Raw genomic sequence first — 62,724 nt, forward strand, 5'->3', positions numbered from 1 at the left:
CAGACAGCAGGATGGTTGGGGTGGGGCGGTCAAAGAAGCTGTACGGACAATAGGAACTAGTTATGGACCTTGGTGAGCACAAGCAGAAGGGATGGGGAAGAGGCATGTATGAAAGAGAACTGGAAACAGCTGATGCCCTCATACAAAATGGAAAATCTACCGCCACCACTCCCAACTTTCCCAATAGTCAGAGGTAGCTCCTCTTTGGTGGGTACACAATGTTGAGAGTGTGGCAGGCACCTGTCTCAATTCCAGTAACAAGGTAGAGGCATGACAAGGAAAGTAAAGAAGAGGAGCTAATCTAGGTGATACAGCTGTACCCACAGGGAGACCTTATTCAAATGAGGGAGACTAAGCATAGGAAAAGAATTTGTAGTCAGATGTTAGGAAGTACAGGGACTGTCCTGGGTCCACAGTTCTAGGCTGTATCTCTGCTTTTCTCCTGCCTTCCACCCCCAGCCACTATACAAACCACATCAATGACTTTGTGATCAGGAATTTCATATCTCCTCTACAAAAGAGAATGTGGGTGGGCAGGTGTTTTAAGGAATTAGCGTCACCCTGGAGAACGCACCGGGCATGAGGAAGCAGTAGGCCCATAATGACTTTGTGCTGAAATCTTCTTGGACATAAATACCTGGCCGGCATTTGGAGTGGACTGGCGGAGGCGAGTCATCAAACATGAAACCCAAAACCTAGGCCAGCCCCCAGCTCTGACCTCAGAAACTGCCTCTCAACACTGTAGAGATTCTATGGCCCACAAAACTTTCCTTCCCTTCTCAAATACCATGGCCGGAGTTTTACCTCTCAGAGGGCACTTTGAGAACCCCAGAGCTCATACCCCTAATACCATGTCCACAGCCCCCAATTTTGGCAGAGACCCTAAGGTCCACAGAGCCCTCCTCCACATCACAGACCTGGGTACAAGGGTCAGGAATCCTGTCTGCCCACTAACACATGCTGCCGCTCTCCTTGGCCCAACTGATCCAGTCCTCAGATTAGAAACCAGGATGGTGTCACCCTTGACTACAAGGTTCCTAGCCTTATTTCTTTTTGTTCCCCTCTTTTTTTCTATTCTCTGAATCTTTTCCTCTTTTCTTTTTCTTTCCCTCTATTCCTCCCTTCTCCCTCTTTCCTTCTATCTCTCCCTTTCTATTCCATCACGACTCACCACCTGCTCATTTAGATAGAGCAAGGGGATATGGGTGATGACTGCTGATAAGTATCTTTTAATAAACCCGAGGCAATAAAGTTTCTGGTCCAAGGCTCAGCCACCTTCCTGGCCTGGAGTGCCTTCCTGCCTTCCACTATCTCTCCCTATTCCTCTCACTTCCTATGTCTTTTCTGGGAAGGGGCCAGCAAGGTCTGTCTCCAGGATTCAGGAGCCTGGGGCTCAGGGGAAGTTAAGAATGGATTGTTGGAGAAAAAGAACCAAGGTTGACCTAGTGAAGCATCAAACCACAATTCAGGTCCTCTGGGAAATGGGCTTTTTTTGCTTTTGACAAAAACAGACTCACAAACATGGACCTCAAGCTAACTATGGTTCCCCAACTCTGTCCTTGCTCAGCGTCACTCCCAGCTGGTGTGACATGCAGCCTGACTGGCACACATTCATCCCCCAGCCTTCCCTACCACCCACCAACCCAGCTCTTAAGTGTTACCAAGGAAACCATGCGCATCCCATACGGAGTTGCCACAGCACCCAGCCCCTCATCCCTCTGTGTGTGTGCGCATAGCTCTGGGACTGAAAGCATCACTGATTGAGGGGAACTGAGGCCACAGACCATGGTGAGCCAGAATACCTGATAAAGGCCTCCCTAGAAGTCCACAGGGCCCTTAAACTCCTTTCCCCCTTCTCTTCCATCCTTCTTTTCTTCCTTCCACCCTTCTTTTCTCCCATCGTGTATCACCCAAAGAACCACAAATCCTATTCAACATTTATTAAGCTCCTACTATGTGCAAAGAACTAGGCTAGTCACTGAAGGAGATACAAAGGTGAATGAGAGATGAAAAAGACAGTCCCTCCTCCCTCCAGGAGATTCTAATTGAATAGGAATAATAATTCTTGTACATAGCTAAACATCACACATACAAATTAAGAAAGCATAAGTAGAATACAAAATGCTGTGGAAACAGATGAAAGAGAGCTCACTTCCAGCTCGGGGAAATCAACAAAGACTTTACAGAGGAGGGGACACTGAAACTAAGTCTTGAAAATTGGCAGGAAGGACATCAATAGGCAGAGATGGTGGGGCTGGGAAGGAGACCTTCTTGGTGTAACGTTCATATTAAGCTAAGATGGAAATATGAGTATTCCAGTCTGACCTGGGGAGAGAGTACATGATGGGGAGCAGAAGGAAATAAATGAATTCAGAAAAGTTGTTCAGAGGCAGATTGGAGAGGGCCGTAGGAGTCTGGACTTAACGCCATACAAAATAGGAAGCTGTTAAAGGTTTTTGAGCAGGAGAGTGACCCTGATCAGAGAGCTGACTTCCTAGGTCAAGAACTGGAAGGGACCTCAGATGCTATCTGACACAACTTCCTCATTTCACACATGAGGAAACTGAGGCTCAAGGTCACACAGATAGTAAGCATAAGAGGTAGAGTTTGAACCCAGGTCCTCTGACTTGAGCTACTGCTTCTTCCACTATATTATTCTCCCTCCCTTTGCATTTGGGAGGTTAATCCAGCCCCTTATGCTGCTTTGGATTCCCAATTCCTCTCCTCCAATTCACAAAGACTAGACCTGTAACATCTTGGACACAGGGAACTCCCAGGTGAAGAAACTCCCTCTACCATCACAGATCAGCACTTTATTGTCTTAGAGAGTAGCCTAAATTATTGAGAGATTTCCAGATGTGTAAGAGCTGGAACTTACACCCCTGTTGCCCTGGTTTGAGGCTGGCTCTCTATCTGCTGTGCCACCCAGATCCTCAACATGGTTCAGTTTTCTGAACCTTCTCTAATATCCTCATGTCCACCCTCTCTGGGAAGGCTTGCAGCTCAGCTCAGAGGGAACTCATCACTAACAACAGCCCTGATTACCCATTTCTTTTGCCTGGGACAGGTAGCTTTATGAGTCAATCAATCAACAAGCATTTATTAAAAACCTACTATGTGATAGGGTTTGTACTAGTTGCTGGAGATTAAAAACACAAAATAAAGCAGTCCCAGACCTCAAGGAGCTTACATTCCATCAGAGGAGATACAAAATGTTTCCCTCCCCACCCCTACAGGCACCAGGGACTTAGAGCAAGTCCCTGTGTATTCCCAGGCCTCAGGGATGTACAGAGTAAGGAAATTCTACTAGGTCTTGACTGGGTTAGGCCTAGGAAGAGGGTTGAGCAAAAAGCAGAACCTTACAGAACTCCCTCCCACCTTCTTTGTCAACTTCTTCCAGACCATAGGGAAGCTCTCCCTTACCCCCTAATTTCTTGCTCAGAAAGGGCTAGTTAGGTGAAGCCAGATAGCCCCAGCTATGGGCCAGAAATTCTTCTGGCTTAACCCAATGGAATCTGGGATACCCTGGGTCCCACAGAGAGATTACTTGTCTAACCTCCCATCTCTGAGCAAGATGGATGATTATTCCATTCTTTAAATTCTATGAGGACCTTAACCTCTGAAAAGTTCAGGCCTGTATCTAGCCCACATCTGTCCTGCTGTTATTTAAAGCCCATTTCTGACTGTTCAGGGCTGACAAAAAGCATAGGATCCCAGATTTAGAGCCAGAAGGGACCTTAGAGGTCCTACGAGGTAGAATACAACTTGATTGTGTATGGAAACCTATCTATTGTCTGATACTTAATGGTTTTCTGGCCCTCGTTTCTTTGCCCCAGACTGATTAAAGCAGCTTCCAAACTGATCTCTCCCATTCTGGTCCATCCTTCCCATGCTGTCATATTCACCTTTCTCATTAAATGTTTTCCTTTGAATTGAATGGCTCTAAAACCCTGATCAAATACGTTCAGAGGTTCCCCCACGGCCTACTCAATCAAGCCCAGACTCCTCAATCTGACACTCAAGAACCTTCAAGATATGGCCCCCACCCACTCTCCTAGTCTTGTCTCCCTCAGCTGAAATCATTACTTTACCATTCTTAAACACCTGCGGTTTTCACTCCATTGTGCTTTTTTCAGATTCTACCATCTATGCTTGGAAGAAGTGAGGAATAATAGAAACAGTCACGAATAGGGAGTCTCAGGAACTAGGTTTAAATCTCTGCTGTACTACCATCACCTGTGTGACCTGGCATCAGTTACTTCACCTTTCTTACTTGTTGACTTTGAGCCTCAGTTTGCATAACTCTAAAACACATAGAGGGAGTTGAACAAGGGGATCTCTCTGCTCCCCTGGAGCACTAATGCTTGTAATTTTATGGATGTCCCCATTTTTCCTGCCTCCTACTATGCTGGAGTCCCAGTTGTGCCTTTTCTTCAAGGCCCTGCTCCGGTGCCAGGGAGCTTTTCCATGGAGCTTTCCTTGACCACCCCAGCCCATGGAAATCTCCCTATCCTCTGAACTCCTACAGCACTGACCATACCACTTGTCTCTTCTCTCACCCTGACTGTGTTGTGTGTTATTTTGCACACCTCTCCAGCAAGAGTGTGAGCATTGCAAAAATGAGGACCATGTCTTTTCTGTTTCTCCCACATGGCCGCATAAATACCAGGGAGTTAATGCCTCATCCACACAGCTGCCAAAAGCTATGAGTGGTTTAGGAGCGGCCCGAGTACCTTGGAGAGAGCCACTACTTGATGCTTGGGGCAAGCCTCAGGTTGAGTTAGGATTTCAAGAATGATCAGAAAGCTCCCTCTCTCACCGTCTCTTTTAAATCCTATGCACTTGGAGAGGAAGAAGAGAACCAGATGGAGGTAGCTGGCATAGAAGAAAGAGGTCTGGATTCAGAGACAAAGGCCCTGGGTTCAAATCCCAACCTTGTTACTTATCCCCAATGTGATCTTGAGCAAATGACTTCACCTTTTTCTGGTCCTCAGTTTTCTCATCTGTAAAATGATGGAGAAGGACTGGCTCTAAGGTCCCTTGGAGCTGTATGTCTATGATGCTACAACTTGCACACAATTCATGAGCCAGTGATTTCATGAATATATAAATGGATATTAAGAACGCGGGCTTCAGACTTCCAGTGTGGTGAGATTTCAGAGGAGATCAGCATAAGCTGGAGTGGTCAGGAAGGGCACCTGAGAGACAGCAGGCCTTGAGCTGGATCTTGGAGAATGGGGAGAATTTGGATTAGTGACTGGCATTCCAAATGGGGAGAGCTACAAAAATGAACATGGGCTTATCAGGGGCTCCTGAGGAGACTAGTCCTACTGAAATAGAGGATGCATATAGATTAAGGCTGGTTTGGAGGTTACAGAAGGCAAACCTAAGGAATGTGGATTTCTGCAGGCAGTAGGGCTTTGAACAAGGCAGTGACAAGGTCAGGGTTGGGCTTTAGGAAGATGACATCATGTATGGCAGTGGTTGACTCCACTGAGTTTGACTACTCAAATAGAAATAGGGACTGTGAAACAATACATAAGAATACTTGCAGCCAATTAGAAAACTACATATTAACATTATCAATGTTCTATTGTATTTTTATTTATTTTGTTAAATATTTCCCAATTACATTTTAATCTGGTTCCCAAGCAGACACCTGTGATGTTCCAGGTTAGGGAGAGTTTACAGCAGAGGTTCTTAACTTTTTTTGTGCCATGGATCCCTTTGGTGGTCTGGGGAAGCCCCTAGACCATTACTCAGAATCACGCCTTTAAATAATTGAAGGAAATGCTAAAATATAGTTAGAAGTTGAAATAAAGTAAACATAAAGATGCAGATTTTTTTCCAACCAAAATCATGGACCCCCATGAAATCTCTCCCAAACTCTAGGTAAAGAACCCCTGGTCTAGAGGAAACTCCAGAGACCAGTTAAAAAGCCACTGAAATAACCAGGTAGGAGATGAAACAGGCCAGGACAGATTTGGTGGAGGACCTAGCACGGAAAGAGAAAAGTCCAATGTCCTGTGCCACATGGTTACCTCCCACAGGAGAGCCATGGGGATGATATGTCATTATAGACAGGCTGGTTTTGTTAGCTTTTGGTCACAATGAAAGATCAAAATAGCTGCAGATAATTGTAAACAGGAGCCTTGACTGCACCAGGGAGAGGCTCTGAAAACAACAGGTGTCAGATGGATACAACCTCTGATAGGCCAATCTGGATGGCAACAACCTGAGTCTACAAGTGTAGAGACCTTTGGACAAACAATGAGTCATCTGGAAATGGTGAAGGGGGAGACACTCAGGGTTTAGTATCTACCCCCAAAGATTTTCCATTTGATATTAGTAGGCAGCTAGGTGGTACAATGGATAGGGAATAGGACCTGGAGGCAGGAAGAACCCAGTTCAAATCTGGCCTCAGACACTTACTAGCTGTGTCACCCTGGGCAAGTCACTTGACCCCTGTCTGCCTCAATTTCCTCAACTGTAAAATGGGGGTTAATAATAATAGCACCTACCTCCCAAGGCTGCTGTGAGGATCAAATGAGGTAACATTTGTAAAGCACTTAGCACAATGACTGGCACGTAGAAAGTGCTATGTAAATGCTAGCTATTATTATTGTTATTAATAGGGTACCAGAAAAGGTAGTCATCTAGGCTGTGCCTACAATACTCCCTTCTTCTAGTCTGTCCCCTGCTCAAGGACATTCAACAACGCCCCCTCATAAACTACTCCACCTGGCACTCAACTCCAAACCCACATATTGGCACCTAGCATTGTGTGAAGCACAGAGACGTCCCTATTTCTGTCGAAAGCACTCACATCCTTGTGGCGTCCCCCATTCATCACCTTGGCATTATCCTTGACTCTTCTTTCTCCCTCACTCCACATATTCAATTGGTTGCCAAATCTTGCTGTTTCTACTTCCAGAGGCCATGCAGCTCTCTGATCCAATCTCTTCTCTCTATTCACACAGCTACCACCTTAGTTCAGGCTCTCATCACCTCTCACATGGATTATTACAACAGTCTCCGGATTGGTGTCCATACCTCCAGTCTCACCACTCCTATCTGTCCCCCACATGGCAACCAACACTGTTTTCCTTAAGGACAGATCTGTCCATGTCATTTTCTTAATCAACTCTAGATAGGTTCCCTATTACCTTTGGGATAAAACATAAAATCCTCTGTTTGCCTTTTAAAGCCCTTCACAAGCTGGCCTCAACCTCTCTTTCCAGCTTCATTGAACATTATCCCCCTCCCATGCTCTTTGATTCAGCCAAACTGGCCACTTTGTTCCTCACACAGGACATTCCATCTCCCATCTCCCACCTCCACGCTTTTGAACTGGTCATCCCACATGCCTGGGATTCACTTCCTTTTCAACTCCACCTCCTAGAATCCTTCTCTTCCTTCAAGACACTGATCAAGCATCATCTTCCACATGAAGTCTCTCCTAATTCCCCCCAAATGCTAATGCCCTTTCTCCTAAACTACCTGGCATTTAATTATATTTATTTGTATTCATTCTCTTTATTCTTATTGTGTATATTTTTATATTTGTCTTCCCCATTAGAATGTAGCTCCTTGCTATTAGAAATTATTTCATTCATTGTATTTGTATCCCTGGGATATAGCATGGAGCCTAGCACACAACAGATGTTTAATAATTGCTTATCAATTGGTTCTGTGAGTGAATGAAAATAAATGATGGATGAATAAATGAATGAATGAATATGAGTGAATGAATGAACCTCATTTCTCACTGCTTCTCAATATGAACCCTTTTCTTCATTGTGCATGCTTTCTGAGATTCCCAGATCAACTTCCCTCACCACCACCCCCTCCAACTCCAACCCTCTATGGCACCACCTGCATATATATCTGACCTGGGAGGTTCCTATCTCTAATCCTTAATTGAACCCTCCTCTTTTCCCATCTTAGGGAATGCCATCTCCCCTACTCTTTATATGCCTTCAAATTTCAGTTCAAGCCCACTTCCTCCAAGAAACCTTCTCTGACCTTCATTTGCCCCTACACAATTTAGCATATAATTATTTTCTCCCTTTGGTTAGCTTAGCCAACCAGAAAGGAACTCCCAAGAACAGGAAGCATCCACATCTTTTCCTTCTTCCTTCCCCATGGTACATGCCAATCTAGGCCATTGCCAGTCGTCTTGACTTTTGTCTTGCCACTGGACTTTAATGACTCTGGAGGAGGGAGTGAAGCTGATGACTTTGCAAAGTTCTGCCTCACTCAAATTCAATTCGCCCTGGTGATGTCATTGGTCCTCTGTGAGAACAAAGGATCACCAACAATAACAACATCCCTGAACAAAGCTAGGCAAACCATTGAAGGCCAGTGAATGCCTGCTGGTTGACTTGACTGATTAATTGATTGATTGATTGATTCCAAATCTATGGCAAGACTACATTCCTGCCCCGTATGTCTTCACACACCCTCTTCCTAATGTGGTACTAGTATTGGTCTCAAGTCTATAATTAAATCAGTAGGCTTTCAGATAATAAGACTTTCAGATAATCATGACCTTAATGACCTTTTTATTACACAGAAAAGTTTAATAGCAGGAAGACCTCTGAAGACTGTGTGAGGGGTGAGAAAAATATCTGTTTGGGTAGGAACAAGTGTAAAAGAGTATGCTTAGGGGAAAACTTAAATTATACTTAAGAGGGTGATAAGCTCTTGAATTATCCATTGCTATCCTAAAAGGGGGACTTGGAAGCTATAACTGATTTCCTAAAGATATGAAGGACACAATGGAAGGATTTCTGATCTGTCCCTGTCCCCCCACCCCCACCAACTTCTCTCCCTCCCAAACCCTTCCCAGGCCACTGGAGCCTTCTCCTCTAAGATTACCTTACTTCAACTTTATATATATCTTGCACGAACATAGTTAATTACATATTGTCTCTTCTATTAGCATGTAAGCTCTTTGAGGGCAGAGATTATTTCTGTGTTTTTGCCTTTCTTTGTACCCCCAGCACTTAGCACAGTGCCTGGTCCATGGTATATCATTAATAAATGCTTGCTGATTGACTGATTATCCACAACCAGGCAACAGCCTCCATGCACCCTCTGCCACTGTTTCCACCCTCACACCAGGTTTTCTCCATTTTGCTTTTGTTAAAATAGTGAGAAATCCAGAGATGGCAATTACAGAAGAAGGAAGGAGAGACTGGAGGCGGCTCATTCAGCAGCGGAATTCTGGGCCAGCCTTGATCCAATTACAGCTTGAATTAAATGGAGGTGCCCAGGTGGGAGCTGGGAAGGGGATCACCAAAAAGTGCCAGGCTGGAAGAGGGAAAGAGAAGACTGCTAGGTTGTGCCCATAGACAGCCAGCCCCCTTGCCCTCCTTCACCTACCTCTCAGCTCCAGAGAACAGAGGAACAGAAAGTACCCAGGCTTCCTTCATCTAAATAGCTATTGCAAGAGAATCCAGCAAAGGGAAGTTGGGGGAAGCAATTGGGAGAAAGAGGCGGGGGAAGCCGTCATGGATTTCTAAAGCATAGTCTGACATATGACCAGTCATTGCAAATCAAGGAGAAAAGTGTATAATTTCCCTGAGCCGGGCACGGTGAGGGCGGGAGCTCTGAAGACAAGGACAGATTGCCACCGCCTAGATCTTGCCCCACTCTCTTCCCTTCCTGGCCCTGCACATACCCCATGGCTCCAACTCTTCCACAGAAGACTTTCCGAATCACAGAAACAGAATCATAGTTCTAGAGTGGGAAAGAACTTCCAAGGCTATTCTAGTTAAACGTTCAACTTACAGACAAGAAAACTGAGGCCCATCGAGGTGAAGAGACTTGCCCAAGGTCATACAGGTAGTGTCAGAGGCAGGACTTGAACCCATATCCTCTGACTCCAGAGCCAGAGTACTCTTCCTACTGTAAGAGTCTCCATCCTGTGACATCACTGCTCACATATGAGCCTGATTCTAAACAGTGAGTGAGTTTAATTCTTTGAAATAGCATGGAATAAAGAGAAAAGGAAACCTGATGATATCCAGTCCTGATAGGCTTGGGGGTGAGGGGCTGGAAGAAGATATCTGTGCCCCTTCCATACCTGGTAGAATCCAGGCCTTGATGAATCATCACCAAGTCAGAAATCCTGGGCCACCCCAGGCAGCACATTTCCCTTCTGCACAGGACAATCACTGGTTTGAATGACGGCAGGAAGAGGGTCTTGTGGGAACAGGAGAGGCAAAGTTGTCTTGTCTTAGACTGGGGATCAGTTAGTCACGTTACTACCATTATCGGCAATACAGTGTGGTTGATCAAAGAATCAAGAACCTTAGATACCTGACCCCGTTTTGCCACTAACTAGCTGTGTTACCTTAGGCAAGGCGCTTGACCACTTCTAGTGACTTGGTTTCCTCATTCAGTAAAATGGGATAATAATATATGCTCTGTTTCCCTCAAGGCTCTTGTGAGAACCAAAGGAGAGTGAATATGAACATAGCTGGTAAAGTATAGAGAGGCAGCATGTGGCTAGAGAGCTGGCTGTGAAGTCAGGAAGACCTGGTCAAGACAAGGTTCAAGAACTGCCCATGACACCTACTGGTGGTGTGACAGCTTAGCCTGTCAGTGCTTTAGGCCACTCTCTGAGACTAGAAGTTGCTGAGAAGGTGCCATACTGAATTGGTAGCAGGAGCATCTTCACCTGGAGAGCCCCATACATACCTCGTAAACTATTAAGTACTATACATATGACAACAGCCATTATTTTATGATCATTATAAAACTGGAGACTGGCAGGATAGACTCCTTTCCCTAAAAAAAACCCAGACTCCCTTTCTGCATCCTGAAATAACAGATGTGAATAATTTTGCAAAGTAGAAATTGTCAAAGGACCATTGAGGATATGGAAAAGTCCAGAATGTTATGAAGAAGTTAGAAATAGCGGCAACTGTCCAGTCCAGGGTCTTCGGCCCATGAAAAGAACAGGAGAAAATAAGGAGTGAAACAGAGGCCTCTAAGCCTCAAGAAACCTGCCTGCCCAGTTTTCAGAAGTCATCAAAGCTATCTACAATCATATGAAACATGCTCTAAATCATTGCTGATAGAGAAATGCAAATTAAAACAATTCTTGAGGTACCACCTCACAACTATCAGATGGCTAATGTGACAGAAAGGAAAATGACGAATGCTGGAGGGGATGTGGACAAATTGGGACAGTAATGCACTCTTGGTGGAGTTGTAAAGTGGTCTGATTATTCTGAAAAACAATTTGGAACTAGGCCCAAAGGGCTATAAAACTGTGCATACCCTTTGACCCAGCAATACCACTACTGGATCTATATCCCAAAGAGCTCAAAGAAAAAGGAAAGTGACCCATTTGTTAAAAATATCTATAGCAGCTCTTTTATTGTGGTGGCAAAGAATTGGAAATTGAAGGGCTGCCCACCAATTGGGGAATGGCTGAAGAAGCTGTGGCATATGATTGTGATAGAATACTATGCTGCTATAAGAAATGACGAGGGGGATAGTATCAGAAAAACCTGAGAAGACTTCCATGAACTGATGCAAAGTGAAGTGAGCAGAACCAGGAGATCATTGTACATAGTAACTGAAATGTTGCAATGATGATCACCTGTGAAAGACTTAGCTATTCTCTGCAATATAATGATCCAAGACATTTCCAAAGGACTCATGATGAAAAATCCTGTCCATCTCCAGAGAAGGAATCGATGAACCCTGAGTGTTAATTGAAGCATAATTTTAAAACTTTCTTTGTCTTGCTTTTTTTTTTTTTACAACATGGCTAATATGAAAATATGCTTTGCATAGTCTTACATGTATAAGTGATATCATATTGTTTGTCTTCTCGATGTGTGTGGGAGGGGTGGAAGGGAGGGAGAAAAATTGGAATTCAAATTTTTAAAAAAGAATGTTAAAAATAAAGAAATAATTTTCTTTGAAAAAAAAGAAAGAAAGAAATCTGCGTGCCATGTGAAACCCCACTGCATCACATAAACTGACTACAAAATAAAGTCTAAGTTTCCCATCCTGGAATTCAAGGCCCTCCATAATCTGGCTCCAAACTACTTTTCACAGATCATAGGACTAAAAGCTGGAAGGGGCCTTAGAGATCAAGTTCAAACCCCTCATTGTGCATATTGGGAAGCTGAGACTCAGAGAGCAGGAAGTGATTTGCCCAAGGTCACACATTAAATAACAGAACCAGGATTCAAACCCAGGTCCTCTGCTAACAAATCCAGAAAAATCACACTGCTTTCTGAGCTCATTTCTCAACTGCCATGGACCCTTAACTACAGCCAGGCCAGCCTTCTCACTATCATCAAATATACATGATGCACTGAAAAGAGCCTCAGAATCAGAATCAGAGGACCATTATCATCTGAATCAGCATCAGAGAAATCCCTCCTCCACCACTGACTATCTGTGGGATTTTGGATGTCACCATCTCTTTGGGCTTCAGTTTCCTCATCTATAAAATGGGAGGAATTAGACTAGATGATTAATGAGGTCCCTTCCCACTCTAGATGCCATGATTCTATGCCACATAAAAAACCCTGTCTCTGTATCTATGCAGTTTCTTCCTCCTAAAATTCTTTCTTCTCTCCTCAACTCCCAATTCTTTCAAAAAGTCTTCTCTGACCACTCTGAGCATCAGTACTTACTGTCTATAACACTCTTTGGGCACTTAGCCACACAGCCTGCTATTGTTAGTTATCTTTGTATAAAGATATCTCCTCTCTCCAACCATCCCATGGGCTAAGGACTATGTCTCACAAATCTTAATCTCCTGAAGGCCAAGAAGTAACTTGGGGATCTTGTTAGAGCTGGAACACAGATTCGCTGATTCCTAGACCCATCATCCTTCAGCAATGGTCCAAGTAAATCCCAATACCATGGAATTCAATTGCAGCTGGAATTTTTCTTCCAAAGAGGTTGTCCCCTTGTCCCTATACCACCATTGGCCACTGATGACTCACTTGTTCTTTCTGGGAATGAAAGGTATTGATTGCTTTGAGACTGGAGCAGATGCAGGTGAATGGCTGGTTAATGCCTGAAGCTGGATTTGAAACGAGGTCCTGTGAACTCCAAGGCCAGCACTCTGTCCACTGTGCCACTCAGCTGCTCTATGAGTACATACAGCTGTGTGACCCTAGGCAAGTCACTCAACCCTGTTTGCCTTAGTTTCTTCATCTATAAAGTGAGCTGGATAAAGAAATGGCAAACCACTCCAGTAATCTTGGCCAAGAAAACCCCAAATGGGGTCATGAAGAGTCAGAGACGACTCAAAACGATTTAACATCACACCATATATATACATATATATATACACATATATATACACACACATATATGTGTGTGTATACATATATGTATATAACTGACATGTGCATATATGTGTGTATACACATGTATGTCGGTTATTGTCACTGTTGACAACAGGAAGAGGGCAGCAAATCGGAAAGCTGTCACTTGGTCACCACTCTTAGAAGCCTAGGACCAGGAGCCTGATACCACCCAGAAACTTTCAAGGAGCAAAATAAAAGCTGTCCTACTTGTATACTATAGGGAAGGTATTTATGGAACTTCTTCCCAGATGGCACAGACCAGAAAAACAAACAGGTTCCAGAGGATTTAAATACATTGTTGAGAGGTGCGCCAACAATGGCTCATCAAAGGGAGCTGGAAAAGTCCAGGCTTCTTCACCAGGTCAGAAGGAGAGATTCTCTGAGCAGGAGCTGGGCTCAGAGGCATCCAGTGCAACCCAGACCTGAACAAGGGTCCCTTCTACAACACTCCCAACAAATGGTTACTTGCGAAGGCTTCTAAACAGAGGGAACCCCCTAACTCTTGATGCAGCTCATTCTGGTTTTGGAGAACTCTAATTTTAAAAGATTTTTCCTGACACAGAGCAGAAACCTGCCTCTGCATCAGAACATGACAGCCCTTCAAATAGTGAAGACAGAGATTATGCCTCCTCTAAATTATCTTTTCAACAGGCTAAACATTCCTGGTTCTTCCCACTGATCCTCATTTTACAGTCTTTTCAATATCCTGGTCATGCTTTTCTTGACACTCTTCAACGTCTCTATGGATTTCTTAAAATGTGGGGCCCAGAACTGAACAAAGTATTTCAGATGGGGCCTGAGCAGGGCAGAGCATAACTTAATGCAGCATTAGCTTTTTTAGCTGTCATGTCTCACTGTTGACATATTGAGCTTGCAGTCCACTAAAACCCCCAGATCTTTCTCACAGGCATTGTCTAACTGGCCCCATCTCCTTCCATCTATACTTGGGTCCAACCCAGGGGCCACCAGAAACAGGATCTTAGGCTGGTGGGGAGGTAGAAATGACATTTCAGGAGGCAGAGAAAAATCTCCTTTTCCTATGAAAGTTCCAAAGCCTGTTTGAATCTGGACTGAACGTGTTCATCTCTGGATGAACAAGAAACCTTCTTGACCTAGTGGAAGTACAGTGAAAAAAGCTGTTTAGGCCTGTTCAGAGGTCTGGTCTTTAACCCTAATCCAAGGAAGATCTGCCAACGGTGGGGAGCCTTCAGCCTCGAGGCCACATGTGGCCTTCTAGGTCCTCAAGTGTGGCCCTTTGACTGAGTCCAAGTTTTACAGTAAAAATCCTTTTATTAGGGGGATCTGTTCTGTGAAGTTTGGATCCACTCAAAGGGCCGCACTTGAGGACCTAGAGGGCCACATGTGGCCTGGAGGCCACAGGTTCCCTTGCAGAGGCATTGTTGTCAGTAAGTTCACAGGAATGGAGATATGATTAGGGCTCATAAGAAGGGCAGCTGAGACTACACAGATAACACAGAGGTGGTTTAAGTGCCAGCTCACTATTCTCTCTGTTCTGCAGATACCATGCCGATACCAGAATTAGGAAGCTGCAGAGAGATGGGCCACTGGGATCTACTACCCCGGGCCCTTCAGTGCATCCCAGGAGCAGAAGCACAATTCTCACAGAAAAGCCTCTTCTTCAAGTGCGTACAACAGGTGGCAGCTTTCTCCCCACCGCCTCCTATCCCTAGTAAACTCTGTTTCCCTTCTCCTTCCCTTTCCAAGCTGTGCCCAGACCTCAGCAATGAGCCCCTGTTCTTCCAGTTCCCAGTCCCCAACGGTGCGCCCCTCCCTTCCCCTCCCCCAGCTGTGCCCAGACCCCAGCGATAAGCACAGTCCCTCCCCTCCCCTCCTTTCCCCTCCCCGAGTTTCGCCCAGTCCCCAGTGCACAGTGCCCCCACCTCCCCGCCATAGCTCTGCCTTACCTTGCAGGTGCTGCCGATGGACCCGGGGTCCCCCGTTCGGGCTGCCCCGGGGCAGGGCGGGAATACTGGAGAAGCTGTTACCCATGACATCCAAAACCGGAGGGTTAGGTTAACGACGGTGTTCTAACAGGGGAGCGGGCGAAGCTGAAAGGAAGGAGCTGGAGCTCCGCGCGTGTGCGTGTGTGAGGGAGAGTGCCCGTGTCCGTGTCCGTGTCTGTGTCCGTGTGAACGAGGGTGCGCGCCCGCGGAGGGAGGGGGCTGCGCTGCGTTGCGCTGGTGCGCCGCCGCCGCCACCGCCGGGCTGCGCTGGCTGCCAGACCTCTCTCCGTCCCTGCCTTCGTCCTCAATCGCTTCTCTTTCCAGATAAACCGGGACTTCCCCTGGGACAGCGGCCGCTCGGCTCCAGTTCACCTCGCTAGGACAGTCCAGCCGCCTCCCATTCCCCCGGGCGGGGCCGGGCAGTCAGTGGTCAAGGGCTTGGGCTTTTAGTGCCTGTCCCGGGCTGCCTGGTGGCCTCCTAGCTGTCTGGCTCTGGGGGTCCCTGGGCTGGGCCCGGCAGAGGCCCCCCACCTTCTTCTGCTCCTGCTCCTGTGTCTGCTTTCGGTCCTGCCCCAGCTTTTGCTCGTACTCCTGCTTGGGCTCCTGCTCCGGCTGCGCTGCGCGGCGGCTCGGGCGCGCTCCCCCGCTTCCATAGAGTCTAGGGCCCCCGGCCTTGCCGGGGGTGCTCAGCTTCGCCACCGTCCCTTCTCTGCCACTCTCGGGGCATGATGTCCGTTCTCCCGGCTGGCCGCTTCTGAGTCTTTCTTGACCCCCTCCGGCCACAGGGTCTGCATGGAGCGGGGGTTGCTGGTGTTGAGACCTAGGGGGTCCTCGGGGTGGGCTGGGGTTGTTGGCCACTCCCGAGTCTGATCTTCTCCCCCCTGCCAGCCGCCGCCCTCCTTCCCTCCTTCCTTCCCTCCTTCCTTTCTCCCTCCGCCACCCCCCCACCCCGGGCCCCCAGTTCCCTCACTCGCGTTGTTATGGTGACAGCTGCGCCGGTGAATGAGCTACTTAGCGACAAGTGGTCCAACGTTCGGCCAGATGTGGCACCGTTGCATCGCTGAGTTCAGGGGAGACACTACCTGCCCTTCAGCCCTGGCGACTCTGGTGGCGCGTGGTCAAGGGCACAGGGCTGACTAGGCCCCCTCCTGGAAAAAAGATAAGACAGCGTCTTTCTCGCGGGAACGACTTTTGGGGCAGTGGGCCTAAGGACAGTGGAGAAGAAGGCATGGATGGGCCTTTAGGTATGAATCTTTTGGGGGGCGGGGTGAGGAGCAAGGCTGTCAGGGTCATGTATATGACTTGGGGATGGAGAGATGGAAGATGAGGAAAATGAGATGAGATATGGACAATGAAGAGATGGGGATGAGGACAAAAGAAGTAGGAGATGGAAGAAGCGGCACAGTGGATAGAGTACTGGAAGTGGCGTCAGGAAGACCTGGGTTCATATCTGATCTCTGATACTTATTAGCTATGTTATGGACACAGCCTCTTAACCTCTTTGGCCAGTTTCCTGATCCATAAAACGCTTGGTCTAAATGGCCTTTAAGGTAGCTTCTAAATCTTTGATTTTCTGAGGACATGAGAGTGTAGAGCTGTCTGTGGATAGATGGGGAACTGGGAGATGAAGTAGAACCATAAGGAGATGTAATGATTAGGGATGAAGAAAGGATATGAGTTGGAGATAGAGAGATGGAAATGGAGATGTGGAGGAGATAGGGAATAATGTGGAGGATGGAAAAGGGGAACAGAAATGGGGAGCTGTTAAATGGAATGGAGAAATAGGGAGATGAAATGCGGGAGGAGATGAGGATAGAAAAGGAGAGAGAGAGAGTTAAGGGCAGTTTCCCTTTGTCCAAGGCCGGAGATTGTGGAGTTCTTGGCTAAGAGGAAGAAGAGCCAGGAGGAAAAATGGGCAAAAGAACTGAGGACAGGGAGCTAGTCCCCAGGGCCAAGAAGACAGAGGTCTTTGTGAAGGCAAATGGGGGTAGAGGGAGCAGCAGGGACAACTGAGGCATAACTGTAACAAGGATCGCAGGAATATCAATGACCAACTTCTATGATTCTTGGTCTTTTCTCAGATATTAAAGCTTTCAGCATCTTAGAAACTATTACCCACAATCAAGGTTGTGTGTGTCTGTGTGTATGTATGCATGTGAAACATGTTCATATACTATACATCTAGGAGCACATGCTTTCATATATACAAACCTACATGCAAAGGGCATCCTTTGTCATAGAACACTAATTGAAGGTAGTGGGGCTTCTGGTGGTTCTGCTTCCAGATGCCCACTCTCTCCTGGATACAGTTGGGTGGGGAGATGCCAACATCTGTTCATCTGTGGGTGCCTCTTTTTGAGCGGTTCCTGGCATTCTTCCTGCTTTCAGTTTTTCCCCAAATCCCTCTTATTTATTTCAGGGTACTCAGATGGGGTAAGGTTGGGCCCTCATTCCTATCTTTCAATTCAATTCAAAGCTACAAGCATTTATTAAGCATTTACTTTGTGCCAGGCACTTTTAGGTGTTAGGGATACAATGAAAAAAATGAAACTCATCCAAGGAGCTGATATTTCACTTGGAGAGAACAACATATATACAGATTATGTAAAATATGTAAATTTTATGTAAAATATCTGTGTAAAATTATGCAAATTTTTACATAGAAATTTAAAATGTATATGAAGTAATTTGGTGGGGGAAAGTGGAAGAGATTAAGAAAGGCCTCATGGCATTTGAACAAAACCTTGAATAAGGGCAGGGATTTCAAGAGATAAAGGAGTAGAAGAAGCCTTGGAACAGCTTGAGGAAAGTCACAGAGGCAGGAGGTGGAGGACAAGTAGTGCAGTTTGCCTGGACATGCTATAGAGTGCACATGATGAGGAATAATGTGAAATGAAGCTGGAAATATGGATTGGAGCCTGATTGAAATTGTATTGTCTGTTCCAATCCAAGAAATACATTGCACTTTATCCAAGAATAAATCACAAGGATCAATGACTGTCCTGCCCCCCACCCACCCAACACACATACACCCACACACACCCAGTCTCACTCCAAAACCAAGCCCTTCAGTGGCTACTCTTTGCCTCCAGCAGCAAATATGAAGATACTTTCAGGAGATCTGTAAGCTCAAAACTATTTTCATAATAATGTTAAAATGTATTAATATCTAATACAGTAAATGTCACACAGATATAACCAGGGGTGTGCTGGAGCCAACTCAAACCAGCTCATGAAAGCCAACTGTTACATTTTCGGGGTAAGTAGTTTTACCTCAGAATTTGGCAAGTGATACAAATTAGGGTTTGATTTATTGATTTGATGATTGTCTAGACTTAAGAAAGTGACACAGAAAATATTAGTAATTCAGATTAAACTTAAAAGCGTATCATGTACATGGAGGGAGAGAGCTGGTTGTTAAACATTTACCAGCATTCTCCCTGGATATCACCTACATTTAAAAAAAGACCTTTTGGGGGAGGCAGTCCTCAGTCATTTTTAAGAATATAAAGGGGAGGGGGCAGTTAGGTGGCAGCTAGGTGGCGCAGTGGATAGAGCACTGGCCCTGGATCCAGGAGGACCTGAGTTCAAATGCCGCCTCAGACACATAAAAACACTTACAAGGTATATGACCCTGGGCAAGTCACCTAACCCCATTGCCCCCCCCCCAAAAAAAAAGAACATAAAGGGGAGCTGAAACCAAAAAGTCTGAAAATGTTTGCTTCGGTCATCCAAACTCATTGCTTTTCAAGATCTTCTATGATTTGTTCCCAGGAGACCTTTCCAGCCTTGTCTCCCAGTATTCCCCTTACTATACTTACTACCCCCCCACATCCTTTATGCTCCAGCCAAACCAGACTACTTGCCATTTTCTCATCATGATCCATGCTTTCAAATCCTAACATCTTTGCCCACACCATTCCCTTTCCCATCTCATATGTGTAGAAATCCTACCCATGACACAAGGCCCAGATCAAATGTCAGCTTCCTAAAACCTCACTGATCCCCCTACACTTCAGCCAGAAAGAATTCATATTACCTTGCACCATTCCTCTGTATTGATTAAATTTGGTTGCTATGATACAGGCCCATTCCTCCTAATGCTGCTCATTTACCCTGAGCTTTCATAGTCTATTTCAACTATAGAACTACAGAGTTAGAGGGGATGAATTATTTCCATAAAAATGACATTAAAAACAGGGGATCAGCTGAATGACATTACAAGAGGGTTGTACAGCTTTATGATGGGGTTTGGTTCTAATGTATTAGGAATGCCATTGGGAAATTCATCAGTTGAGGTTAACTTTATATGGATATGCTTGTGTACTTTTTTTTGTGCATGTTCTATCCATACACACACACTTCCCCCATTAGATTATAGGGCAGAGAGGACATCTTGTTTATTTTTATACCTCCCATAACATCTATCTTGTGCTCTCTCAGTGAATGTTGAGAAGGGAAGGGAAGGGAAGGGGAGGAGAAAAGAGGGGATGAATTTAACTATATTGAAGGAGCTTTTAGTCTGTATGGGAAGGGAAAGGAAAGGAAGATCAGAAAAGAAAGGGAAAGAAGGAGAGGAGGGGAGGGGAGGGGAAGGATGGAGTGTGAAGAGAGGGGAGGAGGGAATAATTTCACTGATACAGTCCAAAGTAAGGAAGCTAAACAGGAGTAATATGGTAGCTGGGGGAATGGGGGAAGGGAGCGTAAAGAAACACCTCAGGGTCCAGATGCTACCTTCTAGAATACTCTATACTAAGAAGTTAAGAATTCGTTCAACCTTGGAGGCTAGGCTCTGGAGCCCCATAGCAATGAAACAATAAACTTTTACCGAGTGCCTACCCATTATATACTAGGCATGGGACTACTTGTTGGGAATACAGGGAGGTGGCCCTGAATGCTTGAAGGATGACTCAGTATCTCCACTTTTCACCCTCTAAGCAGGGTAATAATTCACTACCTGCACACTCTTGTTAACAGTGTCTGTGGGACCACTTGCAAGATCCCAATCCTGCAGAAACCAGAGTTCTTTTGAGTTGTCGCTACTGACCCACTGAATCTGGGAGCATCCTCTCAAAATGAAGAGGAAGTAAACTGGGCCAGAGAAAGAAACCAAGAATCCAAGCCAATTGGCCATCAGGTTAGATAGAGTGTCCAGAGCTGAGCAGTCCATGGCTGGTCACGATGGCATCAGAAGTTCTCAGAACTGGATTAGATTCATTCACGATAATTACTCCCTTTCCCTACACTTTCTCTTTTTTAAAAAATTAATTTATTTTGATTTATCAGCAATCACTTCCATAAGCTTTTGAGTTTTAAATTTTTCTCCCCCTCCCTCCCCACCTCCCTCCCCAAGATGGCATGCAATCTGCCATAGGCTATACATATACATTCCTATTAAACATATTTTCACATTAGTGATGTTGTAAGTAAGAATTAGAACTAATAGGAGGAACCACCAGAAAGCGGAAACAAAACACAACAGAAGAAAAAAAATAGCAAATAGTATACTTCGATCTGCATTCAAACTCCATAGTTCTTTCTTTGGATGTGGATAGCATTTTCCATCATGGCCTTTGGAGATGTCTTAAATCCTTGTATTGCTAAGAAGGGTTAAGTCTATCAATATTAGTACCCAACTGATTATGTTATTCCCTTCTTGAGCCAAATCTGATGAGAGTAAGGTTCAAACAATGCTCATCTCCCTCCCTTCTTTACCTCTGTTCTAACAGGTTTTTGTGTCTTTTCCTGTAATGTAATTTTCCCTTGTCTGCCTCCTGCTTTCCTTTTCTCTCAGTACATTTTCTTAGTTAGATCAGATTAATCCACTTACTTGTATCCATTTAACCCACTTGATTAGATTTTTTTTTTGTCATTACATCAAAGTCAACTTATACCCACCCCCTTTAATGTATACCCTTTTAACGTGATGTAATAACAATACAGTTCTCAAGGATTACAAATGTCATCTTCCCTTGTAGGGATGTAAACAGTTTGCCCTTATTAATAACATGTTGTTTCTATCTGACTTACCTTTTTATGTCTCCCTTGAGTCTTGTATTTGAAGATCAAATTTTCTGTTGAGCTCTGGTCTTTTTATCAGGAAGGTTTGGAAGTCCCCTAGTTCGTTGAATATCCATCTCCTCCCCTGAAAGATCATGCTCATTTTTGCTAGGTAGTTGATCCTTGGTTGTAATCCAAGCTCCTTTGCCTTACAGAATATCATATTCCATGCCCTATGGTCTTTTAATGTAGCAGCTGCAAGGTCCTGTGTAATCCTGACTGTGGTTCCATTATATTTAAATTGTTTCTTTCTGGCTGCTTGCAGTATTTTCTCTTTGACCTGCTAATTTTGGAATTAGGTTACTATATTCTTTGGTGTTTTCAATTTGGGATCTCTTTCAGGAAGTAATCGGTGGATTATTTTACCCTCTGGTTCTAGGACCTCAGGGCAGTTTTCCTATGATTTCCTGAAAGATACTGTCCAGGCTCTTTTTTTCATCATGATTTTCAAGTAGACCAATAATTTTTAAATTGTCTCTCCTGAATCAGTTTTCCAGGTCAGTTGTTTTACCAATGAGGTATTACATTTTCTTCTACTTTTTCATTCTTTTGTTTTTGTTTAACTGGTTCTTGCTCTCTCATAGAGTCATTAGCTTCCATTAGCCCAATTCTAATTTTTAACAAATTATTTTCTTCTATTAGATTTTATACCTCTTTTCCCATTTAGCCAATTGTATTTTTTAGGGATTTGCTTTCTTCAGTGTACTTTTTTTCCAATTGGCCAATTGTATTTTTTAGGGATTTGCTTTCTTCAGTGTACTTTTTTTCCAATTGGCCAATTGTATTTTTTAGGGACTTGTTTTCTTCAGTGTACTTTTTTTCCAGTTGGCCAATTGTATTTTTTAAGGACTTGTTTTCTACAGTTAATTTTTGTCTTTCCTTTTCCAAGCTATTGATTCTCTCTTACATACCCCTTATTTCTTTTTTCCATTTTTTCTTCTACTTCTCTCATTTGACTTTTAAAATCCTTCTAGAGCTCTTCTAAGAAGGCTTTTCGGGCTTCAGATCAGTTCATATTCCCTTTTGAGGTTCCAGATGTGGGTTTGTTGACACTGTTGTCCTCTTCAGAATTTCTTCCTTGATCTTCACTCTTCCCATAATAAGAATCTATCATATGTTTCTTTTTGCTCATGGTGTTTGCTTATTTCCTGGCCTTTAAAGAGATTGAGCTCTCCTGCTGGGGAGCAGGGGCACTGACCCAAGCTTCTTGTGTTGGGAGACCAGGGCTTGGTCACTAGCTTTGTGTGCTGGGGCCTCCGATGCTGGCAGTTGGAGGCTGTAGGGTTCTCACAGCTTACCTGGTGTTGGGCTGGAATCAGCAACACTGGAACTCTAGGGGTAGGATTGAGTAGTGTGACTCCTGGAGATTTCCTGCTCACCCAGGCTGTTCCTTCCTTTTGCTTTCTTCAGCTCCATTCTGATGGATGTTGCAGGATGTTTATCCACCTGGGACCCCTTGGAGTGCCGCTTCCCTTAGTTTTGCTGAGTCACTGGGAGAGCCGGTTGCTGTAGAATGCCCAGGCACCTGGTGGTTTTCCAAGCTGGTTTCCACTGGTTCTCCCCCTCCCCCCATCACTGAGGCACTTGGGGGTCCAGGTGTTGGTGTTTGCCTGCTCCATCACCTAGGTTTCAGGATCTCCTTCTACACTTTCTCTTTATGAACTAATTGACAGATGGACGACCATACCCAGGACATGACTGTATACAGACATATGAACACACAGGGCATCCACCTATTTGTGTCCTGATACTCAGAAAACCCAATGTATTCATATACCATCTTGGGAGACTGAGGAGACAAGCTCTTCCAGAAACTTCTTCCCAAGGCTCAGGGCCTTGCCCATTGGAACCCCCCTTCAGGGCTACTGAACCTCATTATGGTAGTAACTGAGCAGCTAAAGGAGGAAGGACCCGACTGGAGCCCTCATTCATACTCTGTTCTGTGAGCACCCAATAACCCCAGTTCTGTAACAACATTCTACCCACAGTCCAGCTCAGCAAGTCTGTCCCTGAACATCCTATATTGGGAGTCAGAGGATTTGGGTTCAAATCCTGTCCCTGTCACTTAGTGCTTGTATGACTTTGGGTGAGGCATTTTAACTCTCTAACCTTCAAGATTCCTCATCCGTAAAATGAGAGGGTTGGTCTAGTCGACCTCTAAGTTCCCTTCCAGACCTAAAATTACAATTCTATGAGTTATGTGTTCCCAGTACTGTGCTTGGCTTGTATTTCCAGGAGACAAAGTGTTGCTTGCCTTCAGCTACTAGATTTGAAGCTCCTAGAGGGCAGCGACCTCATGTTGTCTTATTCTTTTACCCTCAGGACCAAACCTAGTGCACTGCATGCATGTTAGCTACAATAGCTAATACCATGTAGCAAAATGAGAGGAGGCCTCACATGGGTAGTGAGATCTATCAGTGGCAGGAGCTCTTCATCATGTGTGGCGTGAAGGGAGGCAGAAGAGATATCTCTAACCACTTCTGTCCTCATGCTTCTCCAAGGGAGACTTTCATCCTGCCAGGTGGAGAATCAGAAAGTCAGGACCCAAGGCTACTTTGCTTTCCTAAAAAAGATGGGGCCAAACTGGAAGTATATCTGCTCTCTTAAATGTTGCTGGCCTTAGGGATATGAATGGATTCAAGCTAACTTTTGATCACTTTGTCATTTTGGGGGGGGAAGGAGAACCCCAAGTTCTATATTCAAGTCTTGACCCCTTTCCCATCTAATATCAGTTCCACAATGAACATACATAGCAACTAGCCAAGAAATCTATTTATCCAAGTTAGAGAAGGTCTACATAGGAGAATATATACCAGACAATACAGAGCGAAGGAGCTCTCCCATTGGGAGTGAGATAACAGCTCAACCAGGAGGAAGGGTGCTGGATCTCAGCCAGGAAAAAGCTCCCTGAAGTCTCTCCAGTAGCAAGCTGGGAATAGGGACATGGTGGAGATAGCCAGCTCCTCTCACGTAGGTTCTTCCCAGAGTCTTTTCCTTTAGCAACCTGAAGTGGAGGTGGCCTCTTCCATCTTCCCTCTCAAGATTGGAATCCAGAAGCTCCTTGAGGTACCCATAAGGGAACTCTTACTTCAACAGTCCCAAAACGAGGACTCGAGAACTGAAGCTCTCTGTCTCTTCCACCTCTGCCCAGAACGGCCTTCATCTCCACCTGTGAGGGACTGTTTGATGTTGGCAGCTGCCAGTTGGGTGCTGTGGCATGGGTAAGGTAAGATCTGGGTATTTTGGAAGTCGAGGCAGGGACTGTGGTAGGCAGAGTCGTGTGTACTGGGATGGGCTGGATTCGGAGAAGCCATGAGGCAATTGGGCAATGCTATGAGATAAGCTGGGTGCAAGGAAGTAGCCGAGCCTGAACTCCTGAGGCAAGGGGCGGTGCCACGTGGGAGTGGGATGGCAGAGGACTGAGCTCCCTCTGCTTAGTCCCCTCCCTATATGCAACGTCATCCCCAGATGCCTCTTGTGACCTTCCTGACCTTGTGCAGCACTGACCCAGTCCCCTCCTGAGCCTGACTTCCTAGGTCACGTACTCTTGTCTATGCGTCAATCCCAGATGCCTCCTTCCTGTATCCAATCCTGGCCTCCTACGTCACTCCCTCCCCCTTGGTGTGCTAAACTCAGACAGCCCCTTCCGGTATCTGACCCTACAATCATTGGCTAGTAGTGGGCTGGGGAGGCGGGGCTAAGTAGGTACTTAGGAACAAGCGTGGTCAGATCACACACGTGCGCGCTCCCCTGGCTCCTGCCTTGTTGCTCTGGCCTTGCTGCTTGGGCTTGCTGTGATGGTTTGCTGTGTTGGCCTCTGAATAAAGCTCTGGTGTTGGTGCCTTCCGATGGCTTGTCTCTGTGTGGTGATCCGGCTGAGGACCGAAGACCCGGGAATGGGTAAGACTCTGGCGGTGCACTTCTTCTAGGAGAAGTGGGTACTGGAGCACGACTGGCAGAGGGTCAGCGTCAGACAGTCCCTCACATCCACCAATAAGGAGATAGTCCCATGCCAATGGGTTTTGGGAAAGCTGTTACATTTATATAATGCTTTAAGATTTGCAAAGCACTTTACCTATGTTACATATGTTATCCTCACTACAACACCATGGGGCAGGTACTATTGTTATCCCTATTTTACGGATAGGGAAATTGAGACTGGTTAAGTGACTTGCATAGGATCCTACAGCTAATAAGTGTCTGAGGAAGAGCTGAAGCCAGGTCTTCCTGACTCCAGGTCCAATGCTGTCTCTACTACATCACCTGTATACTATTATCTGCTGAATTGAATTGAATTGAATGAGCTTATAGTCTAATTGGGGAGATGAGACAGACTTAGGAAACAGTTAACATACCAGACCACATATAATTAAATTCCAGAATGATTGGTAGACACACAGAAGCTCAGAGGAAAGAGAGTTAGAGTCAGCATCGACCTTGAAGAAAGATAAGTAGGATGTGGAGTGGGGGGAGGGGAAAGAGCGTGTCCTAGGGCTGGGGGAACTGCATGAGTGAAGATGGGAATACAATACATCTGCAAGGCTCAGGGGATGGGGAGGGAGCTGGCCTGGATGAACCAGAGAATCTGCCGGGGAGTAAGGAGAGAAAAGTTGTGTTTCCCTCTTCCCACTCCTGTGCTATCCCAGTTCCATGTACGTGGTAATGATAATTACCATCACCCCTCAAAAAAATTTGCAACGAATATTTTGTGCCCTACCACCCATCCAGATCCTAGGACAAACTAAGAACCCAGCCACTGCCCCACAACCCAACCTGCCTCCAGTTAGAGAGAGTTCAATTTGCTTCCAACATTAAGCTGGTCTTGCAGTTATCCTTCCTCTCTGGTTGAGGGCAAGTTAAATACTGTAATCATTGCAGCTCCTGCTCCCACTATGAGCCAATAATGTTTGCAGTGGGCCAGGGGTTTAGGGGACAGGTACAGAGCAAGAGCCCCTCTTTGGGAAAGAATACCGAAAGAACTGGGCTCAGGGCATTCAGAGTCAACCCTCCCTCTCTCCCTCCCTCCCCATCCCCAGATTATCTCAAGGGATTAGGCCACAGTGCTGAAGGTCCAGAGACTCAGGTCCATAGGTTGCTCCCTTCTGTACTGCTTTCATCGTTCCCTCTAAGAGCCAGTTCATCGCAAGAACACCCCCCGCCCATGTCCCACCATGTTTTATAGGGGAGTCGTAGGAAGTGTGGAAAGGGGACAAGTTCTTTATCACTACACATCACTTTCCCTTCCTCCCCCTGGTGCAGTCCGGGAAAAGAGCCATCAGCTTTGAGACCTATAAGGGTGACAGAAAGGAGTCAATAACATTTTAACTATTCAAGCCCAAGCAGAGCTTTAAATGCTGCTGAGGGAAACCTGACTTAGAAGCAACACTCTATAAAATGCTAGATGAAGCAGGTACTTTTAAGGACCACCTAACCAGGGTCCTTATCCTGAGGTCCATGAGGTTTTTAAAAAATATTTTGATAACTGTATTTCAGTATTTCCAATTCAATGTATTTTATTTTATGCATTGAACATTTTTTTTTCTGAGAAGAGTTCCAGAGGTTTCACCAGACAAAAAAAGGTGACTAACCCTTGTTCTAATCTAAACTCATCTTACAGAAGAGGAAACTGAAGCAGTCCAAAGAGGGAAATTATTTTCTCAAGGTCACAAGATGAGTTATAGGTGAAGTCAGAACTGGAACCCAGGTTTTCCAACTCCTAGGCCATGAACACTTTCCATCAGACCTTACTGCCTTTTCCTCAGTTGATTCCCTAGGGGAATAGGATTCTGGTAGCTGAACCACATATACCCCACCCATCCCTACCTCCATTCTTGGCTCTGACACCCTTAAATTCCTGGGACTTCCCTTATTCAAGAACTACTTCTGACAGTTATTTTAGCTGTGGTCTAAAGGAAGACACCTCCCCCTGACATGAGTTTATGGTGAGTCCCAAAGCCTTCCAGGAGGTGAGTTAGAAGGCAGCCAGGCCTTATCTGCTGGCTGTATCTTAATGAGACTCCCAACCCATGACTCATCCTCTCAGAAATCTGTGAGCTCTGAATGGGAACACTCTGACACTCGCCCACACATACAACTCCACTTATACACACATACTCAAGTCAAGTCAACAAACATTTATTAAGCACCTAATACATGCCAGACACTGTACTAAACTGCTAGGGAGACAAAAACAAAAAAATGAAAATAAATTCCTTTCTTTAAAGAACTTTTCTCCTGGAGGAAAGCAGCATGAACGAAGATAAGTTAGTGTAAGACATGAACAAAGACAGCTGGCCTAGAAGCTAGAAAGACCTAGGTTTAAATGCCACCGCTGACACTTGGGTTATCACCCTGGGCCTCTCTCAGTGCTCCAAGCAACTCTATAAAAGGACAGACCCTTGAGAAGGTGCCAACCAGTCTTTTTTTTTTTTTTAGGCAATTGGGGTTAAGTGACTTGCCCAGAGTCACACAGCTAGTGTTATGTTTGGTCTGAGACCACATTTGAACTCAGGTCCTCCTGACTTCAGGACCAGTGCTTTATCCACTGCACCACCTAGCTGCCCCCCAACCAGTCTTGATAGGGTTTTTTTCACCTCAAAGCTCCCCAGGCCTATGAAATTACAGATTCAGGCCCTATGTCAAATATAAAGACTAAAAAAAAATATTTGGGAGTGATGGTGGTTTTTTTTTTTTAAAGCATTTGTTAAGCACCTACTGTGTGCCAGGCACTATGCAAAGCACTTTATAAATATTCTCATTTGAGTGCTGTCAACTGGGGAAAGGCTTATTTGGGCCTTCAATGAAACATATTCCAAGAGACTGAATGAATTGAGGAGGAAGAGCATTCCAGACCGGGGACTCCATAGGAAAAGATAGTTTGGAGCCAGACTGAATGGAAAAGTTTGTATCTTATGCTTGAGACAATGGAGAGCAAGGAGGGTTTTCATCAGGGGAATGGGTTGTTAGAGCTATGCTTAGAGGATATTCAATTTGGCAGGTGTGAAGATGACAGATTGGAGAGGGGAGTGACTGGAGGCAGGAGAACCAATTATACCTCCCCATACACACCCCTGCTTTTATACTTAGATGGAAATACCTATTTTCACACACTTTTTTACAGCTTCAAAACATACATCTCGGGGCAACTAGATGGTGCAGTGGATAGAGCACTAGCCCTGGAGTCAGGAGGACCTGAGTTCAAATCCAGCCTCAGATACTTGACACTAGTTGTGTGACCCTGGGCAAGTCATTTAACCCCATTGCCTAGCCAAAAAACCAAAAAAAAGAAAACATATACCCCTTATCTACTGCTCCATAGATCCAGAGAATTATAATCCTAGGGCTGGAAGAGAACTTAGAGGTCACGTAATCCAACCCTCTCAATTTTATAGATGAAGAAACTGAGGTCTAGGAAGTTAAGTGGCTTGCTAACAGTAAGGGGTAGAGCTGGGATTTGGATTTGAGTCTTCTGACTACAAGTTCAGGGCTCCTTGCACTGAGCCAAGCTGCATAAACACACACAAACACACCCCCACTTCATTTACTCACACCCTGTTTCTCTCCAGAGCTGGATGAAGGAGGTGAGCACAGCTGAAACCTGTCTCACCCAGCCATCCATCTGAATTTAAGCCTCTGGGGATCAGGCTTTATGAGCTGGAGTAAATCTCCCATCTCTTGCAAAGATCCTGCTAATTCTCCTTGAGTGTGAGTGAAGAACAAGGTCCTTCAGGGAATTTTCAGATCCTGAAAGAGAAGCCTGGAGGTGCAGCTGGGGCCCTTGAGGAATCTTTTACTGCAGCCCTTACAACTCCTCTGAAGAGGCTTGAAGACATTCACACTTCCTAGTATTACCGCCTACCTACCCAATGGACTGCTCGGTGCTTGGGACCTTTGTCTGGGGAGAGGGGAGAAAGCAAGGAGGGAGAAAGTGAAACAAAGAAGAGAGAGAGAGACAGAGAAAAGAAGAAGGAGAAGGAGGAGGAGGAGAAGGTGGAGGAGCCTGGGCCTAGAGGAATATGAATAGAGGACAGAGAGGTTTTCCTCTCTAATCAGTAGAGGCAGGAGAAGAAGGGAAAGGCCTAGGTGGAAGCCAGAGGGGAGGACAGGTTAAGGCACAGAGGTAAACAAGGGGAAAGTAAAAGACAGAAACAAGAATTCACAAAGGAAGGAGAAGGAACTTTCTGGAGAGAATAAAGAAAGAAAGGACAGACACTTTCAGAGAGACAGACTGAGGTAGGAGGTGGGAATTAGGGAAGTGAGGTGGGCAGGGACTAAAGAATCACAGAATATCGGAGCTGGAAGGAACCCTCTTATCTAGGCCAACCTCCTCTAAACTGGCTGTTGAGAGGGATATAACCATGAATGCCTGACAATATGGTATAGTGGAAATGGAGCCAGAAACCTAAAGTTCAAAACCTAGCTTTGTCACCTTAGGCCAGTCACTTCACCTGTCTGCCTCAGTTTCCTCACCTTTAAAATAGGGACCTTTGCACTATCTATCTCAGATATCTCAGATCAGATCAGATAGCACAAAAGCTGTATTATTTAATTCAAATGGGAAAAAAATGACTGTCTCACTTGATGATCTTATCAAATTCTATGGGTTCAACTATCATCTCTATGCAAATGACCTCCAGATGATATAACGAATAGAATGATGAATCTGGATTCAGAAGGATTAGAGTTCAAATTTGACTTCATGTACTCACTAGGGAATAGGGAATGGATATATATATATATATATATATAATATATACATATAGGGAGTGGAGATATATATATATATATATATAATAACTAGCATTTCTATAGCACTTTAAGGTTTTCAAAGTACTTTACAAATTTGCAAATATCTCATTTGTCCCTGTTCCCAGCTTGCTACTCTAGAGGAAGCTTCCTCTTGGGTGAGATCTAGGGTTCTCTTTCCTGCTTGAGTTGAGTTATCTCACTCCCAATGGGAGAACTCCGTCACTCTATATTGTCTGTTATATATTCTGTTACTTATACCTTCTCTTACTTGGATAAATAGGTTCCTTAGCTAGTTTCTATGTGTGTTCATGTAAAACTGATATTAGATGGGAAAGGGTCAAGCCTTGAATATAAAGCTTGGGTTCTCCCTCCCCCCCAAAATGACAAAGCGATCAAAAGTTAGCTTGACCGTGGACAAGTTACGTAATTCTCTCAGCCTCAGTTTCCTCATCTATAAAATGGGAATAACAACACCTACCTCCCAAGGTGCTTGTGGGGATAAAATGAGATAATGGTAGAGTGCTTTGAAAACCTTAAAACCTACTACATAAATGTTAGTTATTATTACCTATAAATCCATTCCCTATTCTCTCCTGAGCCCTAGTCCTGCCTCACCAAGTAACTGCCTGTTGGACATTTCCAACTGGATATCCTGTAGACCTCTCAAACTCAACATGTCTAAAGGAGAATTGTCTTTCCCCCTAAACCCTCTACCTTTCCTCACTTCCCTCTTTCTGTCAAGGGCATCACCATCCTTCCAGCCATCCAGGTTGATAATCTCAGGGTTAGCCTGTGCTGTCCTCACCCTTCATATCCAGTCAGTTACCAATTCTTGTTGATTCTACCTCCCCAAAATGTCTCACACTCATCCCTTTTCCTCCACTCACATGACTAACTCAGTTCAGGTCTTCATCACTTCTTACCTGGATGTTTCTTTTGTTGTTGTTTGTTATTGAGTTGTTTCAGTTGTATCTGACTCTCTGTGACCCCATTTGGGGGTTTCTTGGCAAAAGTACTGGAGTGGTTTGCCATTTCTTTCTCCAGCTCGTTTTACAGATGAGGAAACTGAGGCAAACAGGGTTAAGTGCCTTGCCCAAGATCACACAGCTAGTAAGTGTCTGGGGTCAGATTTGAACTTGGGTATTCCTGACTCCAGGGCTGGCTGCCTAGTAGATGGCTGACTCCATCTACTGCGCCACCTAGTGGCCTCTGGATGTTTGCAGTGGCTTTCAAACTGGTCTCAATGGTTCCAGTCTCTCTCCTGTCTGATCCATCCTCTGCCAAAGTGATGTTTCCAAAGCACAGTCTGACTATGTCACTCCCAGGCAATAGAAAGCAATAAAAGCTCCCTCTTGCCTCCAGGATGACATCAAATTCTTCTGTTTGATTTTCAGCGCTCCTCATAAGCTGGCTCCAACTGGATTTCTGTTCCAGGTTTATGCATATTACCTTCCACACAGTCTCCATTCTAGTCAAACTGGACTACTTATACCCATCTCCCATCTCCAGGCCTTTGCATGAGCTGTTCTCTGTGCCTGAAATGCTCTCCCTCATCACCTCCACATCTTGTAATTCCTAGCTTCTTCAGTGCTGACTTCAAATGCCATCTTCTACATAAACTACACCCCACCTTCACCTGCAATTGTTAGTGCCCTCCTCCGACCCCCCAAAAATCATTCTGTATCTCATCTTTATATATCTACTTAATAGTTGTATGACCCTGGGCAGATCACTGAACCTCTCTCAGTCTCAGTTTCCTCATCTATAAAATGGGGTAATTATAGCACCTACCCGCAGGGTTGTTGTGAGGATCCAATGAAATGATATCTATAAAATGCGTTGCAAACTTTTAAGTGCAGTATAACTGATAGCTATTATCAAATTTGTAGTCACCTATCAATGTACACATTGTTTTCCCCTCAAAGCTCTGTGAGGCCAGGAAATGTTTTCTTTTTATCTTTGTATCTCCAGCACCAACATTTATATAGCACTTAAATGTGAGTGTGGTACATATATAGTGTATGTATGTGTATATGTGTATGCATGTATATGTGTATGTATATACCACACAAATACATACTACATGTAGTGTATACACACATATTTCATACATATTATATATGTTATCATACATATGTAATTTCATTGGATCCTCACAATAACCCTGTGAAGTAGGTACTATTATTATTTCCATTTTACAGACAAGGAAACTGAGACTGAGCTAGGTTAACTGACTTTTCCAGGGGCCCACAGTTAAGTAAGTGTCTGGGTTGAATTTTAACTCAGGTCTTCCTGACGCCAAGTCCAGCTGTCTTACCTTCTACACCATGTATCTGCCTCTTGATAAATACTGAATGAATAAATGATGAATAATTCAATCATTATTTATTTTTATTAATGCTAATTCTTTGCCCCCAGAAAAGAGCTGTACATATAGGTCCTTTTCCTTTTTGTTTTTTATCTCTTTTTGGATACAGACCTAGTAGTTGTATTGCTAAGACAAAGTTTTATAGTCCTTTGGGCATAGTTCCAAAGTGCTCTACAGAATGGTTGAATCAGTTCACAACTCCACCAATGGTGCAGTAATGTCTCATTTTCCCCACATCCCCTCCATTTTTCTTTTCTGTCCTAATAGCTAATCTAATAGATAAGAGGTAGTAACTCAGAATTGTTTTAATTTGCATTTCTCCAATCAATAGTGATTTAGAGCATTTTTCATGTGGCTATAAATAGCTTTGATTACTTCATCTGAAAATTTCATATCTTTTGATCATTTATCAATTGGGGAATGGCTCTTATTTTTATAAATTTGACAGTTCTCATTTAAGAAATAAGGTCTTTATTAGAGAAATTTGCTTCAAAATTTTTTTCATGGTTATGATTGTTAGATATATTTCCCTCCATCCTATTTCCTGCCCCCCCATTTATGCTATTCTCTTCCTCCTTTCATCCTGTCCCTCCTCAAACGTGTTTTGCTTCTGACTACCCCCTTCCCCAATCTGCCCTCCCTTCTATAAACCCTCCCCTTCTTTTTTCCCCTTCCCCTCCTACTTTCGTGTAGGGTAGGATAGATTTCTATACCCAATTGAGTGTGTATGTTATTCCCTCTTTGAGCCAATTCTGATGAGAGTAAAATTCACTCACTCTCCCCACCCCCACCTCCCCCATGTTCCCCTCCATTTTAAAAGCCTTTTCTTGCCTCTTCTAGATGAGATAATTTACCCCATTCTACCTCTCCCTTTCCCTTTCTCCCAGTGCATTCCTCTTTATTACCCTTAATTTTAATTTTTTAGATGTCATCCCTTCATATTCAATTCACGCCTGTGCCCTCTATATGTACTCCTTCTAACTGCCCTAATAATGAGAAAGTTTGTATGAGTTACAAGTATCATCTTCACACATAGGAATGTAAACAGTTTAACCTTATTAAGTCCCTTATGATCTTCCTTTCCTGTTTACCTTTATATGCTTCTCTTGAGTATTGTAGTTGAAAGTCAAATTTTCTATTAAACTCAGGTCTTTTATTTTTTTCTTAACTTTTTGTTGTTTTTTTTTGCTAGGCAATGGGGGTAAGTGACTTGGCCAGGGTCACACAGCCAGTAAGTGTCAAGTGTCTGAGGCTGGGTTTGAACTCAGGTCCTCCTGACTCCAGGGCTGGTGCTCTATCCACTGTGCCACCTAGCTGCCCCTCTGGTCTTTTCTTTTTCTTTTTCTTCTTTAAATAAATATATTTATTTATTTTTAGTTTTCAACATTCACTTCCATAAGATTTTGAGTTTCAAATTTTCCCTCCATCTCTCCCCTCTCCCCACCCCAAGAGGGCATGTAAATTGATATAGGCTCAACATATACATTCATATTAAACCTATTTCCACATTAGTTGTGTTGTAAAGAAGAATTAGAACCAATGGGAGAAACCAGGAGAAAGAAAAAAAAGGGGGAAAAAGCTAATAATACACTTTGATCTGCATTCAGAATCCATAGTTCTTTTTCTGGATGTGGACAGCACTTTCCATCATGAGTCTTTTGGAGTTGTCTTAGATCCTTGCATTGCTAAGAAGAGATAAGTCTATCAAAGTTGGTCATCACATAATGTGACTGTTACTGTGTACAATGTTCTCCTGGTTCTGTTCACTTCACTCAGTATCAGTTCATATAAGTCTTTCCAGGTTTTTCTGAAGTCTGCCTGCTCATCATTCCTTATCAGCTCTGGTCTTTTCATCAAGAATGCTTGAAAGTCCTCTATTTCATTGAATAGACATTTTTAACCCTGAAGGATTATACTCAGTTTTGCTGGGTAGGTGATTCTTGGCAATCCTAGCTCCTTTGACCTCTGGAATATCATATCCCAGCCCCCCCAAACCTTTAATGTAAAAGCTGCTAATTCTTGTGTTATCATGACTGTGGCTCCATGACACTTAAATTATATCTTTTTGACTGCCTGCAATATTTTCTCCTTGACCTGGGCTATAATATTCCTGGGAGTTTTCATTTTGATATCTCTTTCATGCGGAGATCAGTGGATTCTTTCAATTTCTATTTTACCTTTAGTACTAGAATATCAGGGCATTTTTTTGTGATAATTTCTTGAAAGATGATGTCTAGGCTCTTTTTTTGATCATGGCTTTCAGGTAATCCAATAATTTTAAAATTATCTCTCGTGGATCTTTATTCCAGGCCAGTTATTTTTTCGAGATATTTCACATTGTCTTCTGTTTATTTCATTCCTTTGGTTTTGTTTTATTGTTTTTTGATTTCGCATAAAGTCATTAGCTTCCATTTTCTCAATTCTAATTTTTAAGGAATTATTTTCTTCAGTCCGCTTTTATACTTCCTCTGCCATATGGCCAATTCTACTTTTTAAGGAGTTTTTTTCTTCAGTGAATTTTTGTGCCTCTTTTTCCACTTAGCCAGTTTTGCTTTTCAAGGCATTCTTTTCCTCGTTGGCTTTTTGTGCCACTTACCATTTGGCCTATTCTGGTTTTTTTTTAGGTAGTATTTTTTTGTGTCTCCTCTACCAAGCTGTTGACACTTTTTTCATGATTTTCTTGCATCACTCTTATTTCTCTTCCCAATTTTTCTTCTGCCTCTCTTACTTGATATTTAAAATCCTTTTTAAGCTCTTCTATGGCCTGAGATCAATTCATATTTTTCTTGGAGGCTTTGGATGTTAGAGCTTTGACTTTGTTATCTTCTAAGTGTGTTTTGGTCTTCCTTGTCACCATAGTAACTTTTTATGGTCAGAATTTTTTTCTGTTTGCTCATTTTTCCAATCTATTTCTTGACTTTCAACTCTTTGTTAAAGTGGGGCTCTGCTTCCAGGGTGGAGGGTGCACTGTCCTAAGCTTCAGAGGTTTTATGCAGCTATTTTCAGAGAGACTTCTAGGGAGCTGTAAGTTGTGTGTTCTTTTAAGGTATACGATCTAAGGAGAGGTGTTCACTACTTTCCTGGCCTGTGCTCCGGTCTGTGAGTGACCACAAGCACTCTTTTCTGCCCTGGAACTGTGAGGGAGGCACCCCCTCCACTGCTGCTGCAAACTCTGCTATACTAGTGCTCCCCGTTGCCCTCAGACTGCCACCTAGGACTGTGACCTGGATCCAAATATGGGCAAAGCAGCAGAATCCTGCCTCAGTGCTAGCAAAAAGACCCCTGTAATCTCCTTCTGACCAGTTTTTTCGACCCCCTTACCTGCAGTGGACTAAGAGCTCTGGAAGCAGCAGCTGCTGATTCACTGGCTCCCAAGACCTGCTCCTGGTTTGCTGGGGTTGAGTCTGTGCTGGCATGGCCTGCGCTGGACTATGCTCCACTTTCGCCCAGGTGTAACAGACCTTTCCTGCTGACCTTTTCACTTGTCTTTGGCTGGAAAATTATTTCACCTCGACCTTTTGTGGGTTCTGCTGCTCCAGGAATTATTTTATGGCATTATTTAAAGGTGTTTGGAGGGGTTTTGGGGAGAACTCAGGTGAGCCTCTACCTTTTCTCCACCATTTTGGTTCCTTGCCCCAAGAGGAACAGCTAGTAAGGTCTGAGGGTTGAATCTGAATTCAGATCTTACTGATTCCAGACCTGGTGTTCTATCCACTGCTCCATCCATCTGCTCATACGTCCAAAACAAACAATTTTTATATATGGGCTTCAAAATAGATAACAGCAAACCTGAAATTTTAAATCCAAGTTCTATGACTCCAGAGTCATTGTTCATGTCATTATATCATGAATTGCAGTAGATCTTCAATAACTCCTTTAGAAGTAGGTAGGGTAAAGGCAGCTAGGTGGTACTTGCCCTGGAGTCAGGAGGACCTAAGTTCAGATGTGGCCTCAGACACTTACTAGTTGGGTGACCTTAGGCAAGTTACTTTCCCCAATTGCTTCCAAAAAAGAAATAAAAGAAATAGTAGGTGGGGCAAGAATTAGTTATTCTCATTTCACAAATGAAGAAACTGAGACCCAGAGAGGACATTGAAACAAATTGGGGATACCCTTTGAAACAACTCGATGACTGTCTCAGAATAAGGACTCTAACCCAGTGTTCTTTTCCATTCTATCTTGCTAGCTATAGCAGTCCCTTCCCAACACCCCTGAGAACTGGGAGGTGCCAGAACCTGGGGGAGGCAGGAATGAAGTCACAGTCGTGGTGACTTCCAAGAGAATCTATTTATAGCCAGAGGTAGTGCTGCAGCACCTGTTACTGTAGCAACCCACAGCTGGTGATGGATGCAGCAGGGCATGTTCAGAATCTAAGGATGCTGCATGTGAGCTCGGATGTGTGCGTGTGTATGTGTATACATGTCCTTGAGGTGGAGGTGCAAGTAGCCTTTTGTGAAAGCCTGCTCCACTGCATATGCTTCACATCGTCAGAAGAGGGAGCTGTCACCACATTAAGGAATCATTATTTAAAATTTTTTTCAAATTTTATTTATTTTATTTTTAATTTATGAAATAAAACATTTCCTTAACATAGTAGAGTTAAAAAAAAGATGATTGTGCATGAAACTGCAAATCATTATGTATAACTTGCTATTCCTTTTAAATATATAATAAAGTTATTGTGGAAATTTTTTTTTTCCTTTTTTTTCTTCCCTCTCCCTAAACTCCCTCCTAGAAATGGTCTTGCTCTCTATTGGCAGAGGGAAAACTCACATATTGCATCTCCCCAGGGCTAACTCTTTTTCGCACTCCCTCATTCTCTTGTCTCCCAAACTCTCCTCACTCTCCTTTTCCTTCATTCTCTCTTTCCCTCTCCACCCCTCCTCTTCCTTCTCTCCCACCTTCTCCCTTTCTATTTCTCCCTTTTCTCTCCCTCCCCTTCTCTTTCCTCTTCACTCTTTCTGTCACACTGAACTAGGATGGTGACAATAGGTAGAAATAAAGAGAATGAGATAGATCAGTAAGCATAGTGCTTTAAGGTTTGCAAAGAATTTTACATCTGTTCTATTCATTTGATTAAAAGATATTTTAGCAGTAGAGTTTATAACACTTGAAGAGGGATTGGATGTTGCAAGATTTCAAGCCGAGAATGGTGGTACCACTGACAACAATAGAGTGGAAGTATTTTGAGGGCCAGGTGACTTTTTCACCTTCTCCTTTTTTTAAATAGTATTTTATTTTTTCAATCACATGTAAAGACAAGTTTTAACATTCATTTTTTATAAAATTTTGAGTTCCAAATTTTCTCCTTCTTTTCCCTCCCTTTCCCTAAGATGGCAAGCAATTTGATATGTTATATGTGTGCAATCATGTAAAACACTTCCATATTAATCATGTTGTTTCACCTTCTCTTTGTATCTCTTGTGCCTTACATTGAACCTTGCAAATAGGATGCATTTAATAAATGCTTATTAGTTTGAATTGGGACAATAGGGGAGTGGAGATAGAGGTAAGTAAAAGAAAGATGAGTTTGTTTTGGGATTCAACAATTCAATTTAACAATCATTTTTAAAAATTCATCCTTATTTTATTTTTAGGGCTACATTTCTCTTCCTCTTCTTCCTCCTGCCTTAATTGAAAAGGAAAAACAAAACCATTATGAACATGTAACAAAGCATTTATTAAACAAATACCTAATATGTGGCAGACATATATGTATATATTATATATGTGTATATACATATATATTACATACTATAGTAAGTATTGGGTAGTACTTACTTTGTAGTACTTAGTAAGTAGTAGGAACTGAGAATACAAAGGGAAAAATCAAAATAGTCCCTGCCCTCAGGGAGCTTACAGACTACTGGGGGAAAGAAACAACACACACATATGTAGCCCACCTTTCAAGATACAGCAGTCCCAGGATTTACAGCAACAGATGTTTAAGGAAAATCCTAGAAGCTATAAATGTGGTATATGACTGAGATTGGTATTCAGAAAATTCTGTGACAAGGAGTAAAAAGTCCTGAGTTCAAGAAGGATATGTGTTCTCTGCTTGGAGATGAGGAACATGTGGAATGATTTATTTCTTCCCCAAGTACTTGCATCCAGAATTGTCAGAATTGATGGTTAGAGATGCTACTGGCATCGTAGATGTGGCATTATGGATTGCACACAGTTGGGTGAGACAACCTTACACATAAACTAATCTTTGACACATGCCCCATACGCCTATACATACACACCTAGAGGAGGGTACCAATGAACTACGCTTTCTCCATTATCTCCGGCAAGAAGCTCTTTCTGTTGCCTGCAGTTAGACAAATCCTTGACCATCATACTTTCACTGTGCTGACCAGTTCCAACACCCATTTAGTGTTTTTTATGTTCTAATTCATCTTCCTTGATGCATCAAAATTATTTTAGCACCCTAGCATTGGTTATGTGATTATTTAAGGAGCAGTGAAGATGGGGAAATCTTAGAAAAAGAAATTGAACAAGCCATCAATGCACTTTCTAAGAAAAAAATCCCCGGGACCAGAAGTGAACATTTAAAGAGCAATTAACCCCAATACTATATAAAACATTTGGGAAAATAGGTGGAGTCCTATCAAATTCCTTTTATGACACAAATATGGTACTGATACCTAAACCAGGAAGAGCCAAAACAGAGAAAGAAAATTATAAAACAATTTACCTAATGAATATTGATGCAAACATTTTAAATAATATACTGGTAAAGAGATTACAGCAACACATCACAAGGATCATACACTAAGATCAGGTGGAAATTATATCAGGAATGCAGGACTGGTTCAATATTAGGAAAATTATCAGCATAATTGACCATATCAATAACAAAACCAACAGACATCATATGATTATCTCAATAGATGCAGAAAAAGCCTTTGACAAAATATAGCACCCACTCCTATTAAAAACACTATAGAACATTGGAATAAATGGAGCTTACCTTAAAATGATAAGTAATATTTATCTAAAACCATCAGCAAACATTATCTGTAATGGGGATAAACTAGACTCCTTCCCAATACAATCAATGGTGAAACAAGGGTGCCCATTATCACCTCTATTATTTAATACTGTACTAGCAATGTTAACTATAGCAATAAGAAAAGAAAAAGAAATTAAAGGAATTAGAATAGGCAATGAGGAAACAAAACTATCAGTCCTTGTAGATGATATGATGTTATACTTAGAAAATCCTAGAGAATCAACCAAAAAACTACTTGAAATTATTAACAATTTTAGCAAAGTTGCAAGATACAAAATAAACCCACATAAATTATCAGCATTTCTATTATATTACCAACAAGGTCCAGCAGCAAGAGATAGAAAGAGAAATTCCATTTTAAATAACTATAGATAACATAAAATACTTGGGAGTCTACTTGCCCAAGACAAACCCAGGAACTACATGAATACAACTATAAAACACTTTTCACACAAATAAAGTCAGATATAAATAATTGGAAAAAATATTAATTGCTTATAGGTAGGCAGAGCCAATACAGTAAAAATAACAATTCTACCTAAATTAATCTATTTATTCAGTGCCATGCCAATCAAACTATGAAAAAATTATTTTACAGGGGCAGCTAGGTGATGCAGTAGATAGAGCTCTGACCTTGGAGTCATGAGGACCTAAGTTCAAATTCAGCCTCAGACACTTGACACTTCCTAGCTGTGTGACCCTGGGCAAGTCACTTAACCCCCTTTGCCTCACCAAAAAAAAAAAAAAAAAAAGATTATTTTATAAAGCTAGAAAAAAATGATAACAAAATTCATCTGGAAGAACATCAGCTCAAGAACATCAAGTAAATCAATGAAAAAAAATGCAAAAGAAGGTGGTCTAGCCATACCAGATCTCAAATTGTATTATAAATTAGTAATTATCAAAACAATCAGGCATTGAGTAAAAAATAGAATGGTGGATCAATGGAATAGATTAGGTACAATTACATTATAGTAAATGACCATAGTAAGCTAGTATATGAAAAACCCAAAGATCCAAACTTTTGGAATGAAAACTCATTATTTGACAAAAACTGCTCGGAAAACTAGAAAACAATATGGCAGAAACTAAGTATAGACCAATATCTCACAATCGTATATCAAGATAAGGTCAAAATGGATACATGATTTACACATAAAAGGTAATACCATAAGCAAATTAAGATATCATGGAATAGTTTGTCAGATATGGATATGGAATAAGGAATATGGAATGATATGGATATGGAATATCTGTCAGATATGGATAAGGGAAGAACTTCGGACCAAAGAAGATATGGAGAGCATTACAAAATGTGAAAGATAATTTTGATTATATAAAATTAAAAAGTTTTTGCAAAAACAAAACCGATGCAACCAAAATCACAAAGAAAGCAAAACTGGGAGAATTTTATTTTTTGCAACCACTGTGTCTGATAAAGGCCTCATTTCTCAAATATATGGAAAATTGAATCAAATTTATAAAAATACAAGTCATCCCCCAACTGATAAATGGCCAAAGGAAATAAACAGGTAGTTTTCAGACAAAGAAATCAAAGCTATCTATAGTCATATGAAAAAATGCTCTAAATCACTATTGATTAGAGAAATGCAAATTAAAACAACTCTGAGGTACCACCTCACACTTATCAGATTGACTAATATGACAAAAAAGGAAAATGTTGGATGTTGGAGGGGATGTGGGAAAACTGGGACACTAATCCACTGTTGATAGAGTTGTGAACTGATCCAACAATTTTGGAGAACAATTTGGAACTATGCCCAAAGAGCTATAAAACTGTGCATACCCTTTGATCCAGCAATGCCACTGCTAGGTCTATATCCCAAAAAGATAAAAAGGTGGGGAGAACCTATTTGTACAAAAATATTTATAGCAGCTCTTTTTGTGGTGGCTAAGAATTGGAAAATGAAGGGATGCTCATCAATTGGGGAATGGCTGAACAAGCTATGGCATATGATTGTGCTGTAATTTTATTGTGCTATAAGAAATGACAAGTGGGATGATTTCAGAAAAACCTGGAAAGACTTGCATGGACTGATGCATAGTGAACAAAACCAGAAGAACATTGTACACAGTAATAGCAATATTGTTCAGTGAAGAATTGTAAATGACTTAGCTATTCTCAGCAATACAATGATCCAAGACAATTCCAAAGGATTAATGACGAAGCATACTATCTGCCTTCAGAGAAAGAACTGATATATTGTTTGAATACGGACTAAAGCATGCTATTTTTCACTTTCTTTCATTTTTTCCCTTGTATTCGCATCTTGCTGTACAAAATGACTAACATGGAAATGTTTTACATGATTGCACATGTATAACCTATATTTTATCCCTTACCATCTCAGGGAGGGGGGGATGGAGGTAGGACGGGAAGGATAGAATTTGGAACTCAAAACTTTAAATAAAAATATTTTTTTAAAAAGATAGGGAGAGGTAGAGTTAGTCTAGAACAAACATAATAGATTCACTCAGGGCCTCCGAGGCTGAAGTGGTCAAGAGAATAATGAACCATTCCCAAGTATCAATATCCATTGAATTTTAAGCCAGCAAAAAATAGTAAAGCAAAAAGGTAAATAAAGACTAGACAGTGTTATATTTAAACGTTCATTCATCACTCCCTCCAAGAATGAAAGAAAGGAAGCCAGGGCAGGGACTGCACAGCCTCACCTTGCCCTAAATCTTTGTACACAGGCATATAATCTCCATCTACTATAAAGGAGCCACATACAACTCATTACATGTAGATGAGTAAACACAAAATACATACAGATATAACTCTACCTCCATCCAAACCTACAGTGTTTTCTGAGGGACAGCTCTGTGATCTGTAGTAAATATTGTATGCTCAGAGAGAAAAATTACTCCTGATTGGCTGCAAAACCACTGAACCTGGAAAAAAAAAAATCGCTATGCTTGTATAAGTGGGGAAGAAACTTTTTTAGATTCAGAGAGGCTGCTGGGAGAGCCAGAGAAGGAGTTCAAGAGGCAAGTGTAGATTTTTAAATGATTTACCAGAAATCTCCCTGGAGCTGGAGAGACATGAGAAGCCAAATTTTAACATGTCTCTTGACTTCTAGCACCTGTAGTCCTAGAGAATGCTAAGCGCCAAAAGAGTCATATCCTTAGACTACCAATATTTGAAGTATGGTAGATATAATTCTAGCCCAATATCCCTCTGTGTTCCCCTCCTACATTGGTGGAAATAGTCTTTTTCCATTGGCTGTGTGAATAAAACAGGATATATCTTTAAAATTCCCAACTGGGCTGGGGACTCTCTCTCTCTCCCTCCCCCCATTGCATCCAAGGTGGTGATGGTCCTGTTTACTCATAGCACAGGCATCATGAATTGAATTGGAGGTGGGGAAGGGAAAGGCTAGTAAGACCCTCTCTATCCAATGTCACATTGCCTTACTACATTTGCAACGATTCAATAGTTTTTCAGTCATTTCCAACTCTTTGTGACCATATTTGGGTTTTCTTAGCAAACATACTAGTTTGCCATTTTCTTCTCCAGCTCGTTTTACAGATGCGGAAAATGAGGCAAACTGGGTTAAGTGACTTGCCCAGGGTCTCACAGCTGGCCAGTGTCTGAGGCCAGATTTGAACTCAGGAAAGTGAGTCTTCCTAACTCCAGGCCTGACCCGCTAACCGCTACACCACCTACCTGCCCTGTCTATGTTAGCATACCATGCTCTCTACACACACTTTTCCCTAACTGGTGAGCAACTACTTTGTTTCTATTTCTTGACTCTCACAAAGAGTGTTGCTATGAAGCAGAACCAAAAAAGGGGTATAAACAAGGATTATAGTAATGTAAATTAAAGTATTATTAAAAGGCAATTGAACTTTGAGTAATGGGGAAAAAATGGAAAGTCCCAGAGAAAAGATAATGAAACATGCCTCTTTCTCCACTACAGAGAGGTGGGGACTACAATAACAGAATATTGTGTATGTTGTTGGGCAGTGTCTAGCGGATGTTTGGCTTAATCATTTTTGTCACAAGGGATGTTTTAATCTGGAGAGGCACTGGGAAATAATTGCAATATAATGACAAAAGGCATCAATTAAACTTTTTTGAAAAGTCATGAGGCTTCTCAGTAATCTACAAAGCTTTAGCCCCTTTCATTTCTTAATACTAAACCAATTTTCCACCAACTTCCATTATGCCCACATTTGTACTGAATTCACTGATTATCTGCTATCATGAAGACTATGGTCTGAAGAAAGAGTTTGAAAGATCTTGCCATATTCTTAACAGAATGCCTCTATCATTCTAATCAATACAATGATCAACCATGACTGATGATATAAGCATGTACCCACCTCCTAACAGAAAACTGAATGGGCTCGAGGTGCAGAATGAGATAGTCATTTTTAGACATGGCAAGAAAGTGGATTTGTTTTGCTTGACTATGCTTATTACTTACAAGAACAGTGTTTTACTTTTTTCTGGGGAAGGATTTAGGGTGTGTGAGATGAATCCATGATAGGAATGAGAGGAAGACAAGGAGGAAAAGAAGAAGAAGAAGAATATTCTTGAAGCATTTTTTTGCTTGTGTTTTTGTTTTTTGGAAGCAATTGGAGTTAAGTTACTTGCCCAGAGTTACCCAGCTAGTAAGTGTCTGAAACCAAATTTGAACTCAGGTCCTCTTGCCTCCTGGACTGCGCTCTATCTACTGCTCCACCTAGCTTCCCCAAAGCAATTTTTAATGTATAGAAAGAAGATACAGGGATAGAGGGGGAAATTTAGGTAATATAAAAACAAAAGATATCAATAAAAATTCTAAATGATAAAATGCATAGAACGGAACAGACCAAAGTTCAGAAGGAAACAGACAAGCACAACAGCTTCAAAAGTACTGTGTTGAATTCATTATATATTTTTTTTAAAAAGCAAATTGCATATATTAGAAAACCAAAGTTTCACATGAAATCTTCCTTTTCCATTTCAATGTCTATTTGGAAATGTTCTATTTTGTGTTCATGAAATCTAGAATAAAAAAAAAAATAAATCATTTCTCTACCTTTACCACAGAAGGTACACTATTTGCAATTATCTTCTTGTTTGCTTATTCTCATCCTGAGCACTACAAGTATCTCATGAAATTTTGCGTGAAATGATTGTTGTTTGCATTTGATTCTGAGAACATACAAATTGAAAGGCTGATGCTATGGCTACCCATTGTCTAACCTCCTGGTTATGAGAGAACATCACGACGTTTCTCTGATACTGGGAAATGGTGGAGTGGTCAGATTGGAAACCATTCTGTATGCATTGTGAGCAATAAATTAGTTAACACAAGTGTAGGGTTTGTGAGTCAGTGTGTTGTCTGTCAGGAGGTGTGCTCAGGTGCAGCTCCCTAGACAATTTGAGGGTGCATTTCAAGCCTTTGGGTGGAGCTCCCTGGGGGTATGGAAATGTGGAGAGAGTGAATGGCTGGGCAAGGTAGAAGCAGGCATGCTCTGCTGGTGCCTGGAGCCAGAGACTGAATGTGCTCTGGGTCCCAGTGCCAATGGCCATAGGATGACTACAGCATTTTTAGCACGGAGGATGACAATGCCCTGGCAGATATAACTGATTGGCATGATTCTGAGCAATAGTCTCCACGAGGGAAAAGAGGTTGCTCAGGGTGGCATGGGTGGTTTCAGAGCCAGAGTGGAGAGAGCATCTGAACGTGGCCAAATTCTAGGGCATCTTGTTGCTTTTGAACGTACATTCAAATCAACTTCCTTCAGCTTTCTGAGCAGAACGTTGGAGCTCATCTTTGCATTTAATTAGGCCTCCTTGAACACCCCATATACCCCACTATCACTAGTGAAGCTATTGAGAATGGTGAAAGGTAGCAACCAGTGTTAAAATAAAGCTAAAAGATTGAAAGGGAGTGTGGATTATTCAATTTAATAAAATGACCAAAAGGTTACCCAGCAAGTAAAGGATGTTTTATGTTGCAGCAACTCATAAAGATGATCTTCTAGGATGTGGAAGGGTTATAATCAATCAACAAGTACTTATTAAACATCTATTATGTGCCAGGCAGAGTGTTGGGCTCAAGAGACAGGCAAAAGAGAAATATTCCCTGCCCTCAAGGAGCTTATATTCTATCCAGGAAGAAAACGTGTACATATATAAGTATGCGCAGAAAAATGCAAATTAAATTTAAGATGGTTGTGAGAAGGGGACACTAGCAGTTAAGGAAAGTTTGCTTCAATGGAGGAACAACCCACTGAAATCACATATCCTTGAAAAAGCAAAATAATCCAACAAACATTCATTAAGTATATCTATAGTGCTATGTGCGAGACATTGTCCTATATACCAAAGATGCAAAGATGAAACCAAAGAGTCTTAGAAACATAGGATTTAGAGCTGGAAAGGATTTTTATTGATTATCTGTGAGATAGTGGTGGAAAGAGCAATGGCTTTGGAATCAGAGGGCTTGGGTTCAAATCCTGGTTCTACTACTTACTATCTATATGGCCTTGGGCACATTACTCCACCGCTCTGGGTCTCCATTTCCTTTTCTGTGAAATAAAGAGGTTGCAGAAATGAGCAAGGATTCACAATTAACCCAGATATAACTGATACAATTCTCCTTCCTCTCTTGTAAACACCATCCCACAAGGACCTACACAATCTTCCATACTTATAGCACCACCCTGTGGACTCCCCTTGGAAGGGAAACAGACTTGGAGTTGCTAAAGAGGCAATCCCATAACATTCTTGTCCCTTTTTTTACCCCAGGAACCCATAAAGGTCTCCAGCTGTATGATATTGCCCTAAAGAAACAAACAGAGTTGCTAAAGAGGTCAACTTCCATTCCCATTGTATGTTGCACTATTCAGTCATCGAATAAACATTTATTAAGTACCTACTATGTTCCAGACACTGTGCTAAGCAGTGGGGTTTTACACTGTTCAGATTACTCAAAATAGTAGCAAGACACAAAATCTATATTTCTTTGCTTCTCCACATTTTGACTTAATCCCTTGAAGCTTTTCCAGCTCTGAGGCCATGTGCCTAGTCTCTTTTTCCCAAGAGAATGTCACAACCAAACCACTTCCCCTTCTCTTTTTAGAAAATTAGGTCTCTGAACTCTCTATGAACTCACCAGTGTCCAGTTCTGTGCTGGAGGCTGGGTCCTCGATCTTTGACCACTTGGCTTCCCTTTCTTGGGCCCATGAGTTTGTATACACGTGCTCCACCACTGCACTCTCTTGGCCTGAGAGGCTCTGCTGCTGCCATCTCTATGACTAAGGATTAGAGGATGGTGAATTGGTTAGGAGGCAATGACTATCTTTAGCTTCTCATTCTCTGATCTGCTCAGGTCTTTCTGGATTTCTCCAAAAAATAGCAACAATACCAACCTCAACAAAAGGACCCTCAAAAGGGATGGTCCCCATCTACAGCAGATTACCCAGCCACTCTTCTCACAACAGCCTGTAAAATCAGGAAGTTGAACAGGATCAACGCCCTACATAAGTACAAGAATACTCTCTTAAATAATGTCATTGTCAGCCTGGCATGGTAGCACATCCCTGAAATCCCAGCTACTGGGGAGGCTGAAGCCAAGGCTGGTAGACTTCTTAAGGTAGCTAGTATTGAGCTATAATGGGCTAGGTATCTGTACTCAGTTGAGTGTCAATATGGTTAGTCCCCTTGGAACAGGAGGGCCAACAGGTTGCCTAAGGAGGGGCAAGCCAAGACAAGTTGGAAACTGCAGGTCAAAGTTCCCAGGTAGACCAGTCATGGGATTGGACCCTTGTACTTCCAGCCTGGGTGTGAGTGAAACCCAGTATTTAAAAATCAATAAATATATTGTTCATTTTTGTGGTGGCAAAGAATTGGAAATTGAGAGGATGCTTGGGGAATGGCTGAACAAGTAGTGGTATATGAATGTAATGGAATACTATTGTGCTATAAGAAATGATGAACAGGCTGACTTCAGAAAAACCTGGAAAGACTTGTATGGTCTGATGCTGAGTGAAGTGAGCAGAACCAAGAGAACGTTGTACACAATAACAGCCACGTTGTGCGATGACTAATATTGATAGACTTAACCCTTCCCAGCAATACAAGGATCTAAGACATCTCCAAAGGCCTCATGATGGAAAATGCTATCCACATCCAAAGAAAGAACTATGGAGTTTGAATGCAGATCGAAGCATACTATTTGCTATTTTTTTTCTTCTGTTGATTTTTGTTTCCTCTTTCTGGTGGTTCCTCCTATTGGTTCTAATTCTTACTTACAACATCACTAATGTGAAAATATGTTTAATAAGAATGTATATGTATAGTCTCTATCAGATTGTACACCATCTTGGGGAGGGTGGTAGGGACAGAGAGGGAGAAAATTTTAAACTCAAAAATTTATGGAACTGATTGTTGATAAATTAAAATAAATTAATTTAAAAAAAACAAAAATAAAATATATTTGAAGAATAACTGTAAATGACTAAGTTATTCTGAGTATTATAAATACTCACACCAGTTACAAAGGACCTATGAAGGAAGATGCTACCCACCTCCAGAGAAAGAACTAATAAATAGAATTACATATATTATATGTGTGTTACATATAACCTATATGTGTATTGCATATATGTGTTACATATATAATGTGTGTGAGATGGTGGCCTTTATGCACACACACACAACATACACATGTGTATATATCTGTGTCAACTGGTGGCCTTTACACACATACCATACCACACACATAGACAAATATGTATGTATCTGTGTCAAGAGTGGCCTTTACGTAGACACACACAGATATATAGATATAGATATATAGACACATATACCTATAGCTATCTCTCTCTACATATACATATGTTTATCTGTGTCAAATGGTGACCTTTTCTATTGCAGGGTGGGGAGGGAGGGAGGGAGAAAGTTTAGAACTTAAAATGTAACCCAAAAAAGTAAAATTAAATTTAAAAAATCAATAAATAGATAATATTGTTGTCTCCTGAAAGTTGTACATTTCCTATTATGAGCTGCAGTCACCCAAGGGGAACCTGGAACAGGAAATCATTTTCTTAAGAGAAAAGTACCCTTTGGCTTTTGAGTGCTACATCAGTGCTCTTTACCTAGCACAAGGCCTTGTGCATAGTAGGAACTTAATACACATTTGCAAAATTGAACTTTATTCCAGCTTTTCCAGGTCTGTTTCACACATGGGGATAGGGTGGTACCTTATGGGAATTTCTAGCCGTTTTTATCAAAGGTCAGGAGATGGAGCAGGTGTAAAGAAATGCTTTTAAATCACAGCCCAGACACTTGAAACTACTGAATATTTTTGTAGCCTACAAGTTGGGCCACTCAGGCTGGATTCCAGGATCTGTGGCTAAGTCACCATGCAACTTAGGGCAGTTCACATCACATCTCTGGCCTTAGCTTTCTTCCTTTATGAAATAGGAGGGTTGGACTAGATCAGTGGTTCTTAACCTGGGATTTATAGCCCCTTGTCTGAGGATAGATTTCTGAGGGGAGGAGGAGGGGAACAAGCATTTGTTAAGCACCTACTATGTGCCAGGCATTGTACTAAATGTTTTACAGATGCCATATCATCCTTCACAACAACCTGGGAGGTAGGTGCTATTATTACAGTTAAGGAAACTGAGGAAAATAGAAGTTAAATGACTTACCCAAAGCCACACATATAGTTGCAGGTGTTTGAGGCCAGATTTGAATTCTGGTTTTCCTGAGCAGCTATGTGGTACAATGTGATAGAGTGCTGAGCCTGGAGTCAGGAAGATTCATCTTTTTGAGTTCAAATCCAGCCTTAGACACTAACTAGCTGTGTGACCCTGGGCAAGTCACTCAGCCCTATTTGCCTCAGTTTCCTCATCTGTAAAGTGAGTTGGAGAAGGAAATGGTAGACCACTCTAGTAGTTCTACCAAGAAAACCCCAAATGGGTTACAAAAAGTCTGAAATGACCAAACAACAGCAAATTTCCTGATCCTAGGTTCAGGATTTTATCCACTGTGCTATCTAGTTGCCATGGGGATGCATGAACTTGGATTAAAAAAAAAAATCACAGCTTTATTTTCACTAAGAATTATCCTAAGAAGAGGTCCCTGGGCTTTACCGTCCTGTCGAAGGGGTCCATGATTAAGGACCCCTGAATTCAAAGGACCCCTAAAGTCCTTTCCTATTCTGACATTCTATGCTCAGGGCTACAGGCAACTCCCTAAGATTCTTTAGTTGAAGAAAAGGTGCCCACTTGCCCTGATAAGGAGAGTTCCCTCACCTCAGAGTTTTCTATATCAATGAAATCACAAATCCATTCCTTGCCCAGGGGCAGCGAGGTGGTACAGTGGAGAGCATGCTGGGCTTGGAGTCAGGAAGATTAGAGTTCTAATCTGGCCTCAAACACTTGCTACTAGTTGTGTGACCCTGGCAAACTATTTAACCTCTGTCTATCTCAGTTTCCTTAATTGTAAAAATGCGAATAACAGCACCTACCTCCCAGGGTTGTCTGAGGATCAAATGAGATATTTGTAAAGCATTTAGCACAGTACTTGGCACATAGTAGGCACTTAAACGCTTGTTTCCATCCTTCTCTCCTAACCCCTTTTGACTTCAGGTTCTGCTACTCTACACACTATTCCATTTTTGTTGTTGTCATCATTGTTGTTCAGTTGTGTCCGACTCTTCATGACCCCATTTGGGGTTTTCTTGGCAACCAATGAATTGATAGGTGACTGGAGGAACAGAATTATATTCACGGGGACATTTTCAATAGAAATGTGTAAGAGGGATAGCAAACTTTGCCACAATGGCAGAAATGCAGGATAAAGGCTGCCAGATCTGTCCCTCTCCCTGCTGACATTAATTAACAACATTTTTTAGAGAAGTTTAACTATCGTAAGATAGTTGCCACAAATGATAGGACAAAAAGGACCCCAAACCGCATTAGCTATCAAACCTTTAATCTCCTTGCCAAGTTGAGAAACATGGTAACCAAAAGTAGCACTAGAGTACAACCATCATGGAAAAGGATGACAATGTGAAAAAAATGCTCTAAATCACTATTGATTAGAGAAATGCAAATCAAAATAACTCTGAGGTACCACATCACACCTATCAGATTGGCCAACATGACAAAACAGGAAAATGATAAATGTTGGAGAAGGTGTGGGAAAATTGGAACACTAATGCATTGTTGGTGGAGTTGTGAAATGATCCAACCATTTTGGAGAACAATTTGGAACTATGCCCAAAGGGCTATAAAAATGTACATACCCTTTGACCCAGCAATAGCACTTCGAGGGCTATCTCCCAAAGAGATCATACAAATGGGAAGAGGACCCACATGTGCAAAAATATTTATAGCAGCTCTTTTTGTCGTGGCAAAGAATTGGAAATTGAGAGGATGTCCATCAATTGGGAATGGCTGAACAAGTTGTGGTATATGAATGTAATGGAATACTATTGTGCTATAAGAAATGATGAATAGGCAGACTTCAGAAAAACCTGGAAAGACTTGTATGGTCTGAAGCTGAGTGAAGTGAGCAGAACCAGGAGAACGTTGTACACAATAACAACCATGTTGTGCAATGACTAATATTGATAGACTTAACCTTTCTCAGCAATACAAGGATCTAAGACGCCTCCAAAGGCCTCATGATGGAAAATGCTATCCACATCCAAAAAAAGAACTATGGAGTTTGAATGCAGATCGAAGCATACTATTTGCTACTTTTTTTCTTCTGTTGTGTTTTGTTTCCTCTTTCTAGTGGTTCCTCCTATTTCTGATTCTTACTTGCAACATCACTAATGTGAAAATATATTTAATAGGAATGTCTATGTATAGCCTATATCAGATTGCATGCTGTCTTGGGGAGGTAGAGAGGGAGGAGGAGAAAAATTTAAAACTCAAAAGCTTATGGAACTAATTGTTGATAAATCAAAATAAATTAATTTTAAAAAATAAAAGGATGACAGAAATTTATAAGCAAAATTGGCAGACAATACATTGAAAAGCAGGAAGAAGAATCAAAGAAATATAAATTAAAACCACTCTGAAGGGCAGCTAGGTGTCATGGTGAATAGAGCACCAGTCCTGGAGTCAGGAGGACCTGAGCTCAATGATTCTCAATAGATAAGTGACCTTGGGCAAGTCACTTAACCCCAATTACCTCACCAAAAAACAAACAAACAAAAAAAACACTCTGAGCTTCCACCTCCCACCCAATAGATTAGCAAAGATGATGAAAAAGGAAAAGTGATAGTCATTGGAGGAGCTGGGGACAAACAGGCACAACATTGTGCTGTTGGTGCAGTTGAGAAATGGTCCAGCCAGAGTCAGTCTTTATGTCTTAGGAATGAGACCCTTATCAGAGAAAGTTACTGGTTTGGTTTTGTTTTTTCCCCAGTTACCTTTTTCCCTTCAAATTTTAGTTACATTGGTTTTGCTTGTGGAAAACTTTTTAACTTTATGAAATCAAAATTGTCCATTTTATCTTCTGGGATTATCTCTGTTCCTTGTTTGGTCATGAATTCTTAACAATAGATCAGAAAGCAATTTTTTCTTTGCTCCTCTAATTTCCTTTTGATGTCACATTTTAGGTCTAAGTCATGTATCTATTTGGATACATAATTTTGGTTCATGGTGATAGTAGCGGCCTGAGTGCTACCTACACTGATTCTTCAAAGAAACACAGCTGTCCTTCTTCCACCTACCCTACCCCTCCCTAGGCCCCAGGGAGGGGACAAGGACAGGCACCAGGCTATTTGAATAGGCCTGGCTTCTGAGAGACAGTGAGTCATTAGGTCATTCTTTGTCTCCAGGTACTGCCAAGAGAAAAGAAAAGCTTCTTTACTGCAGCCTCAGACCAAGAAAACACTTTGAGCCAAGTGTAGACCAGAGGAGAAGGGAAGGAGGGAGGCTAAGGCTAAGGAAACTACTTGGAAGAGGCTGCTGGAAGCGGGGAATGACTTAGGGAGGGGCCTGTTATAGGCTGAAACCCTGCCTACATCTACCTGCGAGCTTGGCCCTAGGATTCTCAGGACAGAAGACCTACAGGGTTGGGTGCTAAGAGAAGCCAGACCCTAAGGGCCCTGAGTGACCGTCTTCATTCTCCGAGGTTCCTGCTCCCTAAGCGGCACTTGGAACTATGGATAAATTCCGTACGATCTTCCAGTACTTCCAGTCCAGCTCAGAATCCATAATGAACGGGATCTGCCTTATCCTGGCTGTGGCCACCGTGAAGATCTACTCCTCCTTTGACTTCAACTGCCCCTGCCTGCCCCGGTACAATGCCCTCTATGGCCTGGGCCTCATGTTCACACCACCTGTGGCCCTTTTCCTCTGTGGGCTCATTGCTAACAGGCAGTCCGTAGTGCTGATCGAGGAGTGGAGGAGACCCACGGGAAGAAGGAAGAAGGACCCAGGCATCGTCAAGTAAGTCAGCTTCCTTCTTCCCTACAGTTCCTCCTTCCTATCCATCTGCTCTTTCTCTCTTTTCTATCCTTCTTCTCTTTAAGTCCTCCTTTTCTGTCTTCCTTCCCTCCCTTCCTTGTCCCTTCTCTTCCTTCCCTGTCCCTTTCCTTCCTTCCCTTCTTCTCTCTCTTCCCCTCTTTTCTTCCAATTGTCATTACTTCCTACTTTCTCTCTTCCCTCTTGATTCCTCCCTTCCTTCCCTTCTTCTCCTCCCTTCTCCTTTCCTAGTTACATTATAGTGCAATTTTGCACTACCCATATTATATATAGTAAAAAAAAACAATAGGAAAAGCTTTAAAATCATTACAAGTGCTCTGGAGTAGATAGAATTTAATAGATAAAATGAAAGCTCCTTGAAGGCAGGAATTTAAAAAAAATTTGTCTTCTTATCTACCCCTCAGAACCTGTTGCAGTACCTAACACATGGTAGATGCTTAATAAATGTTCATAGGCTGATTGGAATCAATTGATTAGAAAGTGTTATATTATTCACTACTATGATGCACATTGTGTATGCTATATATATATATATATATCATGCATGAATTATTTTATTTTCCTCATAAATAATAAGAATTTCAATAAAAAACAACCAAATAAAAATAAGGAAGAAAACCACAAGTTCTAAATTACTTAGAATTTGCTAAAAGGATTTATATCTATAAATTTATCAATTATATACTATATACATATGTAAGAAAACAATGTCACAGTTACTGTATCCTTTTCCAATCTCTTTGGCCATAATATCTTTTTAGGCACTTAGCAGATTTGGTTGCTTTTTATGTTTCTGCTTTCTGTGCCATCATTTTGTTAAGTCAAATCACACTCTTATGTGAATCTTTCCACATTTCTTTGTGTTTGTATTCGCTATTTTTATGGCCATGCATGTTTTATACACTGCCTATGTCATACTCCTCATTTCAGTTCTATAAACTCTTTAGAATATGAGCAGGAAGACTACTCTGAATTATATATGTTGTTTATTTGTGTGTGTAACATGTACAAAGTGTTGTTATAAGCACTGATACGTATGCTATGTTATCCATGCTATGAAGCTAAGGGATCTCATGTTGCACATATGTATATTATATTTGCTACATGAATGTTGTGCTTGCTAGGGAGGGCTTTAAAAGCAAATAGCAGACATTTTGAAGGGCTCCTATTATGTGTCTGAGCCCTGGCCCTCAATCGTTAGTGAGGTTTGGTTCCTGAATTGCTCCTTATGAAATGATTTGCGGGCAAATCATTTCAACCCTGTGCATTTGCTCATCTATAAAACAGAGGTCATACTTACACACCCTGTCTCATAAGCCTGTAGTAAGGAAAGTACTTTCTAATCTGTGTAGTGGTCTATGCATGTGAGTTAGGATGACGAGGATGATATAAAGGTGAGTTTTCATTATTTCACACTCACTAAGACCTCACCTTGGAGTAGAGGTGCCCAGCTTCCTTCAAGACTAGCTCAAATCCCAGCTTCTGCAGGCAGTCTTTACTGGTCCCTCTAGCCATTGGTGTCTTCTGAGATTCCTTTCCTCTACTCTGCACACATCTCCTACGTACATAATTATCTGCATGTTGTCTCCCTCATCAGAATGCAAGCTGAGGATAAAGACTGGTTTTGCCTTTCTCCATATTCCAAAGTGTTTAGCACAATACCTGGAACCTAGTAAACCTAAATAAATGCTTGCTAGCTCTTGTTGCTGTTTTTATTATTGGGGTCAACTTGGCATAGAGCAGGATATTTGATGCCACACAGAGAGGAGTCTGGGGCAGCAATTGGGAAGGTGGATCATAGGCTCCGGATGTTGGGGTTGGAAAAACCTTAAAAAGGAGCCCAGAAGTAGAAGTAGAAGTCTGGAAGTAGAAAAACAGTAGCCAAAATCTAGACCAAGAATTCCAAGGAACATAAGCAAGCTATGTCTTTTGTCCCACTCATCACTGGAAGCTAGGCTAGGTGTGTCAGTTGTGTCTGATTCTTTGCGACCCCACTTGGGGTTTTGTTGGCAGACATCCCAGAATGGTTTTGCCATTTCCTTCTCCAGCTCATTTTACAGAAGAGGAAACGGAGGCAAACATGGTTAAATGATTTGCCTGGGGTCACACAGCTAGTGTCTGAGGCCAGATTTGAACTCTCTTCCTCTTGACTTCCAGGCTGAGAGCTCTATCCACTGCGCTACCTAGTCAGGATCTAGGGTAAGAGAACTTCAGTAATTTCCCTCAGTGTTCCCTAGTCTGACATTGCACCTTCTTCATTGGGTGTTGGGAGTTTAGGATAGGGGAATGGAGAGCGAAAAGGGTTTCCTTCTGTCTTCTGTATATGGTAGGTATATGCCTACCATATACAGTTTGGATAGCATACTGGACTTGAAGTTAAGAAGGTCTGGGTTCAAATCCCACCTCTAACATTTATTGACTATGTGACCCTGGATAAGTCACTTAACTTCTCTGTGCCTCAGTTTCTTCATCTGTAAAAAGAAAGAACTGAATTCAATGGCTCTACAGTCTCTCTAGCACTAAATCTCTGATCTCATAGTCCCAGGCCGCCAGGCTGGGGTACTTAAGACCCTGATTGTCTCCCTGCTCTCTTCTTTCCCCCATTCCACAGGTACTTGTGTTCTTCTGTCCTTCAGCGGGCCCTGGCTGCCCCCGTCGTCTGGATCCTCCTCGCCCTCCTGGATGGGAAATGTTTTATCTGTGCCTTTAGCAGTTCAGTGGATCCTAAGAAGTTTTCAGACTTTGCCAATATGACGGCTAGTGATGTGCAGCTCTTCCTGACCAAGGTGCCCTGCAAAGACGATGAGTTGGTGAAAGACAACCCTGCCCGGAAGGCTGTGTCCCGGTACCTGCGCTGTCTATCACAGGTAACCTGGAGGTGCTCTGGCCCTCTTACTTCACTGACCAAGCCTCCATCCCAGGTCAAATACCTTTGCTTAGCATTTCGTTCCAGGACGTCAAGGAACCAAGGACACAGACTCAACCCCTCCAGGGGTTAGATAGCTTTACTCTTCTCTGACCTCAGATAGTCATCCTGATCCTAGCCAGGTTGCACACTAATGCCTGCCATAAAGTGGTGAAATACTTCAAATGGTTCCATAAAAACCTGTCCCTTCTGGTAGAGACAAACCCAAAGTGTCCATCTTACTAAGTGTGGATCAGAAGAACCTTCAGGTATTTGATGGCCCTTATAACTAGATGTTAGGGCAGCTAGGTGACACAGTGGATGAAGTGCTGAGTGCCAGGCTTGGAGTCATAAAGACTCATCTTCCTGAGTTCAAATCTAGTCTCAGACACTTGCCTCAGTTTCCTCATCTGTGAAATGAGCTGGAGAAGGAAATGGCAAACCACCCCAGAATCTTTTGCCAAGAAAACCCTAAATAGGTTCACAAAGAGCTGAACACTGAAACAACTGAACGACAAAAACAAAATAACCGAATGCTAAAAAGCAAGACAGCTCCCGCACTGAGCTAAGACCAGGACATCCCCTTCCCAGAACAAGAAGGAAAAAAAAACAAAGACAGCTCTGCCATTAAACCCTCTAAATCACATATAAAGCAATGGATCCTTTTAGCCAGTCAAGTGCCTACTGTGTACCCAGTGCTTTGTGCAGAAGACGGAGGTGAATGAAATAGGTCACTGGGTAATAGTGCTTTACGAATACTATCTCATTTGATCCTCATCATAACCCCATGGGGAAGGGCTATTATACCCATTTTATAGATAAGGAAACTGAGGCTGATGAGTTAAATGACTTGCCCAGGTCACACAGATAATACGTGTCTGACACAGGATTCAAACTCAGGTCTTCCTGACTCCAAGTCCAGTGTTCTAGCCACTGTGCCTAAAGGGAGGTGCAGAGCAGGAAGGGACCTTATAAATCACCAAGTCCAAACCTTTCATTTCACAAATGAGGAAACTGAGACCCAGAGCAGTTAAGTGATTTGCCCAAGGACACACAGCTAGGAAATGTCTGAAGCAGGCTTTGAACTTGGGTCTTTCTGGCTCCAGGTCCGGGGCTCTAGCCATGCTGCCTCCCTTAATCTTTAAGGAGCTGACAGTATCACTGAAGAAATGGATGGGACACACACATGAAAAGAGAATTAGCCAGACAAGACCATATAGGCTATATGACAAATAAGTACATCATGAAGTAATAGTATGAGAATTAGGAATCAGGAGACTTGAGTAAAGACTCACTGTGTGACTTTGGGCAAGTCATTTTCCTTTCTCAAGGGCTTAGTCTCCTCCTTTGTAAAATGAGAGAGGACTGGACTAAATTATCTCTAAGTCCTTCAAATTCTGAGATTCTATCATTTACAGTTTACAAAATCACTACCTATATATTTATATATATATATATATATATGTATATGTATATACTTTCATATACATTATTTCATTGGTTCCACACAACAGCTCTGAGGCATTGGCAACGATGGTAGTAATATACCCATTTTGCAGATGAGGAAAAGGAGACTCAGGCAGTGAACTGATGTACCCAAAGGTCACATAGCTAGTAAATGGAAGACTCAGTGGTAGGATGTGCAAGGAAGGAGAAGAGTGGGCTAAGTACCAGAACGGTAGGACCCAATGCTCTCTTTCTTGGTGGGCTGGGTTGGGCTAAGCCTGGGCAAGTGTTCATAGGTCACTCTCTCCTCCTCTCTCCCAGGCTATTGGCTGGAGCATCATGCTGATGCTTATTGTGATGGCCTTCCTGGCCCGTTCCCTGCAGCCTTGTTTTGACCAGACCCGCCTGGTTCAGCGGCGCTACTGGAGTAACTACATAGACCTGGAGCAGAAGCTGTTTGATGAGACATGCTGTGAGCATGCCCGGGACTTTGCCCACAAGTGCGTCCTACACTTTTTTGACAGCATGCGAAGCGAGATGAAGGCACGAGGGCTAGCTGCCACCCGGCAAGATGGAGTCATACCCTGGGACAGCGCGGCAGAGGCCGAAGGCCAGGAGAGAGAGGAGGGGAAGAAAGACCTCCTGCGTGGCATCGCCAACCAGAAGCAGGTGAACCAGCTGTTGACCACATGGTACAGAAGCAAGCCCCCCCTGGACATCACACAGGCCCTTCAGCCTCCACCAGGGGAAGGAGGAGGCAGCCTCAGTCACCGAGGGACCTCTTGTCCTCCAGCCACCAGATTCTCCCAGCACACGGATGTGTAAGAAGGAAGTGAGCCCAGGGACCAAAGGACCAGGTCAGATCTTAAAGGAGATGCTTTCTGTACATTGTCACAAACAGTTATGCAAAGGTCACTTGGCCCGGTAGAAGGAGCACCAGATTTAGAAGCAAAGACTCAGGTTCAAAATCTAGCTCTGCTCCCTTTTACCTGTGTGTTCTTGGGGAAGTCACTTGTTCTCTCTGGGCCTCCGTTTTGACACTTTTGAATCAAGAGAGTTGAGTTAAAGAATCAGTAAAGGTAACTTCCAGCTCTAAATCTTGTAACCTGCAAGTTAAGAAATTCAGAAGGTTCCTAAGGCTGAGCCCACTGCCTCCCCAAATAATGGAAAACTCATTCTTTCTAGGCACTTTCCTATAAACACAAAGCAGATTTTCTATAGGTGGGCTCTCTGTAGATTCTAGATAGTTCTTGATGTGCTCTAAGGGTGTTCCTAGTTCTCTGTAGGTTCTAGATAGTTCTTGATGTGCTCTAAGGGTATTCCTGACTTTCTGTAGGTTCCAGATAGTTCTTTTTGTGTTCTAAGGGTGTTCCAGGCTCTCTGTAGATTCTAGATAGTTCTTGATGTGCTCTAAGAGTGTTCTTGGCTCTCTGTAGGTTCTGGATAGTTCTTGATGTGCTCTAAGGGTGTTCCAGGCTTTCTGTAGGTTCTTGATAGTTCTTGATGTGTTCTAAGGGTGTTCCAGGCTCTCTGTAGGTTTTAGATAGTTCTTGATGTGCTTCAAGGGTATTCCTGGCTCTCTGTAGGTTCTAGATAGTTCTTGATGTGGTCTAAGGGTGTTCCCTTTAAGTTCAGCCAGGTTCTCAGTAGGTTTGATGGGTGTTGAGCTAAGTCCTGCTTGTTGGATTCCTCTCCCCTAATTTCCACCCTCTACTTTCTGGCCAAAATGGACTATTCACTATTCTCTGAATTTGCCATTTCACCCCCCCTCCCCTCCTTTGTCTTCCCATAAGCCATCTTGAATGGCTAGAATTCATTCCCTCTTCATCTCTACCTCTCAAAGGATCATAGATCTAGAATTGGAAGAAACCGTGGAGACTATCCAGCCCAATTTTATACTTTTACAGATAGAGAAACTGAGGCCCCAAGAAGTGAAATGACTTACCCAAGATAGCATAAGTAATGTGTATCTTCCTTCAAGGCTCAGTTCAAGGGACCACCTTCTCTGACTGGCTTCCCTTGATCTCCACCTTCCCCTACACCTCCAGTTCACCATGTTAGAGATAGAATGAAAGCACCTTGAGGACAGACATTGTTTTCATTGTTGTCTTTGTACAGTCCCCAGTCCCTCCCCAGTCCCCAGAGCTTAATTTAGTGCCTGGCACAAAAGAGGTTAATAAATGCTTTGAACTGAATCGCCATGCACCGTATATACATCCTCTCCCCACTGGCACTCACCTCTAGAGCTGAGGTGACCGTAACCACAAGCCTAGAACTACTCCTGTAGTTTTTTTATACCCCCAATTAGGGGCCCTTTCCAAGGCTATTGATTGACTGAGGCAGCTCTCCTGCTAAAGCCTGTGGGTGGGGCATGCAAATATTTAAAGGGCCACTGGGTCTCCATGGAATTTAAGCAAAGTCAGAAAGCTGGTACAGGAAGGAAGTCTCCAGAATGGGCCTCATGGTATCATAGGCGTTAGAGGCCTTTGATTTAGTGACGTAGAAGCTTTAGAAATGATCTATCTTGATCCTAGCAGAAATGGAATTCAAACCCAAGTTATTTTAGGATTACAGGGTCCTAGATTTCAGGCTAGAAGGGACCTCAGAGGTCATCTGATGGTCCAGCTCCCTCATTTTATGGATAAAGAAACTGATGCCCAGGAGGCAAGTGGCAGGGCTGGAATCTGAGCCTGGTTTCTCTGACTTCAGATCCCATGTTTGTTTTTTTTCCCACAACGCCACATTTTGGGAAAAATAACAATAACAAGAACTCACATTTATGTAGTGTTTTAAAATTTGCAAAGCACTTTCTTCACAGACATCCAGATTTTGTGAGATAAGCAGGAATGGCAGTTAGTTATTATTCCCATTTTACAGATGCTACTGATGTCCCTTTAAGATTATCTTTAATTTCTCCTGTATGTATCTCCTTTGTATGTAGTTGTTTGAATGTTGTTATTCCAAATTTGGGACCTGTGGAGAAGCCCCAGTCACTCTTCCCTGCGTATGATTCCGAATGGCTACTCACATTCTTGTGTTTTCCCCTCGCCCACTAGACCACTTATTTAACCAGGTATTTGCCTTTCCTCACCAAATTGGATAAAAAAAGGAACTATCACGTACAACTAACCTGTTTCCTATCACCCAGAAAAGAGAATAATTAATTCTGACACCCAGTTCACCTACAAAGCTCAGAAAAGACAATGTCTTTGGTTACATTAAGTTTTAGGACTGGCAGCATTTCAATAGATGGAGATAAGGAGAGGGACATTCCAGGTAGAGGGAACCAAGTGAAAGAGGGGAGGAGGCAGGAAAGCTCAGGGTAAATTCAGTCTAGAAGGATTTATTAAGCACCTATTATATGCTAATGGACAGCTAGATGGTAAAGTGGGTAGAGCTCCAGGCTGGAGTCAGGAAGACCTGAGTTCAAATCCAGCCATTTACTCACTGTGTGACCCTGGACAAGTCACTGTTTGCCTCAGTTTCCTCATCTGTAAAATGAGCTGGAGAAGGAAATGACATACCACTCCGGTATCTCTGCCAAGAAAACTCCAAATGGGGACATGAAGAGTTGGACATGACTGAAAATGACTGAACGACAACATAGGCTAAGCCTGAGGATAAAAAAAAGGGGCAAAAACAGCCCACACTCTCAAGGAGTTCACGGTTTAATGGGGAGACAACATACAAACAGCCATGTACAAACCAGGTATATGCAGAATAAATTGGAGATAATCTTAGAGGGACTACAGATGGGGAAACTAAGGTCTAAGGAGGTTAACTGACTTACACAAGGTCACAAACGTAATGAGCTTCAGAGGAAGGATTTGAACCCAGATCTTCCGACTGCAAAATCAGTGGTCTTTCAAGTGTACTATGCTGTTATGATGACTTCTGAGGGGCCCCCAATTCCCTAATCTAGCCTAAGCTAATTAAAATGTCTGACAGAATCTTTGGCTCCCCACAATTTGACTTCTGGGATCTGACATTCTTCCTTGACGTTGACCGTAGAGAAAAAGTCAGGATGGCATCTTTTGAAGCTACCACCACTACCAACATCCCTGCCAATTTGGGATTCCTGTCCAGGGCAGAGCTCATTGGATTATTCTACAATTCCTGGTTTACTTGACAGCTGACAGACTGTTTATGAATGTTTGAAACAATTGTACCATCCTCCTAAAACCATAAAATTATAGGGGTTTCCCCATCATTTAGATAATGGTTTTACATATATATACATATTTGTGTGTAATGGTAGCCATCTCTAGGGCAAGGCGTGGGGGGGGGGGTGAGGGAAGGAAAAAAAAGAAAATTATATGATAATTTTATTATATATTTAAAAGGAATAGCAAGTTGTACAAAATAGATTTGCAGTTTCATATACAATCACCTTTTTTTCTATTCTACTATGTTACGGAAATGCTTGTTTTATTTCTTAAGTTCAGAATAAAATAAATAAAATTTTTAAAAAAGATATTTAACAGTAAAATATAGATTTACTATTTCACAATTAAACTGAAAGATGTAGAGTATATTATATATATATATATACATATATACATATATACATATATATATACATATATATATATATACATATATATATATATATATAAGCTGAACTTAAGCCCCAGTTTAGTGGTTCACAGAAAGCTACCGCTTTTTTCAAACAAGCTAAATCTCAGAATGACAAATTCCTGATGGGTTAGGTTTTTTTTGAAGGCAATTGGGGTTAAGTGACTTGCCCAGGGTTACACAGCTAGTAAGTGTCAAGTGTTTAGTCTGAGGCTGGATTTGAACTCAGGTCCTCCTGACTTCAAGGCCGGTGCTCTATCCACTGCACCACCTAGCTGCCACCTAGCTGCCGCCTTCTGATGGGTCTTTAAAGGAAGATGAGAATGTCTGGAGCCTGTCCATAATCTCTGTGTCTTGTCGTTGAGTGACCACAACCCACACTGTTCCAAATGGCTCAGTCAGGCTCAGTCCTTTGCTGGAGGGACCACAGAACTGGCTCAAGGGGTGAACAAGTTTGGATGTTTTCCTCTTCATAAAATGGGTTTCCTAGAAAACTGTAGCTTTGGGGCCAAGCAAAAATATTTCTCTTCAGCACGGCATGGTGGTCCTTGAAAGTCTCACCTCTGACTCATTCTGGCCTAGTCAATCTAGGGAAGTCAATTAACTTCCCTGTTCTCTAGTCAACTCTCTAAGACTATGCATCGCAGAGGTGACAACCTGCTTTGGATAAGGAAATATCCTCATCTGGAAGTTTCCTGTGCCAATAAAATCATAAATCCAGTCCTGAACCCTATGTACTGATCTGCGGCTCAGTGATTTCTAATTGGGGTGACGCTGAACGGAATGGGATAAGCAGGGCAAGGGCGGAGGTG

The 62,724-nt window shown here is 42.5% G+C and overlaps 2 protein-coding genes and 1 long non-coding RNA gene across 3 annotated transcripts in view; 1 reads left to right on the forward strand and 2 right to left on the reverse strand.

The window, feature by feature from the left end:
• Window positions 1-15,362, reverse strand: part of NEURL1 (neuralized E3 ubiquitin protein ligase 1) — a 98,966-nt gene extending 83,604 nt beyond the window's left edge. Inside the window, exon 1 of the mRNA XM_027851427.1 lies at window positions 15,278-15,362. Within this exon, the coding sequence (XP_027707228.1) occupies window positions 15,278-15,362 (85 nt within the window). The remainder of the gene's footprint in view (window positions 1-15,277) is intronic.
• Window positions 15,363-44,438: 29,076 nt separating this feature from the next.
• LOC114035371 lies at window positions 44,439-46,976 on the reverse strand. The gene is made up of 4 exons (XR_003568214.1): window positions 46,903-46,976; window positions 46,647-46,788; window positions 46,005-46,059; window positions 44,439-44,527 (listed from the first exon to the last, which is right to left on the reverse strand). It is a non-coding gene; the product is annotated as an uncharacterized LOC114035371 (long non-coding RNA).
• Window positions 46,977-52,663: 5,687 nt separating this feature from the next.
• On the forward strand, window positions 52,664-58,162 carry CALHM3 (calcium homeostasis modulator 3). The gene is made up of 3 exons (XM_027851633.1): window positions 52,664-52,950; window positions 55,598-55,853; window positions 57,659-58,162. The coding sequence occupies exons 1-3, from the start codon at window positions 52,664-52,666 to the stop codon at window positions 58,160-58,162; spliced, it is 1,047 nt and encodes a 348-aa protein (XP_027707434.1).
• Window positions 58,163-62,724: the final 4,562 nt, after the last annotated feature.

The sequence above is a fragment of the Vombatus ursinus genome, unplaced genomic scaffold, assembly GCF_900497805.2.
Source record: "Vombatus ursinus unplaced genomic scaffold, bare-nosed wombat genome assembly UNPS02009205.1, whole genome shotgun sequence".
Taxonomy (NCBI): Eukaryota; Metazoa; Chordata; class Mammalia; order Diprotodontia; family Vombatidae; genus Vombatus; species Vombatus ursinus.

Bases quoted from the DNA above. Each gene is read 5' to 3' on its own strand.
- CALHM3 (XM_027851633.1), top strand. From the start codon at position 52,664: ATGGATAAATTCCGTACGATCTTCCAGTACTTCCAGTCCAGCTCAGAA. The intron at 52,951-55,597 runs GTAAGTCAGCTT...CCCATTCCACAG, and splicing joins AAGGACCCAGGCATCGTCAA to GTACTTGTGTTCTTCTGTCC. The intron at 55,854-57,658 runs GTAACCTGGAGG...CCTCTCTCCCAG, and splicing joins ACCTGCGCTGTCTATCACAG to GCTATTGGCTGGAGCATCAT.